General features: G+C 39.3%; 1 protein-coding gene across 1 annotated transcript; it reads left to right on the plus strand.

The window, feature by feature from the left end:
- The first annotated feature begins 14,559 nt into the window (after nucleotides 1–14,559).
- On the plus strand, nucleotides 14,560–46,070 carry LOC122556859 (transcription factor SOX-30-like). Its single transcript, XM_087995072.1, has 6 exons — nucleotides 14,560–14,757; nucleotides 17,510–17,927; nucleotides 20,850–21,089; nucleotides 22,984–23,172; nucleotides 40,166–40,664; nucleotides 45,695–46,070. The coding sequence occupies exons 1-6, from the start codon at nucleotides 14,560–14,562 to the stop codon at nucleotides 46,068–46,070; spliced, it is 1,920 nt and encodes a 639-aa protein (XP_087851198.1).
- Nucleotides 46,071–57,931: the final 11,861 nt, after the last annotated feature.

Here is a 57,931-nt window from a genome sequence, read left to right on the forward strand (position 1 = left end):
TTAACAACATAGGAGCAGGTGGACTGTAATGGAAAGGAAATGAGATAACAAGCTCAGTTCAGGTCAAATAAAATGTCATGTTTAGTGGCTGAGGATAGAGCTTGGAATCATGCCAAGAGTATGGTATTTGTAGGGAGCACCAAAGGTGATTGTTTATATCCTCCTATTGCCGGGGCGGCACAGTAGCTTACCGGGTAATCCGGTTTCCTCCCACAGTCCAAAGATGTGCAGGTCAGGTGAATTGGCCATGCTAAATTGCCCATAGTGTTAGGTGCATTAGTCAGAGGGAAATGGGACTGTGTGGGTTACTCTTCGGAGGGTCGGTGTGGACTTATTGGGCCGAAGGTCCTGATTCCACACTGTAGAGAATCTAATCTAATCTTATCCATAAAATTCTAACTCATTGAAGACTGGAGAACAACTAGGGAAAATATCAGAAGAGATCAGAGTGGGTACCATCAACAAACATGGTAAAAACAATGACTGCAGATGCTGGAAACCAGATTCTGGACCAATGGTGCTGGAAGAGCACAGCAATTCAGGCAGGATCGAGCTCCTCGATGCTGCCTGAATTGCTGTGCTCTTCCAGCACCATTGATCCACCATCAACAAACATACTGACCCCTCATCTGCAGAAATGTCACCAAAAAACAACTTGTAGATAAGAAAGAGGACACTTCCAGGATCCTTGGGTTAAGTCACCTTTCAAGGTGGCAGTGTAGAATGTGAACAGCAACCACTGCTGGAGATCTTAGAATACCATTGGATTGAAACATAATGAGGGTATTTTCTCTAAATTGGAGAATGTTGACAACAATTTTAGAAGATAATATGCGATCCACTGTATCAAAGCCTATATATACCCAAGATGCATTGGAAGATAAAACACCATGGTTGCAGTCATCAAGAATATGTTTCATGATTTTGTTTAAGGCCATTTTGGTGCTACAACAGGTAGAATCATGTTGAAGTGTTTCAAACAGGAAGTTGTGGCACTGATGGCATACACCTGGGAACTAATAAAACATTCAAAGTCAAGCTACTTGTTGAAGCAGTGTGATCTCCTATATAAACACATATGATTTGTGAAATATCACGTATTGTGGATCATCATGGTTAATTTGTTTTCCTCTAGAACTTCAGTGAGGCACTAGTATTCACCAAAGAAATGTTCAAAGCCTTTATCAGTCTACCATCATGCTCTAAACTAAGTCACCACATAAAAACAAGGAGCAAGAGTAGGCAAGTCAACCCTTTGACCCTACTCCGCCATTCAATAATTTCATGGCTGATCTGATTTTAAGTTCAGCTCTACATTCCTGCATCCCCCAATAATCTTTCATTCACTTGATAATCAAAAATCCATGTAACCCTACCTTTACAGTATTAAAAGATTTTGCGCCCACTATCTTTTGAGGAAGGGATTTCCAAAGACTCATAACCTCCTGTAAGAATAAAAATCCTCATTACTGTTTTAAATGGGCAACCCCTTATTTTTAAACGCAACCTGTAGTTCTAGATTCTCCCGCAAAGGGAAACATGCTTTCAATATCCACCCAGTCAAATCCCCTCAGGATTTTATAAGGTTCAATTAAGTTGCCTCCGACCCTTCTGAACTCCAGAGAATACAGGCATACTCTGTTTAGCCTTTCCTCATAAGGCAATCTATGCATTCCAGCTGTTAGACTAATAAATCTTCTCTGAACCTCTTCCAATGCATTCCCCACCTTACATGAGCACAGTGACTAGTACCATGCAAAGGACAGGTCATTCTGCATTAACAGATGTTTCATCAATGTGAATTTGCTGTAACATGATTGACGAATTGAGGATGCTGTTTCTAACTTTTAAATCATGTGTTGGCTGTAAAACAATTACATTGCCAGCACTTTGAGTGCTGATTCTAAAACATGATTTTTCTATAACACAGGATTGCACAAAAATGCAACCATCACATTATAGAAGAACTGACTGTGTACTCCAGATGTGGTCTCATCAGTATTCTGTATTACTGAAACATAACCTCCATATTGTAGTATTTAATTACCATTGCACTAAAACATAAAATTCTGTAGCTTTCCTAATTAGTTGCTGTGTCTGCATTCTAATCTTCTGTGATCCATAGATCAGGATTTCCAGATTTCTGCTTCTCAGAGTTCTGCAATCTTTCTGCAGTTTACATAATGTGTTTTTTTAATTCTTTCTGGACAATTTCACACTTTCCCATATTCTACTCCATTGGCCAGATCTTTGCCCACTCGCTTAACCTATGTATATCTCTTTAGAGAGGCTTCTTTATGTCCTCTTCATAACTCCATTTCCTACTTATCTTTGTGCCATCAGCAAATTTAGCCACGATACCCTCAATCCCTCCATACAAATCACATATATAAATTGTAAAGGTTGAGGTTCCCAGCACCGGATCCTTATGGCAAACCGCTTGTGAAAACATGCCAGCTTGAAAATTACCCATCTATTCCTACTCTCTGCTTCCTGTTAACAAGCTAATCTTCCCTCCTTTTCAATTCATGATTTACAGGTATTTGCAGGATGGTACTTTTATGCACTCTAGTGAAAATCAAAACAAAATACCTGTTCAATTCATTTATCATCTCTTTATCCTCAATTACTAATTCCCTGGAAGCCTACAGGCAGCGTTTTAGGAATCAAATGAGGGAATCTGGTCAAAAGTACACAGACTTTGAAAGGATCAAACATACTAATTTTGATAGGTGGATAAGCGCATTGAAAGTAGATTAGACATATGATGCTCTTAGAGATTGTTATTTTAGAGGAGTTCAAAATTTCACTTCCTGCGCCCAATATCAATTTTAATCTGTGAGGAACAGAAATTGGGGAAAAGAGAAATCCTCAGTTAGTGAAGGAAAAGGAGATCTCATTGATGATAGTAGAGATAGTTTGCCAGAGGTTAAAAAAGAAACCTGTAAGAGGGAAAGGGAAGAAAACCATCAGGACTTTCACTGTAATATAATAGGACATATCAACTCACAGTTTTAGCGTTTAAGAAAAGTACTACAAAGACAGATGTGGTAAAACAAGATAAGCCTGTGGGATATATTAAAGTGGTAAAGGAGATCCCAGTTGAAGCTAAAGAGCATCAACAGAATATACAGTCTGGTCAGTGGTTGGTTGGAAGAAAGTGCCGGATCTCTTTAGAAGAGCAGTATTCCATTCTATAAATTGAGGTTGAAGAGTCTGGTAAAAGGTGGTAAAGTAATGGTAGTAGAGAAATTCTCTTCCAGAGATACAATTTATCCTCAAGAATTGTATAGCTGGATCCCAGGTAAGAATAATGCCCACAATGGTTGAAAAGCCAGTGGAAAATGAGGTGACTGAGCTGTTACAGGAAGTATATCCTGTGATTTTTCCTGACTGTGTGGTAACAAGGTCACAAAGCTACAGGTTTAAACAGGAGGAGAAATCAAAGAAGAAAGATAAAGAAGTTGAAATCTAATTATCAGAAACTATGGTTGATAAAATGGTTGAAAAAAGCAACAGATGGAGGACAAGGTGGATATTTTAATTTAGAGAGGTTAGTTGAATTACAACAAAAAGATGAAAAAAATGAGTTAGTTGTATCAAAAAGCATAGAGAAGGAGGTGTATCTCAGAATGTTACTGCCTTAAAAATGAAGTCTTAATGAGGAAATGGAGACTGTTATGTAGTCAGACAGAAGAAGATGGGCAGATGTTCATCAAGTTGTATTACCAGTGGATTATAGAAAGGAGGTGTTGTGGGTAACACATGAGATACCAGTAGAAGGTCATTTTGGAGTGAGGAAAATTCAAACCAAACTACAAAAACTTTTTAATTGTCCAGGACTGCATAATAATGTGTTTGAATTTTGCCAGACACATCGTACATGTAAGGTAATAGGAAAACCTCAGACAGTGATAAAATCAGCACCAGTAACACCTATTCCAACATTTGAGGAACATTTTACAAGAGGCTTACTTGATTGTGTAGGACCGTCCTTAAAACAGAAATCAGTATTTGTTGACCATAATGGATGTGTCTACGAGATTTCTGTAGGCCATTCCATTATGCAATATCACAGCTAAAAGGATTTTCAAAGAGTTACTCAATTTTTTTCTATATATGGACTACCCACAGAAATAGATCGAGTAAAATTTTGAATCAAAATTATTCAAGGCAGTTATGGATGGCTTAGGAATATTACAATTTAAATCTATTGCATACCATCCAGAATTGCGAGGAGGATTGGAATGGTGACATCAAACTTCAAAGACCATGTTGAGTGCTTGCAATTAGGGATACACCTAATGAATAAATTAAATTCAGTCCATTTGAATTAGGTTTTGGACATGAGGTGAAAAGGCCACTGAAATTAATTAAGGAAAAATTGGTCTGTCAGAGTTCAGAGAGTAGTACATACATGGAAAAAAATAAATACTGTGGGTGAGTTGGCTAGACAGCATTTGAAAGTAGCACAGCATATGATGAAACAGGAAGCAGACAAGTAATCACAAATCTGTAGTTTCGCTAGAGGGAATAAAGTGTTAGTTTTACTACCACAGGTAGATGGACCTTTAAAAGGAAGGTTTAGTGCGCCTTATCAAATTGAGTGAGGTGAATTATTTGGCAAGAATACCAGATGGAAGGAAATCTCACAGTGTGTGTCATGTATACATGCTCAAATGGTTTTTTGATTGGGAAGGAAAACAAACAGAGATTGTGGTACTCTTTACAACTCAGAGTGAAGAACAAAATCCAGAGAAATTTGAGTTTGATATTCCTCAAATTAGATTGGATAATGAGGAAGTTCTCAAAAATTGGGATTAAGTATTGAGAGGAAAATCGAAATGACCTGAAAGAGCTTTGAGAATCACGGAGAGATAGGCTGGGAACATGATTACATGACTAACATGATTACTCATGTAGATATAGGAAATGCTATTCCAGTTAAGCAAAATCCTTATAGACTTAACCCTCTAAAATTGGCACAGGTTCAACAAGTGATTGCCTTTGAGTATACTTTCAATGTAATTAAAGTGAGTTTCAGCAAATGGAGTTTACCCATAGTGATGGTCCCAAAAGCAGATTAATAGAATAGACTGGCAATTTATTTTTACAAAAAAAGTGAAAAGTTTTATAAGTTGCCATACCACAGCACCTAAATTAATGACAGAAATCATAAATAAGAAGAAAGCAAAGTAAAAGTTCACCACAGTTCAAATAGCAGCCCCTGGGTTTGGGGTACATTGGAAAACTGGGCAGCACGGTGTCTCAGTAGTTAACACTGCTGCCTCACAGTGCTAGGGTCCCAGATTCGATTCCAGCCTCAGACGACTGTCTGTGTAGAGCTTGCACATTCTTCCAGTGTCTGCGTGAATTTCCTCCGGGTGCTCCAGTTTCCTTCCACAGTCCAAAGTTGTGCAAGTCAGGTGAATTGGCCATGCTAAATTGCCCATAGCGTTAGGTTCATTAGTCAGAAGGAAATAGGTCTTGGTAGGTTACTCTTCGGAGGGTTGGTGTGATCTGGTTGGGCCAAAGGGCCTGTTTCCACACTATAGGGAATCTAATCTAATATAAAAAGATACTGGCAATTACCTTTACCAAGAGAGCAAAGGAAAATTTGGCTTTAGCGAACTAAATGGACTTTATCAGTTTAAAGTTATGCCAGTTTAGAGGAATATTGACCAGAAGGTGATAAATGGGACTAGATCCGTTTAGGATATCTGGTCGATGTGGACAAATTGGATCTGTTATGACACGGGGTAAACCCTCTTGCTTAATTTAAACCAGCAGCACAGAAAAGATTTATCCCACGCAGTCGTCTGTGAAAATTCGAGAGGCCAAGAACTATTTAAAGTAAAAATTAACAACTTTATTTTTGAAAGTATAACAGAGAATAATTAACTAACAACTATTTACAAATCTTTCCTCTCACCTATCTTTCACTTTCCCCTCTACAATACTGGGCTGATAAAAATCCCAATTAAGATTTACAAAACAAAACTTCTTATTTCAAAATCAGGCAACTTTCAGTATTCTCTGTATTCTGGTCTTCTTTTCTTCTTGGGGATTCTGTTTCACAGGTTACTGATCAATAAAGGTACCTTTAAGAGAGCTACTCTTTGGGCAGTCTCTACATGCTGGTGGCTTGGCAGTTCTCCTCCTGACTGTTCAATTTTCCCCGGTCTTATACCCCCAAAGCATCGGATTGTGTCATTGGCTTTTAAGATTGTCGGTATACTCAATTGAAGCTTGATTGGATTTTGGTATTTTTCAGGGCATAATTAAACTGATTGGACTAATTCAAAAATGTTTTTGTCTCCAGGAAACCCAGCTAATCGAGTTGTTCAACCAAGTATTACATTGTTACCTTATTGAGAACACTTGGTGTTGTCACGTAGTTCTGCTAGCTTCTAACTCTCTTAAAGATACAGTACACCCACATCTTCATGGTCTGTTTCCATGCTATATAACTCTATGATTCTATAACTTATTTGATATGAAAAATGCACCAGCTACATTTCAAAGACTAATCAATAAAGTCATTTCTAGAGTAACTAATCTGGTGATTGTTACTCACACATGGAAGGAGCAACTATCAGAATTGTTTAATCAACTTCAGAAGGCGGGTTTGGTGATAAACCTGGCAAAGAATGAGTTTGCAAAAGCCCGAGTCACAATCCTAGGCCATATCATTGAACATGGCCTGATAGCTCCACTGGATGTGAAAATAAAGATTATTGGGGAATTTCCCATACCATCAATAAAGAGGAAAGTACTATAAGGTTTTTGTCAAAAATTTATACTAAATTTTGTATGAACTGACCGACTTGTTGAAGAAGTGCAAAAAGTTTCAGTGGACAGAGGAATATCAGAAAGCATTTTACAGCCTGAAAGCTGTGTTAACCACCGCCCCAGTGTTAACCACACCTAATTTGCAAAGCCATTCAAGGTGGCTATCCATGCGAGTATGTAGGTATTGATGCTGTACTCTGGCAAGAAGATGACAACAAAAAAAAAGACATCTGGGTATCTTTCCAGGAAGCTAAATATTAATCAACAGAAATAGTCCTCAATTGAGAAGGAGACCCTGATGTTCAATTTTGACGTTGCAACATTTCAACATTTATGTTGCCAGTAATGTATCTATATATTGATTATCATTCCTTAATGTTTTTGGAGAAATTTAAAGATTAAAATACAAGATTGTTTAGACGGAGTTTATTGTTACAGTCATTTAATTTGAAAATTATACACATGGCAAGATAAGAAAACGTAATGGCGTCATGACTTTGATGAAGGAAGGCAAAGATGTTCGGTGGTGGAAAAAATGGACTAAAATGGACTTTAGTGTTGAACGTTTGCATGCTTAGGATCAATATAGTGAGTATGTATTGTAGTGTATAATAACGTAAGACTGGGAGTTTTTATAAATGAAGCTGCCTTTATGTATTAATGGTCCATTTTTAAGGGTGGGGGGTACAATGAAATTATGGCTTTTCGAGATATATTTTGTCCTTTTTAAGAGAGGTTCTGAGCCATAGGTGATGGCTGTCTGTTCAAAGCCAATAAAGTAAACATCTTGTGAGGCCTTGGAGTTTTATTTTAAAGCTGTAACAGAAGCTGCATGAATGGATGGAGTCTGCCTCCCACAGAGCCAAGGTTTTAGTTTTGCTTTCAGTAGTTGTTGGGGTTTTGAATTTGCTGTACATCTCACTCGCTATGGCAAAATGCTTGAGTTTTCTCTCTCTCTACCAGAATTTTCTCTTGATATTCTTTTCTCCTGGACTGGAGTAACATTGTATGTGAGACAATATCTTTTTTTGAACTTGCCTTCTCCAGTGATGAAGGGCTTATTCCTGATGAAGAGCTTATATCCGAAACATCAATTCCTGCTCCTTGGATGCTGCCTGACCTGCTATGCTTTTCCAGCACCACACTCTCGACTTTGCCAATGGTGCATTGATGGAGTGTTACCATATTGGAACAGTTTCTGTTTAGTAATTAAATAATCTAATATTCTGTTAAATTTTCCACTCGAGTTAAAATTATACCAATTCCTCTTTCGTTTATTTATTCTTTAACTGTATAGGGTAAAGATAAAGTGTGCTTTGCTTAAAACTGAGTAGTGTAATTAATCAAATTACATCTGAAATACAGTACCTTACACTTGCCTGTAAATAAGATTAAAGTTAGGGTCTAGGCTATCTCTGTGATATATTTGAAGGGTCTGGTTCATAACAACTTGATTTACCTGATCTACCATTCTACTTTTTCAACCATGGTGGTGCTGTCTGCAATAGGCCTGATCTTTCAGCTATCTTGGTTAATATATAAATTGCCAGCATGTTGTGGTATGATGTGATATTTGGGAGTTATTTATTTGTAAATGGCAAATGCTGCAAATCCAGATCTGTTTGGCCCTTGTAATCCTCGAGCTAAGTATTTGTACCTGATCAATGGTACTTTTGTTAGCTCCTGTACATAAAAATAAAATACTATTTTTCCAACCAGGAGGTGCCTGTAATTAAATTGACAATATCCACTGACTTTATTTTAATGTTAAGCATGTTTGAATTTTTTTGGATGCATACATTATTTTTAAGTGACGGAGCAAGCTAATATTATTCTTGTAAAAGCAGTATAGGACTAATAGCTTGATGGATCTTTAAATTTAAATAGAAATAAGATTAGTTTGCCTCCATGATATTTTACTTGCAGATCAGTACTCACATAAACTTGCTGCTGTCTTCTGAATGCTTTAAGACCACGGCTGTGTGATTTTCAGTGGAGTTTCCAAGGTATTGCAGACGAGGTTCTAGATTCTTTTACAAGCAGATACTGCTGCTTAACACCAGGATACCACCATGATGTTGTATTATGTGGTATCTAGGAGTCATTTCACCATAAAGGGCCATCACTGTTCACTGGGATCTGTTCTGCCTTCATGTTCTGTCATAGTTAGAGTTATACGCTTTTTATGTTCAGTTAGATACCTGGTGAGGTGATACTTATATTACCTGTGACATAAGAATGAGATAACGTAGTACTGAAAGATTCAATAACCTTTTATATAGCTCCTGATATATATAGTGTGCCTGGGCTAAAGCTAAGCAATTTGAATATCAACTGTCGTACGCTTTTTTTAGCATGACATGCTGAAAAGGACCTCAAGAAGATGAAGAGCTAGATCTTTATACCATTAGATCTCATGGTATGATAAAGCGATAGTATCATGCACATGTCCTTTAAAGATATGTTGTATACTGATCTTTCACCTATAAGACATAAGACAACAGAGAGCACACATGTGCAACTTGAACAAGTTAAGTGAATGGCGAATGGAATGGGTGTTATGTGTTTAAACATAAGGTAATATACATATGAGAACATGAAGTGGATCATTAGTTTGCTTTTATTGACAAAATATCAGAAGATAACTACGAGTAGGATAAACAAGCCAAATTATCTTAACTTTCTAGTTACTAAGATCAATTTTAGAGTTTTACACGTAAACCATGCTGCCTTCAAATGGAATTGATACACAATGGAGAGATCAGAGAAGAGTAACAAGGATGAATACAGTTGCAGAACTGTTTTGGTTGGAGAAAAGAAGACTGATCATGTACAGCCCCTCAAAATGTTAAGTTTGAATAATATGTAAGTTGACAGTGTGAGCACAGAACCTGAACTGCAACTACGGAATTAAACTGGAGGATCTTCTCCCCACAGAACAGTGGATATGGGATAGAATCATCATAAAAAGTATATTTTATGTAAAGCATTTCGCTTCTCAAAAAAAGCAGGATAAATGCCGGCATGGAAATAGGTTTGAAGTCAATAAGAATGTGTTAACAGAATTGGATTTTTTGACATTTTCCTTGATTGAATGAAGGTCAGGGAGAGATTTTGCCAGAAAACATTGCCTGAAGTAAATAAATACATTTGATGGTGCCCGTACTAGAATGGATTGCACATGGATTTTGGGGGAGAAAAAGCATTGATGGCCTGAAGGGCCTTTTCTCATTTCATGCTTTCTTATTTACAGATTACATTTACACCTATCTGTGAACTTTGGGAGAAATCTTCAATGGAGATACCCTCCACAGGATCATTTTCAGGATGAATGGCACATCGGCTAGAGTGCCAATGGATGGTTCCCCACATTTCCCTGAAGGTAACCTTCAGTTGACTCTGCAGAAATATAAACGGCAACATCTTGGCATGATATAGAACAGAACTACTGGATTTTCACAATGGCATGCATCTTGTATCAATTGGATCTGCTAAGACAACCACTCTTGTGATAATGCAAAAAAAGAGGCTACTTTTTCCATTTTTGTGCTTGAGCCTATGCAACAAGATTCCCTCTTTAGCTATCCTTTGGCATATTGGATTGTATTCTTATATTTCATATTTTCGGATTATGGTGGAGCATTGAAAGTACAACATCTTTTGTTCATATGTTCTTCTACATCAATCCTGTGGAAGATACCTCCATTTGAGAGATTTGTTCCTTGTACTCTTGTTTAAACTGAATAATCTGCTCCTCATTGTGCTTTGACGCTCAGATTTCAATAATTCATTTTGCCACATAAACTTCAGATGACACCTACAGTTACTTAGCTAAGATCACAGTGGCATCCTGTTTTATTATACATGAGGAAGTGAAGGAATCCTCAATATGCATTTGGAGGCAAGGTGTTGCTTAATGCACATTAGAATATACATTAACTACAATCTATAATAACTAACCTAAGAATTGATCATTAGTATGAGCATGCACAGTTTATGACAAAATAAACCTTTGTGGACCAATAGTATTTGTCTCTTTTTAGGAGCAAACAGGTTGGCTTGTAAAGGACATTATATTGTGTTTGACAACAATAATTGAAATTTTAAAGTTCAGAATCTAGTTTGATAAAATGACAATACCAGAATTAATAGAGCTATATACCACAAAGTTGTGGGTTTCTCTTCATTTTATCATGTAAATATATTTCATTTGGGCATATCAAAACTTGACATTGTGAATTTTTAAGGAAGTTAGATAAAATAGGACAGATTATTCCTACAGGTTGAGGCTTGGTGCCTATAAGTAAATACAAAGTTGGTAAATGGTTCACAGTCCTGTCAAAACTGTTAGTGTGGGCATTGTGGGTAAAACTTTGATTTCTGCAATGAATCTTGTCTTAATCACCTATCATCAATTGTTACCTTTATCAAGTGAAGAAAATTAATAATTATTGATCTTAATTTTTGAGACTTTAAGTTAGAAATTTAGAACATTGATTGTTAAATGAAGGCCTTACTTTCTCAAGTAAGGAACAAATAATTAAGTAATACAAAGAATCAACCATCTTTTTTTTAACATATTGTAAGAGGAAAATTCAATAGAAAGCCTTGAGCAAGATGTTTTTACCTCCAAAGAAATTAGAAACAAACATCTTTTCCTTCAACATATGATAACTCTGGTACCTTAGTGGGAGTATTTAATACAGATGCTAATTCAGTGGCAATTTTAAGACTGGGAAATGTTATAAATGAGGATATAGAGAAAGGTTTGATAGTAAGAGAAGCGGTACAGATCAACCATAATCAGACAGAATGGTGGAGAAGGCTGGAAAAACCAAATGGTTTGTCTTTCTGTTCCTTTGGTAATTTTAAGCGTATTCAAATTTAACTTTGTTTCTACCATACCTTCTTGAAAGCAATTTCTCTTAAAATACCAACTTCATCTTTATACAATTATAAACACTCGTTATCCTTCTCTGACTCACATTTCGATCGTGTATGATACATTCAGTGATCTCACACTCGTAATAAATAGCTGTTCTTGAAAGGAGATAGAGATACAAGTCCTTTTAAGTGTTGCTTCTCTGTGGGCCCATCGGATTTGTGCATATAGCACAATGTTTCCTGATTATTGAATTCATGATAAATAGGTGATTGCTTCAGCCTCTTCAACACAGGTTGTTGTAAATCCAACAGAAGCTTCAGTTATTTGTAGTGTAATGTCAAAGCATTGACAGCAGAAAAACGGGCCAGATCAAATGTGTCCAAAAATTGGTGCATCAAAAAATTTACAATTACACACATTGTCTGTAGAAGTTGAGGTTTGTATGAATCCATATAAATCCCTAGTTTCAGAAAAGGGCATGATATATAGTAATAATTTTGGGGCTCTGATCATTATTGGCAAAAGATAGTGGTCGTGAGCCTTCTCCTTGAATTGCTTTAATCTATACAGTGCTGTTAGGTAGGCAATTTCTGCATTTTGGCTGGATGACCATAAAGGAACAGTTTCATATCCTCATAATGAGGGTATATGACCTGAATACAAGCCTAGAAGCGATGATATTCCAGTATCCCCATTGGCTTTGATCTGTTAGATGATAGAGACCAAATGTTTGGGAGGAGCTGACGAAGAAATCTTGGCAAGGTAAGTAAAGTAATTGGTTTCTGGACAGGGAAACCAAGGTATCCTGAGTTTGGGATGGAATTGTTCTCCATTTGCCTCAATCTGGGTGCATTCAGTGGCAGGAAAAGCCACCCAAATGCCCTTGCCTCCAACCTCTCACTGTCTCCCCTCCAGCTCAACAAAAAAAAGGACTAATCTGTTCGCCAATGCAGCTCTTTATGGCTGTGCAACCTTGTCCTCCAATTGACACACACTACAACTCTACTCAGGCTGCCAATCAGTCAGAGACAGGTAGGGTGAAACTTCAATTGTAAGTTTCCTAATTAGATGATATACTCACCCATATAGCATTTAAGTATAGTACCTAATTGGTGTTTGATCCAATGAGCTTTCTCACTGGTGAGCGTGGGGTATTAGTCAACCTGAAGTTCCTGCACAAAAGCCTTGTGCACAAAGCACTAAATCCTTACAATAGTGTCCATGTAGGCTTCAAGCAGATGTAGTACCTCAATTTTTATAACTACATGCTATTACTGCATTTGTATGCAAGGCTAATTTCAATTTGTACACATAAAGTAGTTTTTAAAATATTGTGTTACACATTGTGTATAGTTCGAAACAAAGGGCTTAATTTTAACTATTCAAAACCCATGCACTTGTGCAAAGATTAAATCAGGTCCAAAGCATTACAACATTGATTGGGAGCAACATCTGTAGTTTTAATGAATAGGATTAATTCAGCAATTACTCAAGAGAGGGAAGAATTAAATAAATTGACTTTCGTACGTAATGATGAAAGGCTCACTCTGTTAAAGTTGCAAAAATATATATATTAGAACCATTCTCTGAACACAGTTCTTCATCTCATTGAAGAAACAACAGAGCAAAGTAATTAGAGCTATTGTTACATCTATAGATGAATAACTGTATTTATGTCAGTACAAATGTAGGTAGCTTCATATCAAAATAGTCTCCAAAAAGAGTTCGAAATGCCATTTTTTTTTTATTTGTGAACTTTATTATTTCTCCACTTTCTGATGCAGAACACTCCATCTATCAAAAAGACCTCTTAAACTGAGCTCGAGTAAATAAAAATTCTCTCTGGCATACACAGAGCTGCAGTTGACATATTTCAAGAAGTTGTTCACCCTGACAAGTATGATTTCAGTTGAATTTAGGTTAGTAATGCAGTGACAGTATATAATCCTTTGCAAATGATGACAGTCCAAACCATAACTATGGTGCTTATTAACATTATTTTCCTATATTGCACCACGTGTATGGAATAGCACAATCAGTCCCTTTCCCAGTGCTAGATCACATTTTTCTCATTCATGGGATGAAGGCATTGCTGGTTGGGCTATCATTTATTGCCCATCCTTAATCTCTCTTGAAAAGCTGGTGGTGAGTTGCCTTCTTGAACCACTGCAATTGGTGAGATAAAGGGACAACAGGATTTTGACCCAGTAACAATGAAGGAACAATGATATACTGTAGTTCCAAGTCAGGATGGTATGTCAATTAGTTCAACAATTTCTTTAGGTGGTCAACGCAGTGCGTCTCGTATTACTTTTGACCTCTTCTTCTGCTCTTTCCCTTTTCTCCTCTCCCCTTCTGAAGATAGAGATTCATGGAAGAGCATTGTTCCAGAGCTACCATCAGCTGTTCAGAATGTTTTGCTCATGAATGAATCGAAGACAATCTGTGCTTACAACTATTTAATAGAGTGGTAGGACAGCGAATGCCAGGAATTAAACAATAGTTGATTTTGATTTTATCCTGGCCCAATATATGATCTACATCAGGCTTCCACTCATCAACCACAGCTCCGCCTTCAATCCCATAAATCCGACCAGACTAATCTCAAAATTGCAAGACCTAGGTCTCAGCTCTGCCCTCTACAACTGGATCCTCAGCTTCCTGATCCACAAACTGCAATCAGTGAAGACAGCCAAAAGCACCTCTTCCATGACAGTCCTCAGCACTGGCACCCCAGCAAGGATGTGTTCTCAGCCCCCAGCTGTACTTCCTACACACGCACAGCTGTGAACCCAAATTCCATATAAGCATCATCTACAAGTTTGGTAGGACAGATATTAAATAACGATGAGTCAGAATACGGAAAGGAGATAGAATGCATGATGTCATGGTGCAATGGCTACAACCTCTCTCTCAAAGTTGGCAAAACCAAAGAACCGATAATTCACTTCAGCAAGAAAGGAGGAGGACACAACCCTATCTACATCAACGGAGCTGAAGTGGACAGGGTCGAAAGTAACAAGTTCCTAGGAGTGACGATAACCAACAATCTATCCTGGACCTCCCATGTAGATGCAACGGTCAGAAAGGCACAACAATGCCTCTTCTTCCTCAGACAACTTAGAAAATTCAGCATGTCTATAAGCACCGTCACCAACTTTTACAGATGCACCAGAGAAAGCATTCCTTCCAGGTGACTAGTATGGCAAATGCTCTGCCCAGGACCGTAATAAACTGCAGAAGGTTGTGTGCACAGCCCAGACCATCATGGAAGCCAAACTCACATCCGTGGACTCCATTTGCACTTCTCATTGCCCCCGAAAGGTTACCAACATCAAAGACCCCTGCTTCATCAGTAATGCTCGCTTCCAAACTCTTCCTTCAGGTAGAAGATATAGAAGCTTAAACACTTGCACCAACTGGTTCAAGAACAGCTTCCTTCTCTGCTGTCATTAGACTGTTGAATGGAGCTCTCTAACTTCAAATAATGTTGGTCTTGCTAATGTTGATCTTGCTTTGCACGCTCCTGTGCAACCGTAAATCTTTACGCCTCAGTCTGTCTAAGCACCTTATGATCTGTATGTCCTTGTTGCTATGATCTATCTGTACTGCTGGCAAAACAAAGTTTCTCACTGTACTCAGGTACATGTGACTACAATAAATCAAATTAAGTATCTGTATGTTTTCCAGTTGGTGTCACTCAAAAGTAAAATTGGGAATTCTGGACTTTTCCTTATATCTCCATCACTAACTCACTGAGATGGTGATCAATGTGATTCATCCCAACTAAGATCAGATAACTCAATACACAAACAACTCTATATTCTGTTCTGTATTGGTACAGTACAACACCAAGCACCTTTACATAATGAGAAATCAAGGAAGTCCATAAACCTGCTGATATCATTCAAGTTATTAACAAAGTTGTTCAGGACAACATATAATGAAATTTACCAATATTTTCAGTTATTTAAGACAGCCAATAGATGAGACTGTTTTGCTAATTCATGCAATATCAGACCTAATTATGACCTAACCCACCAAGTGGAAACAAATTTCATTCAGAATGGACCAGAATTCACACTTGAGTGATTTTACTCACCATTGATTTCATTGTTGCTTAGTAGTACTACTATGACTTGAAGCAGATATTTTCTCATCACTGGGCAGAAACGTCTTGGATAAAAGTCAACAATCCCAGCACTGTTGAAACAAAATTAAACTAATTCCATGTCTGAATACTAGCATTTCTCAACTTGACGAGCACATTAGGCATACTCAGTCACTTATACACTCTTTCATCAATCTATCATATCAGGTTCCCATAGTTTTGTATCTCAAGCTCAACTGACGGCTGCTGTTAAAGATACTTAAGAAAAAGCTGGATAACTATCTGATTAGGAACAGAGTTAAGCCTTAGCAGTACAGATAGTAATAAAGCTAGTGTGAAAACAACACAATGAAGAAAATTTGTCAAATATTCACAATGTAAGCATCAAAATTGGCCTTTATTTTCCATCTCTAATTCGCCTTGAAAACATGAAGAGATTTGAAACGCGGATGCGAATTAAAATCAAAACTTCACTTAATGTAGAGGATTAGGAGTGATAAAGGGATGGGACTTGGTGCAGTTTTAGAGGTTTTTACAGATTTGGATGATCTTATGTTTATGATAGACACTGTGTGGGTAGTCAGCCTAGAGGGTTAGTGAATAAACAAACTAAAAGAGGCATGAAGATTTATTTAATTAGCTGAATTTGGATTCCCAGATTGCCAGGTGGCATTTAAACTCATTATACTAGATTATTAAAACAGGGATTTGAATTTACTTGTCCTGTAACATAACCAGGTGTCACAGTTCCCAATATAGGATTAGATGTGGCATTATATAGATATTTGCTTAATTTGCCTTCGTTTTGAGATAAATTAATAATAAAAGGAAACAGAAAGCTCAAAAGAACGTCTTATTAGAAATTGTTCTCTTACCTGATTTGTAACTTTGATACCTTGAAAACATTAATTATGTTGAGATATTCAAAGTTGAGTCTCACTCATTGAAAACTCTTGAGCCTCACTCATTGAAAACTCTTGAGCCATGCCACATTTGAGAAACATCACTGGGAGCTGCTTTGATATTAATGCAATATTGAACAAGGAGGTGGAGAAGCAGCAGCCTGAAAGCCTTAGACTTTCCTGTTGAATTTTTTTTTATGATGGTCTTCACATGAACATAAAAGCAAAAGCAGCAAGTAATGTTGAAAGTGGCACATAATGTTATTACTGATCCGTGCCATTGCTGTCTTTATTGTAATGTACTCACTACAACCTAACCTTCTTTATGATTTTACTTGCCTCGCTTAAGAGATTAATTGGATAGTAGTGTTCTGCAGTATCTTCTTAACTTGGTAACTATCAAAAACAAATTTAAAAGTTCCATTCTTACAGCATTTGCTTTTGCTGGCATATAATTCATGTGCCAACATTGACCATGTGTCTCAACAAACAGTTCACCCATGGATCACATTCTGAATCTTGTTCTTAACAAAGCATCCATATGCATTGTGTTTCTATCAGGAGTCACCATACTGATTCAGAGATAGCTTTCTGGCTGTTTATTCCTCATTGCAGGTTTGTGACTTTGATATCAATCTCCACATCTCACTGCTTTCTTGAGCCCCCACTGTGTGGGCTTGGAATAACCTCAGAGTATCTAGTTCCTACAGAATAGTTTCACAATATATGTTGGCCCTTTTAATTAATTGAGTCACCAAACTAATTATAGCATTCCATATTTTCGCTTTAATATGACATAATTTTCTATTTGTTTTTCAGAGTGAAAATAAGTTTGTTTCAGGGTTAAACTCAAGAAAAGACTTTGGTGATCAAAATATTGCTGGCCAACATGTGACTGAAAAGATAAAATTAGAAGATGATGAGCATTATAAACCTTCTAGTTCCAACCGAGGAACTCAACAGACTAAAGATTTATTGTTCTTGAAGGATCTGAATGGGACTGATGGATCACAACATAGTGATCTAAAACTGCCTATTACTTTACACCCACTTCCACCTGGAATCAAACTTCAACTTCAAGGATCATCTTCCACATGTGATGTGGTCAAATTTGCCAAATTATCTGGACCACTAGCATCAAACAATCTGGGCGACATCAGGCTACAGACGCAAGTGGATCCATCCTTGAAAATCAATACTATAAATGTTCCCCTTACTGTTCCTCCTACAGAAGCAGGTACTTTTTTATATAACGGCTGTTGAATTTTATTTTGAGTGCAGTACATTCTTGAGGGGTATTTTTAACATCAAAATGAACATTTTGCTAAATCAGCCACAATCTTAATCATATATGCAGACAAATCATACATATTTTGTTGGTGTGTAGTACTGCGACATCAACAGTGTCAGAGTAGCATGTTGCTGCTTATCCTAGGTTGAGAAGTTTATACTTATTGTTTTAAAATATATGAGCAATTATTATTGTCACAACCTTTTAATGGCACTTTAATTTTTTTTCTGTTGCAACATATGCACATTAGAAGCTTAATAAATATTCATGAGAAAATGAAAGTTTGAAGAACCCATACATTTTAGAGAGCTTAAACAAGTTATAGGATCATAAATTAAACGTATTAACAAATATTTCTCACTGCAGATTTTCTACCAACTTTAGTTCCCTTGTTATTCCTCTCTTGTGGACAAAATCTACTTTTGGGTTATTGTGCCAAGGCTGCCCGTAGCACGTAACTGACGTGGCCATTCTTCAAGTCCAAGCTTTGGCAATTATAGGTCATTCTGCTGCAACACACATTTCATTAACACAATTTTGGTATAATACGATGACGAATTTGAGACACTGTTTCTAAAGCGTAACGTTTTAAAGCTTGTACTGGTTATAATGCGATTCCGGCCCCATTAACTTAGATAGTGCTGCTATTATATGACTTTCTTGTAACACAGGATTGCATGAGATCAGAACTACCACGCTAGAACAGAACTGACTGCACGTGATTAGGATAAATCAGAACCGAGTTTTCACTGAACCCTCCAGTTTCACATTTTCAGAGATGGATTATCCTAAGCTTCCTCATGCAAATTCTGAAACCACTCTAATTTCACCTTTATTCCATACCTGAAATCATTTGTTTGCATTGACCAGAATTAAACCAAGATTTTCAAGTTTACTCGGTACCCCATAGGCTAAATCCAACACTTTTATATATATTTATTTGTAGATTAATCAAGTGTCTATTATGCAGACAAACACCTCAGCATGTTTAAGAGGTCCCAAACCAGGTTAATTGAATTCTGTCCATCTGTTGGGCAGTGCAATATGCACTCTGTCATCAAGAGTATATTCCACTTTTCTAAACTCAGAGAGATTAGGTATAGGTTGATTGAAATTGAAATAACTTTGTGATACTTCTGCAATTTAAAAAGTTTACAGGTTTCAAGTTCAGAGCATCCAGCATAGGCTACTTATGACATTAGGGAAATTACTTAAAGAGTATTGAAGTATGGTAGCAATTCTAATCCCCAGTGACAGGGAGAAAATGCGGACTGCAGATGCTGGATTTCAGAGTTGAGATGTGGTGCTGAAAAAGCACAGCAGATCAGGCAGCATCCGAGGAGCAGGAGAATCGACATTTGGGCATAAGCCCTTCATCAGGAATTCTTGACGAAGGGCTTATATCCGAAATATTGATTTTCCTGCTCCTTGGATACTGCCTGATCTGTTGTGCTTTTCCAGCACCACACTCTTGACTCCAGTGACGGGGACCAACTTCCATTTGTGAACCTGGTTAGTTATTCATCAACAATGCCCTATAATACTGCTAGCTTGTATAGCTCGAATATTGGGTGAGTTTGCTATAGTGGCTTCACATAGTTCCAAGGCCATGTTAGGATCCATCTTATCTTGGAACCAACTTGACCTCCTCTTCTTCTGGCAGGACGATAATCATGTTGATGGCTAAGTAGGTATAAGTGCAATCTTTGTGAATTTACTAAGTGGATACAGGCTTCTCAAAGCTGCAGTTAGTGGCCCAGACTTTGCTGCCAGCAACAAAGGAATGGCACTGGCTGTTGATCACAGTTGCCTACAGAGTTTTCATGGAGACTTGCTGTAATCTAGTGCCTCTACTATGCAGTTACAAACAAAACAGAAAAATATTTGAGCACTCTAACCTATCAGATTGAAGATTTTCGACTGACACATACAAGGTCAAATTTCTCTGGAGTCAAGAAGATACTGTAAAAATGGCATAAAAGATTCCCTCCCCATTTCTGACAGATCCAATTTTTGCTGGTATGGGAAAAGGGTGGGCCGTGATTCACAGAGAAGGCAAATCCAAATCCATCAGTCATTTAAATTTAGCCCTGATATGATGTTGCTGAAGAAATGTAAATATAGTTAATGGTTTTTTGAATGAGGGTGTTTTTTTTCAATAGACTGAAGTCTACAATAGACCTTTCGAATGTTATGGAATCTTATTTTGCTGTATCTCTCTATGGATCCTGATATTTGTCAAAAGTGGCTACCAGGTGCAATGCATACTTGATTTAAGGTCAACAGATGGTGGATGGAGATCATGGGTTAGCATTAATTATCACTATGTTGGCATAGGACTACAGGAGTGGGTAAACTGGCACAGACTGGTGTGGAGGATATGCGTATGGTCGGGGGGGGCATGAGTTGGCATGGGAATGAGATGATGTGGGATGGAGACGCATTGGGTTGGCATGGATGAGGCATGAGGAGTGTGTGTGGAGAGAAAGTATGAAAGGTGAGGTTGGTAGGCATATAATATTCCCACTTTTTTTCCGAAACTTCATACTGTGATGTTATACCAAAGTAGGCCTTATGCTCAGCGTCTGTGCCTAACAGCCTGTGCACTCATTCTGTGATTTGTTAGTGAGTTCTAATGTATCTCCCCTACCACCAGACCAAAAATCTACTGTTCTGACAGCCACTTTAAAGACTGAGTTCACGCAGCTGGGCATTCTTGAAACTTTGTACACCCAACACACAGACAAAAATTTAGTGCTTTCAGGATTTTAAAGGCTTTTTAAAAAAAATCTTTAACATGCTACATTACTCTGATGACACAATTTTTTTCAACCATCTGTACAGTTACTCCCTTTGTTCTGGCTTTAGAAATCAATGATATGCCACCCTCCAAAGACAGAAGTGGGCATATAAAACGGCCAATGAATGCATTTATGGTTTGGGCTCGAATTCACAGACCTTCGTTAGCCAAGGCAAACCCCAATGCAAATAATGCTGAAATTAGTGTCCAACTCGGCCTGGAGTGGAACAAACTGACTGAAGAACAGAAGAAACCCTATTATGATGAAGCACAAAAGATAAAAGAAAAACACAGGGAAGAATTTCCTGGTGAGTTAAAAGCTAGTTAGAATATGTAGATTTGTTTTTATCTTGAAGTGAAGGTGAAGTCTTGGATAATAGCAGGGGAGGATTAGACAGTTCTGGGGAGACTGGGAGTTTAGTTTTTTTTAAATCTCCAAAGCATACGTCTTTTATGGTTAACAGGTTCCTGACTCAGGAGTCACTCTGATTGACAGGTTTGCCTTTCACCCCTTTTGGGTTGAATTCAGCAATAGGCTGTAGGAGTAAGTGCTGTATGTCTGCCCACCCCCCAGTGCTTAGAATGGTGTGAAGATGGTCTGCTCCAAGGAAGTGGTCCAAATCCCAATTCTAGCAAACTTTTTTATGGGGGAGAAGGCGAGTTAATGTACCTGGGGGTGGGGGGAAGCACTCCTGCTCTTCCTGGCGCAGAAAGTGTGCTATAAACGCACATTACTATATGATGTTCCTGCCTCCCTTTAGCCACCAGATTGGAAGGTCTGCTGCATTAAGATCATTTAATTTGCCTCCTCACCTCCTAGAAGTAGATCTGCTGCCCTCTATTTTTTTATTGTCCTGCCTCTGTTGAAACTTTTAGGTGTGTTGAGTTGTGACATTTTTTAAAACATTTGTACCTTATACAACTCTAATCCTGAAGAAGGGCTTATGCCCGAAACGTCGATTCTCCTGTTCCCTGGATGCTGCCTGACCTGCTGCGCTTTTCCAGCAACACATTTTCAGCACAACTCTAATCCACCCAGTTTTGATGTTAAAATTCAGCTTGAAGAGTTAAAACCTGAAACAGAAAGCAAATCTGAGTCATAATTTTCATGAAAGTATTCCTCTAATGTCTATGTAAAAATATTATGAGAAGCGCATGAACTATACTTATTTAGAAAATTTCAAATGTCGTAAGGCATAGAAGAATCTTAATAGTTTTCCAGATGGCATCATCATCAAGCATTCTCTCTACTATATTTGTTGCCACTTAAAAATGTCTTTTTTGTTGGAGAATTATCTCAATAAATTCACTTTTGGCTGAGAAAACATGGATCCTGTGCTCCATCATAAATACTGAGATAAAGTAAGAGAATATCAGGTTCCCTCTGATGATGATCAGTCATGGCACTGCAAATAATGCATTGCAATAAAAGGTTGTAGGTTTGAGCCATGAATCAAGATTTGCACCTACATCTGAGGCTGAATTTCCAGCCCCCCTTTGAGAAGTACTACCCAGTTCTAACACATTAGCATAATTCATTGTGTCAAAGGTGCTCTATACATGCATGTTGGCGTTGTAAGTCACACACTGATGAAACATTAAAGAGAGTTACTCTCTAACTTACCCTGTGAGTATTAAAAATGAATTATGAGAAGATTGTAGGATCATTATTCTAGAAGGGTAATTTTGAAAGGCCCAGATTGAAACGGATTAATTGTATTAACTCACACCCTGCAAATACCTGACAGAAAGAAAGAGTACCATTGCGTAAAACAAAATGAAAATGATCATTAAAAGATCAGAAGCAGAGACTCATCTTATTTGACCTAAGATTCTTGCATGACGTAATACTGAACTCCACTTTGTTATCAACCATCAGAAGTCTTCTGAAGAAATTACATTTGACACCATACCATGCAATGACAGTAGTCCTTATAATGAAACTCTAGCTGTCCGACGTGCTTTTAAATATTATCAGTTTTCAGAGAAGAAAAAGCACAATGATCCTACTGAGGCTTAGGTCCAAAATCTTAAGGGCTCCAATCCACCACTCAACCAACCAAACCTATCTAACACTCAGTAAGTGCATTAATGATGTTTATTTTATCAAACTATTAAATAATGAAATTTGTCCACTTAGTTTAACATCTGAATAGGTGCAAATTTCATACTATAATTTACTACATTACTTTTTCCCCTTAGGATGGGTGTACCAGCCACGACCAGGGAAAAAAAAACGATTTGCATTGGGTGTTCCTTCAAACGTTTTTCCTGGCAGTGGTCAAAATATTGTTTCGACAACTCCAGCAACCATTTACCCCTATCGGCCTGCCACCTACTCAGTAGTTATTCCGAATTTACAAACAAATGTCAACCGTCCATCAGTTATTGGTAAGTTGTGAAATTTATAATTGTGTGTGTTAAACAGTGTAGTTCAACACATCTATTATGTAATAAAAATGATGCGTAAGCCCCAGATTCCAATGGTATGAGTATAAAGCATAGAAAAGGATGTTCAAGGAAGTGATGTGACACCATATGCTGCGTGATAGCCATCCAGTCTATCTTTATGATTGCAAAACTCATTTCTTGGTCAGAGAGAACCACTGCAAAAGGGACCACATGTAAAGCCACAAAAATATGGTAACCATATTTACAAAATGGTGAGCAAATGAAGTCTGCAATTTAAGAGGCCAAAGGAAGGTGTGGCTATGTGTTCACAGAAAATGAATCTTCATTAAGGAGCAAAAATCATGCACTTTTTCCTGTTACCCCATTGAAGCCTAAACAGATAACTGGCTACCTCCCTTTCTCTGAGATAGATTCTTCCCTTCTTCACCCATTTCTCATAGTCCCCTCTCCACTTCTACCTTTTTTCACTTCCTCCCAGCCCATCCAACACTCAGTGCCCATCTCCAACCCAACGTTCTGACTGAGGCCGACATCAATTATGATCATTTCTATTGATGCCTAAAGAGTCTCCCAATTCTTTCCTTGCTTTCTTTCTTGTCTTTATTTATCCCTCAATGCTTTATATTTGCTTATGATTTATTTATTTAATAATTTCAATCTCTGTTTCTCTTCTTTCCCACTTTCCCTCTCCCTGTCCCCTTTCTTCACTCCCCCCTCTCCCTGAACCCTTTCTTCACTTCTCCCTTCCCAACTGCTTCCCATCCACCTTTCCCTCACTTCTCCCTCTCCTCCTCCTGTCTCCCTATCACCTCCTTGTTCCTAACCTGTTATTATCACTTCCCATTATTCCCTTCCCCTGACTCTAATTCTCTGTTCCTCCCTTCATTCAAATTAAAATTGGTCTCATGCCTGCAACATCTGTCTGTAGACGAAGACCAGAGACTGCCTGGAAGTTGAAACTCAGATCTCTTTTGCTCAAAACCTCCAAGATGTCATCACTGTCTGGGTGACCCGATGCTCTTCATTGGTCAAGGAATAGAAATTTCAGCTGAACACAGCCCAGAAATTGGAGTGAGGAGGTGAGCAGAAGGGAGACAAGCATGGGTTAGCAGCAACCTGCAGAACTGTTTTGGACAGGAAAAGATGAGAGAGCTGTTGTCCTGGCTTCAAATTAAGGTATATTAAAAAACAAGAAATTACCAGTTCTGTGATTGCCTCCAGTGGTTTACTGAGGAAAACTGATCAGGCTACTGACCAAGCAGAACTTTTGCTTCCCATTTATTTTTTACTGAACTGGAGGTCTTGCTGCAAGAGGAGGAGAGTAGGTCAGATATCACACATGGGACGAGATCATCCAATGTTTGCAAAGGCAATAGGATCAGATAATTATAGTGACTAATCTCAGGTCAGTGCTGTCTTTATATTACACATATGCAAGATCGCACAGGAATCTGGAATATGCCATGCAGAAAACAAACTGGTAACGTGCATGGCCTGGCAGAAGTCTTAAAGGGACCACTCAGTGCAACAGCCGGGCTGAAAGTATTCAAGGGAAATTAGAGAAATTAGACATTGAGAAGGTGTCAAGTTCTGAGGTTTTAGAAAAGATATCACAGTGGTCATAAAATGCATCTTAATGTTTTACCAACTGTGCCAGTAGACTCTCACATGACTCAGTGAATTGCATCTTCAACATTCATTGATCATCATTCTCTGTTAATTGTACTCACATCTTGCTTTCTTAATTTTTCTTTAACTCATTGAGGGAACATGTGCTTCATTGATTGGACCATCATTTATTATTAACCATCCCTGATTACTCTTGAAAAGGTGGTGGAGGTCCGTCCTCTTTGACACGTCCATTGGGTCTAGGTAGATCTTCTGTTTGGGAGCAAGTTTGGGATATCCATCCAGCAACAGTTAAAGGAAGGGCAATATATTTCCAAATCAGGATAGTGAGTGACTTGGGGGGGAGGGGGGATTTTGCAAATGATGATGTTCCCATGCATCTGTCCTTCTCTTTCAAAATGGGAGTGTTCATGGGTTTAGAAGATGCTACCTAAGGAGCCTGGGTAAAGTTTTGCAGTACATTTTGCAGGTGGTACTGCTGCTCCTGTACCTCACCTTCTATCCTTTGCACTGATCCAAGCCTCATACCTCACACAACTCGCAGCTTGCTCACATTGCCACTTAGTCAGTGATGGTAATCTCGTCACCCAATCAAAGCTTATTACACCCTCTTACACATTTCTGTCTCTCTTGTAGGACAAGGTGGTGTGCAACCTTAGGCAACAGTTACTAAGGTGACATTCCTTTCTCCCTTGGAGAAGTCAGTGCTCACCATCATTGAGCAGTAATGGCTGAGACCAGGGCAATGGCAGAGCTACTGTCACTGAAGCTGATAATATGCTTGCACTTACTCCACTTTACAATCCTATTTCCCTTCATTTAATAATCTCTTCTGACTTGCAAGGTGCAGATGGTGTAAGCATGCATTCCTTGGTTTCTCCCTCTCCTCTTCGCAAACTCTGCACTTGTACTTTTCAGATACCCAAGTCTGTTATCCAGGCAGTTATGGAAGACAAAGAACTGAAGAACAAGAAAATAACGATAAAAAGAAACATTGTCAGTCACTGTCATACCTCGTTACCAGCTCGGATACTGACATTACACATACTGTAAAGGAAAGCTTAGAAGTGGGATCTGTGCATGGTGAGATATGGGACATAAGTGGCCTCCAGCCTGGGCAGGAGAAAGGCAATACAAGTACCAGATTACCAGAGCATGAATTTGTGTATGAGTTCTTCTACAGTCAGATGAGGATTTAATGGAAAACCAAAAGAACTATGGATGCTGGAAATCAGAAACAAAAACAGAATTGCTGGTAAAACTCAGGAGTTGTGGCAGCATTTGTGAAGTAAAGTCAGAGTTAATGTTTCAGGTCCAGTGACTCTTCTTCAGAACTGACGGTAGCTTGGAAAAGGTTTATATTTATGCAGAAGTTTGGGTGGGGGGAAGGGGGAGAGCAAACGATGGATGGAGATAGAACCCAAAGAGAGAGAAAATCAGTAAGACAGATGAAGGAGTAATTTAAAGCCCACCTGGGGGAATGAAGAGCTGCTAATGGACTATAAGTAGCTGACAAAAAGTGTATGAGGTAGCAAGCTATGTGACGACAAGGTCTGATGCGTGGAGGTTGGTGTAAGAACATGGCGTCAGGCCCTAAAATTGTTGAACTTAATATTAAGTCCAGAAGGCTGTAGTATTCCCATATAGAAAATGAGGTCCTGTTCTTCCGGCTTGTGCTGACCTTCGATGGAACACTGCAGCAAGCCTTAGACAGCAATGTTGGATAGGGAACAAGGTGGTGTTTTGAAATATCAGGCAACTGGAAGCTCAGGGTATTTCTTGCGGACAAAACATAGATGTCCTGCAAAGCAGTCACCCAGCCTGCACTTTGTTTCCCTAATGTAAAGTAGACCGTATGTGAGCAGTAAATACAGGAGACTAGATTGTGTGAAGTGCAGGTAAAGTGTAGGTACAGGAAGCAAGGTATGAGGATGTATAGTCAAGGTAACTGTGGGAGTCAGTGGGTTTTTGTGGATATTTGTGGCCAGCCTGTGCCCAGAATTGGAAAAAGACATGCTGAGGAAGGAAATGAAGGCTTCAGAGATGGACTAAGTGAAGGTGAGAGTGGGGTGGAAATTGAAAATGAAGTAGATAAACTTTCCCAATTCAGGACAAGAGAGGGAAGTAGCACTGATGATGCCATTGATATAACCAGAGAAAGTGTTGTGGGTGGAGTCTGGAGTAAGACTGAAACAAGGAATATTCCACATATCCCTTAAAACACAGGCATAACTGGGGCCCATGCAGGTCCACATGGCCACACATTTGATCTGAAGGAAGTGAGAGGAGTTAAAGGAGAAGTTGTTCATAGTGAGGACAAGCTCAGCCAGACAGGGGAGGGTGGTGGTGGATGGGGACGGTTCAGGCCTTTTTTCCAAGAAGAATTAGACCATCCTTATGGGGGATGGATGTGTAGGGGGATTGCGCGTCAATGATAAAGGGAAGGCAGCTAGACCCATGAACGGGAAATTCTGAAACTGACGTAAAGCGGGAGAGAAATCATGAATGTAAGTAGAAGGCACTGGAAAGATGAAAAAAAATCGAGTCAAGATGGGAAGAGATGAATTCCATGGGGTGGGAGCAAGCAGAATTAATGAATCTGCCCAAGCAGTCCTGTTTGTAGATTTTGGGAAGGAGGTAGAAGTGAGTTGTGTGGGATTAGGAGACTATGAATTTGGAGGCAGTGGTGGGGAGACCACCAGCTGAAATGAAGTTACTGATAGTGGTGGACACCACACAATGGACTTTAATGCAGTTCTCTCTGTAAAAGGCTGAAGGGTATGAACAGTGAAATGCTTGATGTATTGACAAACTTGCCAGAAAGCCTGGAGTTAATATCAAGGAGTGTTGAGCTGTGCATTACCAACCTTACACGGGCCTCTGGAGTCCATCTTCTCCAACATGGAAGTACTGGTCAACTTCATGTCAATACTTGCAGATCCAGCCATGTTAATATATTCTGATGGCACAGTTTCCAGTTTCTAAACCAGAACCTAGACTTCTGCCATGCAAGCTCAACTTGCTGCCACACAGGTACAGGTAACTGCAATATATATGTTGATACCATTGTTCAAAGGAGCTTCTGGGGTGTCATAGCAGTCCAGCAATCTGTCTTGCCACAGTTCCTAGGTGGAGCTCTGAAGGAGAGGCTGTGACCTTGTGGAGCATAAACCTGATATCCTCTCTTAGAATGACAATCTTCATTCCATTTTGTTCTGGCTGAAATAGCAGACTGCTGCAGAAAGAAGCATCATGATTGTTGCCAGGATACCAAACAACGACTTGCATGCAATGCCGCACACCAGCTAGATGTTGAAGAAGTGGAATTTCATTCAACTGTACTTTATCCCAGAGTTGCCAGGCAACACCTACAAAGTGTATCACCTGCTTTGTGTGCATAACACTTGCTTCTCTCTGGCAAGGCAGAGTGCCATGTATTAATCTCTTTGTGAATAAAGTGTCTCAGGGTTATCGTTCATGCAATGGTGATCATTAGGGAGAAGAATTGGTCCCTGAACATCCTCAGCAGATATAGTCTCCAACTGAAAGCTCTTCATATCCTCCCCTCCTCCCTCTTCAAGTGGCCTGTCCTGCTGTGCAGGATTTCTTTTAATTCTTCCTGTCATTTGCTAGCCAAAGAAAGTGAAAATAGCTATATTTATGTTGGGGAGTGAGTTCTTTGTATAGTGTCTCTGATCCTTAGCACATGTTAAACCACTTGATGTAGACTTCAGAAACTTCAACCAATTCTGAAAACCAGCAAACTCTTCTAAAGATATAACTGAGTTGGTAAAATTCAATCAGCAAGTTGATGCTCCCTTTAAGACGATTGAATTCTAACTGCTGCTGAACATGTATTCAACTGTGTATGTCTACCAGATGGAGCTAGCTGAAACGTTGAGCTACAAAATGGCAACATTAGAGTTAAATCAACATTATAGATATTGCTCAATCAACCATTATAGATATGTTACGGAACACCTCTGAAGCAGGTGGAATGTGAATTTGGGCCTTCTGTCTCAGAGGCCAGGACACTGTCACTGTGCTACTAGAAGTCTCAAATCGACATGATGTGCTGATTGACATGTGATTTGTCTCTAGCATCTAGTGAACACTCCCTGCATGCATGCTTATCACATATGACACAACTCACAATGTAATTACACTTCTGGCATCAGGCAGTGGGATCCACACTTGGCAGCAGCAATATTCTGATCCTTTCTTTGAATCCTGGTATGATTCAAATATGCCCTCAATCTATCTCATCTGCAACACAAATTGAATTCTTACTGCAGTCAGGTACCCTGAACTAAATGAAGCACTCCAACAGAAACCTGAGCAACGTATAAGCTAAGCATAATTTAAATATTGATTAAAAAGTGACATGAAGTCAAAGCTTTTCATTTTGCATTTATCCCTTTCAACCCCTTCATTATTTTTCCCTCTGTACCAGTTTCACTATGTTGCTTTGCCCACGTCCCTTTGCAATTTCTGCACATTCTTCTTCACAATTTGAAATATCCTCTAATTTAGATTAATCAGTAAACTTTGATTGTTATTATTCCTATCTCTCCAATCTGCATCTACATTTATATAAGTTGGACATAGAAGGGTTTCTGAGGGATGCCACTATTGCTGTAACCTTTTTGCCTATATGTCAAGTCTCCTAACTAGTCAAATAAAAGCAAGTTACTGCAGATGCTGGAAATCTGAAACAAACACTGAAAATAATGGAGGTACTCAGCAGATCTGTGGAAAAAGAAACAGTTAATGTTTCAAGACTAATATGATTATCCTTCAGAAAAGATACTACAAGCAGAGTCATTGAATATTTGTAAAGCAGAGTTGGAGACACAGGGAATGGTAGGGTATGTGACAATGTCATTGGACTAGTAAACCAGAGCCCTGGCTAATGCCGTAGAAACATGAATTCAAATCCCACCATTGCAGATGATGAAAATTGAGTTCAACTTTTAAAAGTTCTAAAATAATGATGTGACTGTTCTTCATCTTTGTTAAAAACCCCCAACTGGTTCACTAATGCCCTTTAGAGAAAGAAATCTGATGTCCTTACCTGATCTGAGACAAAAATAAACTGCAGATGCGGGAATCCAAAGTAGACAGGCAGGAGGCTGGAAGAACACATCAAGCCAGGCAGCATCAGGAGGTGGAGAAGTTGGCATTTCAGGTGTAACCCTTCTTCAGGACTGGAGCTGCAGATAAAGGGGGAACACAGGGGCAAGGTGGTGAAGTGGGGATAGGTGAAGACAGATAGAGGGTACGACCTGGTTGGTCAATGGGAGGAATTAATCCAGTTGGTGGCAGAGAGCATTGGAAGGGAGACGATGGGGCTGGGAAGGGAGTCAGAGGATAGGGAGGGAGGTTATTTGTAATTGGAGAACTCAGTGTTGAGACCCCTGGGTTGTAGGGTGCCCAGGCGAAAGATAAGGTGCTGTTCCTCCAATATGAGCTGTGGTTTGTTTTGGCAATGGAGGAGGCTAAGGATGTTCATGTTGGAAAGGGAGTGGTTGAAGGAATTGAAACGGGCAGTGACTGGAAGGTCCGATAGATGTGACTTTAGACTCTCAGCCATGGAGCTGACTCTTAACTCCCCTCTGGGAAATTAGGAATGGACAATAAATGCTGGCCTAACCATTGATGCCTGCATCCCATGAACGGATTAAAAACAAATATGTTCTTGGTAATAAAGGCGATAAAAAGTTATTAGAGTAGGCAGGAATGTGGATTTGGATTTGAGGTTTCAATCACATCAGATTGTATTAAATTGTGCAGAATGTTTGAAGGACAGAATGTGCTGCACCATGTTCATTGATTCATAATTGTTTAGATGTCAAAGAATTGTTAAAACTCATTGGAACTGAGAAAACTGCCAAGGGAGTTAAATCCTTAAAACAGTATGTCAAGTTTAAAATAAGTGTTTTCTATTTCATTTGTGCTCCACAACTGATTTTACAAACCAACATTATCATAGTGGGGTATCTGTAATTTAACAGCTGAAGTATTTAACATCCTATATCGATTGTTGAGATTGCACCCCTGTTACTCATAACCACATTTGCTGCTTCCATTTTCAAAAACAGATACATGAACATTGAAGTTGGGCGTAGCACTAAAGGTGTTTAACCTTCTTGAGACAAAAGTAGATGAGTGCTTGGTTTGGGAACTGTTTTAGGCTTATAAAAAGAAGTAGAGTTAAAGAAAATGAATACTGTATGGAATGTGATAATTCTTGAGTTAGAAATGTCATGTGAAGATCTGTATTTAATGGAGTCGATTACATTGTCAGAATGTCCCCCAAATGCTTCCAGTAATGAATTATTTTTAGAAACAGAAACAGAAATTGCTGGAAAAGCTCAGATGCTGCCAGACATGCTGAGCTTTTCCAGCAACTTCTGTTTTTTGTCTGATTTACATCATCTGCAGTTCTTTCAGGAATTATTTTTAGATTTGTACACTTCAAGATATCTGCCACAACAATGAGTCATTTTTCCTTCCTTGAAGTTAGCTGAAGAAGAAAGTTATCCAAGTTAACTCCAGTTATTTACAACATTCATTGTAATCATTTGTTTGCAGCAGAACAAGTGGCTGGATCTCAGTTTGACATCTCATCAGAAAAAATTGCATTTCATTAAATGTATTACTCCTTCAATCAAAATGCAAACTTTTCTCGCATACTATAGTACTCCTCACAAAAAAAACAAGGAAACTGCTTATGAAGCACATGAGAACTCTTGTCAAATCTCACAAATCTTCTCAAAACTCATGAACTATTCTCCATAGAACATGAAGGAGAAGTGGTCTGGGATAAGCTCATGGACAATCACTATTACTTGATGCTACCTTTGCAGGGTCTCTGTTACTATTCAAGGAGGGTGATTCTAAGAGTAGGCCTCACTATTAAGTTCTGCTTCTGGCTAAAGATGATTTAGAAAGACATTGTCTTACATTGTAGAAGATTTTATCCAGAGTTCATGTAACATCTAACTCAAGAAGATCGACTGATATTGAAATTGTGGTAATTAAAGAATCGATGTGTGTCATTTTATCATTGAGGAGCAGATTATTTTATTACTGTGGAGCAGTTGGTGTTAAAATCAGCAAAGATATCACTACATCCTGAAGCTGGTTCTAATGCACTGAGTTATGTCTTATTTCTAGATATTTTTGCATCAGGCTGTTGTTATTACATACCTACGGAGCAGGATGAACCTGATCCCAGCCCTCCTAGCACAAAGGTCCTAGCACATGGCCACTGTGCCACAAAAGCATCTCCTGTATTATTTGGAGGATACTTTCTAATCAACCTGCTCAGATATGTTAATACACATCTCTGGAATAGGCAATACTTAAACCCAGGCCTCCTCATGGTCCAGTGGTAGGGACTCTATTCACAGCACCACTGTGTTGATTGTATATGGATTGATTTTAATTGTATCCAGGTTTGCAAATTAACTGAAGATTCAATTGGCCTCTATATTACATTCATGCCTCAATGTCCTTAGAGAGGAAATAAGCAGTGTCCACCAATACTCTCGATGCCTTTCAAGAGAGGTAGGCCTCACAGTGGGTAGAGTGCTTTATCTCTTCATCAAACTACATTTTGATTTAGCCCCTTCCTCCTGTCTCTAACCCTGTCCCACCCACCCCACCTTTTGGTGGTTTGCAATGCCCTTAACGGGCTTTGTATATAACTATCTAATTGGCTACATGGGTGATTTACTGATGGTGGTAAATAGTTAAAAACAAAAAAAGTCACAATGGTTTGGTGGTGGGAAAAATTTTTTTTGTATGTGATAGCACTTCCAGTTATATGAAAAAAGCAATTGACCCCTCTGTGACAACTCCATTTTAAATTAAGTCCCTGTCTCTCTCTTTCCTCCCTCGCCTTTAGTGTCAACCTCTGCCATTAACAGGCTCTGCAGATCAGTTGAATAATTGAAACATGGGTAGTTCAGTGATGGTGGATAACAGGTGAAAAGTAACACAGATGATTTAGTGTTGGAAAGAAAAACATTCAGTTGTGCGAGAAAGTACTTCTGAATATAAAGCAAAAATTGACCCCTATGAATGTGGCACAATGGCTTTTAGACAGGAGGCCCAAATTAAAGTTTACCTGCACCAAGGATGTGTAATAATATCTCTGAAAAATACCTTGGCCCTTATGAAGTGCTGCTGTGTTGCAAGGTAGTGTCTCTACGTCTGAGTCAGCAGGGTCTAGGGTATTAATAACATCTCTGAATTGGCTGAGTAGATTAGATTAGATTAGATTCCCTAGAGTGTGGAAACAGGCCCTTCGGCCAAACAAGTCCACGGTGACCCTCCGAAGAGCAACCCACCCAGACCCATTCCCCTCTGACTAATGTACCTAACACTGCGGGCAATTTAGCATGGCCAATTGACCTAACTTGCACATCTTTGGACTGTGGGAGGAAACCCACGCAGACATAGGGAGAACGAGCAAAACTCCACACAGACAGTTGCCAGAGGTGGGAATTGAACCCAGGTCCCTGGTGCTGTGAGGCAGCAGTGCTAACCACTGAGCCACCATGCCGCAATATTTTGCCTCCTATGAATAGACACTGATTTAAACTGCTGTTGATTGGTGACAAGGTGCTGGTTTATAACTGTGCAGCTAAATGCCTCTAACTGTATGTAAAGTTGATTCCAATTCAATCCTTCAGCAATCAGTTTTCTGAAAATTAGCATTCTTTGTTTAAGCCTGGATAGTCAACTGCTTTCAGGTGACCCATGGTAGAAAGGTAGTGATTTGAATAATCAGAGGATCATAGAGCTGTTCTTTCAGTACAGAGAGAGGCAACAGGTGATGAGTTTAATTTGAAGGTCATCACGCCTTGGACAAGTGGCAGGATTGAGAAGGCTGGACCTTCATGGTGACCTCAGCTGGTGTGGGAATTGAACCATGAGTTGATATCAGTCTGCACCGCAAATCAGCCATCCAGACAACTGAGCTAGCTCCCCTCCACCCATCCCCCAGTGGCCCCCAATATTTAAATCTGTGGATAGCAAATATATATGTAATCTCCATTTAAATTTTACAATGCATGTGGAAGTTTCCTTAAATACTGAAACTCACCTGGTAAATAAAATCAAAAAGAGGTCGACAACTCACGGAGCTCGTCATCATAGCATCAGTGGCTCAATAACTGTGTTACGTTCTGGGGAATTTGATCTGAATGGATTCACAGGTACAGAATGAATGACCTCATACTGGACTCAATCTCACATCACAAATGCATCATATTAGAGTTCTAGAAATCCCTTGCTAGAGATGTGGTTCTTAGAGTTTATTAGATTATGTCTACTACCTAATTCTACAATTCAATTATTGTTCCTACTTCTCCTAATAGGTGGAAAAACCATACTCATTCAAAGTACATATTGCTCAATTAATTACTTGGTCAATATGTACTTTGAATGAGGATGGTTTTTCCACCTATTATGCTATTTCTGTGGCTGTTCTCCCCACTCAATGATAACAATCATTTTGTCCCCATCTGAGGGTATAGTGTCAGATGTCCTGCAATATATTTTGCTGATTTCTAGGTCCATAAAAAATATTTACATCCATAGGCAGGTCAGGAGAAATACTCAACATTTTGAGTTATGACCAATTGTCCCTTCACCAATTGTGTCCCTTCACCAATTGTCCCTTCACCAATTGTGTCTTTCACTTTATCTGTCCTACCTCTTCACGATCATTAAGTGACAACTGTGAAGTATGTGAAGCGTAACACAAACAGGAATGCTGGGAAAATTCAGCTGGTCTGGCAGCATCTGTGGAGAGAAAGCAGAATTAACATTTCAGGTCCAGTGAATGTTCTCTCCACAGATACTGCCAGAACGGCTGAGATTTCCCAACGTTTCTGTTTTTCTTTCTGATTTCCAGCATCCACGGTTCTTTTGTTTTTTATGCTTAGTAAATTGAGTATGTTTAGCTGATTTATTCAGGCTTAGGGAATTACTCACACTTAAATTGAATGTTCAAAGTTTGTGAGAAGATTTGTAGCTCGGGTGCTCGTTGCTGTGGTTCTGTTCGCCGAGCTGGAAGTTTTTGTTGCAAACGTTTCGTCCCCTGTCTAGGTGACATCCTCAGTGCTTGGGAGCCTCCTGTGAAGCGCTTCTGTGGTGTTTCCTCCGGCATTTATAGTGGCCTGTCCTTGCCGCTTCCGGTTGTCAGTTTCAGCTGAAACTGACAACCGGAAGCGGCAAGGACAGGCCACTATAAATGCCAGAGGAAACACCACAGAAGCGCTTCACAGGAGGCTCCCAAGCACTGAGGATGTCACCTAGACAGGGGACGAAACGTTTGCAGCTCGGTGAACAGAACCACAGCAGTTAAATTGAATGTCCCTAATTAGCTACACTAGTGTGATTTTCCTTTTCCATGTTCTGTGAAGAGAAGACAACAGATCACTAGAAAGTACAATGAAGAAAGTGCTTTGGATGGAGATCCTTAATTTAAATGTAGATTAGAAAATCATAGAATGTATTCATCTATATAGTAAATGTGTTGAGTGTTACGCTGACATCAGTTGGATCAATGGTTTTCAAAATATCCTAGCACATCTGCCTAAATGCATACATTGCAACACCTTGTGGCATCTGGCCATCACTTGGACAGCTCCTTGGCATTTTGTTCACTAAGACATTGGCTTTGGAACATAAGGGTAAGAACCTCATACAGCACATGGTGTTATGCTGTGTCTGAGTAAGCAAATTAGAATAGAATCCCTACAGTGTGGGAACAGGCCCTTCGGTCCAATACGTCCACACCGACCCTCCGAAGAGTACATTTACTCTTGACTAATTCCCCGTAAAGTTCGCATCCCTGAACATTAATGAGCAATTTAGCATGACCAATTCACCCTAACCTGCATCGTGGGAGGAAACCAGAGCATCCAGAGGAAACCCACGCAGATATGGGGAGAACGTGTAAACTCCACACAGACAGTCGCCCGAGCCTATCAAGACACCTCAGGATCATTTATGTTTCAATTAAGTCACCTTTTACTGTTCTAAACTCTAGTAGTTACAAGCCTAGCCTGTCCAACTTTTCCCTCGTACCAGAACCTGTCCATTCCATGTATTAATCTAGTAAATCTTCTACAAATTGCATCTGATGCATATATATTCTCCCTTAAATATGGAGGCTAATCGTGTAACAGTACTCCAGATGTGATCTCACCACTACCCTGTATAACTGAAACAGGGCCTACCTACTTGATTCAATTCTCTTCACAACAACTTGTAAAATTCCATTAGCTTTCCTTGCTAAAACAACCTTATCAAGCTCTTGATAAATCAGCAAAAATTATATACAATACCTCAAATACTGTGATCTACTGCAATGCCTGGGAATTTATGCTGTAAAGTATAACAGTAACATGTATTCCCCCTGCATTACACTTCTATTACTGTGTGTTTTCACATTGATTTTAGGAGGAGTGTTGATGTTTTTTATATCGATTTTTTGAGGTGTATTGATGTCTCAAAGCTTTGTTTCAACAGGGTTTACTGCGGTTATGCATACCCTTTGGTTATCCGGAATATTTGATCAACCAGCACAATCCTGGTCCAAAAAGTTAAAAATCACACAACACCAGGTTATATTCCAACAGGTTTAATTGGAAGCACACTAGCTTTCGGAGCGACGCTCCTTCGTCAGGTGATTGTGGAGGGCTCGATCATAACACAGAATTTATAGCAAAAATTTGCAGTGTGATGTAACTGAAATTATACATTGAAGAATTGATTGTCTGTTAAGCCTTTCCTCTGTTAGAATACAGTGATAGTTTCACTTCTTTCATGTGTAAATCACAAAACCCTTTTTTTGAAAGTTGCATTCTCGGGTTAGCTGTTAACAATGGTGATAGCTAGACAATATGTTGAAGGTGTTAGCGCCCTGTGTTCTCTGTCTATGACCTGATGTTTAGATTGATTCCAATCTAAAAAGTGAGATAACAGAGTTTTACATAAATTCATGCAGTTTTTGAGCTCAGAGTTCTACATGAATGTAGTACATTCATGAAGAAGTGAAATTATCACTGTATTCTAACAGATGAAAGGCTTAACAGACAATCAATTCTTCAATGTATAATTTCAGTTACATCACACTGCAAATTTTTGCTATAAATTCTGTGTTACGATCGAGCCTTCCACAATCACCTGATGAAGGAGCGTCACTCCGAAAGCTAGTGTGCTTCCAATTAAACCTGTTGGACTATAACCTGGTGTTGTGTGATTTTTAACTTTGTATACCCCAGTCCAACACCGGCATCTCCGAATCTGGTCCAAAAAGTGCTGGTTAATAACATGTTTGCTCTATTGCCATACCTTGTTAATTCTTCCTGCCAAAATGGACAAACTCATGTTTTTCCACTTTATATTCCATTTTCCAGATCTTTGTCCACTCACTTAACCCATCTAAATCTTTTTGTAGCCTCCCTATGTCCTCTTCACGATTTGCTTTCCTATTTTTTTGTCCTCAGCAAATTTTGCAGTCCCCTTCCTAACATTTCAAGACACTTACTCCGCCATTTGTGGTCACTGTCATTTTTCCCCATTGCATACTTCTAATTTCCAGCAGAATAGAAGGAGAGATAAGTGTTATTTGACAGATGGTTTTCAGCCCCTACCTCTGTATGTCAATGATCCCTGTACATCCAGATCCCCTTCGTGATAGCCCTTCCTGTAAACCCACTTTGACTTTGATCTCCCCAAGTCCCTACCCAACCTGCACCTGACCCCCTTTCATCCTCAATCCCCTGGCATATGAGATGAACATGCCAAGTATGGTCATATACAGTCCCCCACTTGAAAGCCAGAGCACTCCCAATCATGGTTGAATCCCCTTCCCACATTACCCCCTTCCCATATCTGTTTATCATATCCCCCCTTACAAACACAGTTGTCCTCTTCATAATTATCATTTGTCCTTCCCCCAGCCAGAAGTTGCCAAACCCTGTAAGTCTCCTTTATACAGTAATGACACCCATTGTCTACCTCCTCATTACCACTTTCTCCTTAGTTTTTCTGAACTGACCAATGGCTTTGCAATGGCACACTGTCTGGTTTGGCCTAACCAGCCGCCCTGGACGAGAAATGCCCAGCCACATGACTGATGCCTATAGATCTCCCCGACTGTATTAGCCCTAGCCCTGGCCGCAGCCCCATACTGAGTGCTATGGAACTGCAGGACTGACTACCCTTGACTTACAGTGCCAAGAACCCTTGACTAATGCATGCACACATTATGAACACTGGCTTCATCATTGCAACTGTTCATATTTCAGATGCATTTATCTTCCTGGATAAAGAATCCAATGCCTATGAAAAGACAATTACATTATTCCTAAATGATGGAAAACTAGACTTTGACTCCAACTATAATTATTATAGAAAATTGAGGTTTTAGTATGTTCCCAAATGAAAAATCCTAGCAGAAACACAATCATGAATTATCACAAACAATAAAAGACTACTGGAAGCATCTGAATGGACTCACTAAAATACATAAACTATTTATCTGCAGCTGCAGAAGATCTTGAGATTTTACTTGCTGGAACTTCATAAACTTTAACCAAGTGTATGCAGTGGACTATTTTGATAGATTACACAGAATGTACATTACAGAAACAGGTTTGTGGTAGCACGCACACTCTCACAAGCCTCATTTCACCTCTCTTCCTCTCCTCCTATCAACATAACATTCTGTTCCTTTTCTACCTCATTTATTTACTGAATTTTCCCTTAAATGCATTAATGCTATTTTCCTCAGCTACTCAATATTGTAATGAGTTTTATATTACAAGTTATTATGGGTAAAGACATTTCTCCTGAATTCACTTGTATTTATTTATGAATATCTTATACTTTTACCTCCTAGTGTTTGCCTTCCCCACAAATGGAAATATTTTCACTACATCTACCCTATCAAATATTTTCATTATCCTAAAGGCGTTCAATGGCCTCTCAACCAGGGATTTTCAGTCTTCCTTCATAAGCACAACCTCAAAAATACTCATTAAACAAATTGGATAAGCATGCAATATAAGCATGCATTACCAGTGGTAGTGATAATATCTCATTGAGGATGTGTTATATGGATGGCATGCTGATATGATGTTTGCATGACCTGACTGAAGAGTGAACACTTGCAGTCTCATCACATTGATGTTTATGTGCTCAGTTCCCTTCAATATAAATATCACATTGTGCCCATGATCCTCTTCAAAGCTAAGATTAGTAACATTAGTGGTTATACTCTGCTTGGGACTTCAAGAGGTCAAAAGCATAAGAAAAATCACAAAGACAAATTGTAGAAATCAAATGTGAAATTAGGTAATATTCAAATTTGACAACAGCTTAGCATTTTGAAGGGAAAGGCCAACAAAAGTTCAACTGGGATCCTCCATCAGTTGGGCTAATTGAGCCAAAACAGATTGAAGTCAGAAGTTCAATTTTGCTAACAAGCATTTTCATGAAATGATAATTGAAGGAATGCAAAAGCTGTGTCAATAGATGTTAAAATATGGATGAAATTATTGTAATACATAACACAGGAGTTAAAATGCAGCTCAAAAATAGAAGAAAAGCAGTAAAACTATATAGCAAATCAGAAAGACATCAGTGAGCTAAATATAATAATATAATTGTACTGAATTAGAAATCTGTACAATGATACATTGTTATTGACTCATATAACTTTGATGGTAATCATTGTGAATTATGATACAATTCTGCTTGTTGGAGTTGTTCACACCGACTGCAGTTTACTGTACATATTCCAAGTAATAGAGATTTGGCACTGCATAGAATTTCATGGTGTGCTGATGAGTGGTGTTAGTTGTGCTATTGTAACTGCTTACTGTAGTGATATCTATGATTATAGGATTTTTTTTGGCAGTGTCAATTAAGGCTAGGATTTATCTAACTCACTATGGATCAGCCTGTCTTTTATGCAGCACCTGGATTTTATATACAACGTTGGTCAACATGCCAGCCATTTTCCACTGTCAAGAACTGAGGACTAATTATGTAAATTAAATTAGACACTTTAAAAATCCCACCACATTTGCAGCAACAATGGTCTGTAAAACTGAAAATTTCAGTGTCTTAATGAGTGCGAGGATATTGAAAGACTGAAATACTCAGATCAAAGAATGATTTATGAGTGAATTATTTCATGTCATTCTCAATTAATTTTAGATATTACAATTTGAAGTTGAAAACAATATAACATATTTCAGCTAAATGCATAAATATTGGTTCTGCAATGTATAATGTCTTGATTCTCCAGCAGGTCAAAGCCAACCTCTACGCATGCCAGTTGCTCAAGGTCCTCGTCCAAATTCAATTATACTTTATCCACAAACAAACCCTGTCCAGGTTGGTCTTCCTACGCAGAGTATATCTAACCACCCCACTGTGCAACCCACTTGTCCTCCAGGACACGGTAGAAGTGAGGTCCATCATGAGGTTCCTGGTCCAAGTGCGGTGTCAAATTGTTCAGAGCAAAGGATACCTACGATGTCAGTGGATATTGGCAAAAGAAATTCGACAAATGAAATTAATAACACCCACAATAGAGTTACTATACCTGAAGTACCACCACAAAAGGAGATACCTACTGTTGCCAACTGCCCTAGAAATCCACCACCAATGCCTTCAGCAACTCTTCCACATCCACATGCTTACCAACATCCACCAATGGGGCATGCTGCTAATCTCTTCGGAGCTGCTGCCCGATTTCCTTTTCATCATCCTTATTTCTTGCCTGGACCACCGTATTTCCCCTCAAGGTATGTAGAATCTAAAATAGGATTTAATTTGTACAGAAACATTGCACCAGTTGAGAACTGGAAATATATTTGCTTTAAATGGTTCTGTAAGGTAACCTAGTGTGTTATTGAGCCCTGAAATTCAAATGGGATTGTGTGGTAATATATGCTTTATAGGATATTGCACAGTTGAGGAAGCATACTGGATGCAACTCTATTGAGGCCCATTTTCTATGTAAGTTAAGGGCAAGCAGCATAATGCACCAAGATAACTCACCTCCAATGCCTGGTGCCTGTTGCACCAGGGCCTTCAGTGAAAGAGTTTGTATAGCATGTTTCCTGAACTGTGCAATGCATATTGTGCCACTTTTGGCAGGCAGACTGGGACAGCTGCTGTTTTGCTGCCCTTATAAGCACAAAACAGTTGTCTTGGCCATGCAAATGTATTTTGGGGTTATAGTTTCTGGCATTGGGCTGGGGTAAGTGGTGATTCTGCTCCAGAACTGGATCTTTGGGGTGCAACAGATCATTAAAGACAGACATTTAATAATTACCTCATAAGCACACCATCACTCCCCCCACCTTCTCTTGTACCCATGGAGCTCTCCAAGTACATTATGAAATAGTCACTAACAACATTTCCCAAATATTTTAAATCGACAGTCTCATTATGAAGTAATATCAGCTCACAGTTCTGCAGGTATGGCCAGCATGTAATGCACATTACCAGTCTGTTGTTCATAAAATGGCTGTTGAGAGAACTTGGTGACTAAGTAGTTGATGCTCACTGGGATATAAGATTTATGATAACTGTTACATGTTTTGCACTCTCTACTGGCTGTGGGTACAGCATATACGTCTGTCTAATTTTGGCAGCAGCTAACAACTGAGGGAGACTGTGGCAAGCGGTATTATCAACGGACAAGTAGCAGATACCCAGCTGAATGCTTTAATAGCTTGGTTTCAGATTCCACTCCAGCAGCTGGCGGAGTTTAAATTCAATTTATATTTATGCACCATTTTAGTAGTGGTGACAAGTTCACTAATTTTCATTAGGGAAAGAAATCTGCCATGCTAACCCAGTCTGGTCTAAGTGTGACTCTGGACCCATAGCATTGTGGTTTATTTTTAATCACCCTCTGAAATGGCCAAACATGTCACTCATTCAAGGGCAGTTAGGGAACAGCAATAAAAAACAACTTTCCATAGAAGGATAAAAGAATCTCAGTGGCTCCAAGGCTTGCTTGTACCTCATTTTCAAATTTAACATGAGTTATGGGTGGTAATTTTTATGATGTGAGGGCTAGGGAACTTTTGGGGGGAAAGTAAAGGAAAAGTAACAGATTATACTTTATATCTGTCCTTGTTGTGCTTGGTGCAGATTTTGTATGTTATTTTGATATGTAAAATTAAATTACTAGGGTTTTTGTTTGACCAGAGAATCTCTGATTGAGACTAATGGAAATCTGAGATTTTAATCAACTGTGCGTATTCTTAAAATTTTATTGAAACTGTCATAAGTGTAAGAATATAAGACATGGGAGCAGGAGTAAATATAGCCCATTGGACAACCCTGCCATTCAATATAATCATAGTTGATCTTTAACTTTAGATCCACTTTGCCACTTGCTTCCCATACAATAACTTACTTATTTGATGTAATCTGGGCACTAATTAAAAATATTAAGATTCATCATGTTGTTAGGAGCCACAACAAGGAATTAGTGCCCATTGATAAATGGAGGCTCAATGTTTTGCATTCAGTATTCCTGAAAAATCCCCTCATTAGCTAATTAACACTCTGTCATTCTGCAAAAATGCATTTTACCATCATTCAGCACCTGGCCGTGTATCATCTCTATGAAAACAGCCTTAAAATGCAACAGATTATTTTCCAAATCTAGTGAAACTTCAAGTACTTCTTCATTTTTGTAGCCAGTTTTCTACATTTTACCTTTTTTTTGTCATTTAACATGCATTTTTTGGCAAAGCAGTTTGGCAATGAAGCAGACGCCTATTGGTACCATATCCAACTAGCCTTTTTTGATGTGTACCAAAACATGTCCTCCAGCATACATTATCTTCAGCTTACTAGATCATGTCAGTAATCACATTGATCCATCCTGTTTTCAACACTACACCGAAATACACATGCACATTTTTATTCCAGTACAGTAGTCAGTTTTGGTTTTAATAATGATGATTACTATCTTTTAACTCTTCTAGAATTCTTGATCCAGAAAGCTCAGTGATAAACCAAATTGTACGTTGTCATTATTTTAGGCTACGACTGTTCCATGATTTTTATATGAATGCTATGATTAGCAGCTGCTCTGTTAACTCATTTTTCTCTTATAACTCCACTGACAATGATCTCTTTCACTATTCTAATCCATTTGATCAATATGAACATCACATTTCTAATACGCTAGATCAGTTTGATCCTCTGCTCTGTAGATTGCACTAACGTTTTTGATGCTGATGGTGTCACTCATCGTCATCAAGATGTATACTTCTAAATTTATCCAAGCTACTTGTCACAAGTCATTTCTTCAAAAAGAAAAGAGCTTTAATATAGTATTTTTCACAACCTCAGGGTGCGCTAAAAACCTTTACAGCCAAATAAGAATTTGCCCTTGAAATATAGTAACTTTGTAATATAACAAATATAGCTGCAGTTAACTTCCAAAAACAGCTAGATATTAAGTTTAAATGATGCACCAAGTAAGCAGTAGCAAGATGCAGCACTTTCGTGAGGCCAGAAAGAATATTCCTACCCCAAAATATTTTCAGGATGGTTTTGAAGCAATCTTCAGATATGTAGGACAGGAAAGCTTGTGGTATTCTGACCTTTGCAAGAATATTTGAGTACAGCAGCAAGAGTATTCCACTGACCCGTATAGGGCCCTGGTGAAACTGTACCTGGAGGATTGTGTGCAATTGTGGTCTCCTTACTTGAGAAAGATATACTTGCCGTAGAGGTAGTGCACAAAAGATTCATAAGACTGATTCTTGCTATGGCAGACTTGTTACATTAGGAGAGGTTGGGTTAACTGGGCTTGTATTCACTGGTGTTCAGAAGTATAAGAGGGGATATTATTGAAATGTGTAAAATTCTGGCAGTGCTGGACAGACTGGATGCAGGTATGATATTTTCCTGGGTGAGGGATCCAGAACAAGGGATCATGATTTCAGGGTACAAGGAGGCCTGTTTGGGTTAAGATAAAACATTTTTCCACTCAGATAGTGATGAACCTGTAGTGTTCACTGCCACAGAAGACTGTGAAAATTCAGGCACTGAGTTATACACTTAGGAAAGAAGTGGGATAGATTTTTACAGACTAAAAGTATCAAGAAGTATAGAGAGAGAGCCGAGAGAAACATTAGGCAAAGGAATCAAAGATTGTTCGGGGTAGCTTGGAATGTGGAATTCAGAACAAAATCAGTCAACAGAATGGCAGAGCAATCTCATGGGGCTAAATAATCTACCTCTGCACTTCATTCATATGGAATATGTTCCAACGTATATTCCTAACCTTCAGTGTGGCAATGAAAATCTTATTGCTTTCAATTTTCAAATTGGTCAGGCTATATTTACCATTAAGCATTGCCTGGGTGAGGTTCAGAATGAAAGATTTAGTGAGAATAACAGAACTCTAAATCTTTTCCATAGTTTGAAATTATTGGAACCTATTTGGCTGCAAATCTCCTCACTAGATTTTCTGCTGTCTGCCAGACAAGAAAAGCAATCTCCAACAGTTTCTTCCTGTTTTGCAGAGCTTCATCTTTTAGTTTGTAACCAGTTTCAAATGGATTAACATCATGTGATCTCAACTGTAAATCTCATAATCTCTCTATTGATAAAATTATCCCATCAAAATAATCAGAATTGTTTTTCTGGGCCCCATGTTCTCTGCAAAATAGCTTTGATTAAGTCTAAACACTTCTCCCACATCTGGGGAGAAATTATTAGCAGTTAACTCCAATTCCCAGACATGATACAAGATAAAAATAAGCGTGTAGATAATTCTTCACTCAACCTACTCTTTCTCTCCTTCCCTTTGCCTTTTGCACCATTAACTATTTTATTGCAGTTCTCTGGTTTGTGCTGTTGTAAGCTTTTCTTCCTATCCCTATTTATTGGTACTGATGTGAAGTCAAAACAATTTCTACTCTCTGTCATTCCAACATTCTAAATAATGGATTTCTGTCGCCTCCTTACCTTCTGCCTTCCTTTCAGTTCTAAAGTCCCTGCTGTCATAATTACTTACTACCTCCCTATTTGTGTCCAATTCTTGTGATATCTTGTACAATAGAGCCTGATGTTTCACCTGTGTCCTTCAATAACAAATGTATCTCTATTTTAAAAGGCACTGGCTAGGAACTTCTAGCCAAAACCCTTTTACAATAAAAAGCTAGCATATCACTAGCTGGATGTAGTATAAATTTCTCCAGAGCTACTCTGCACTTGCTCTGATAATTTCAAGATTTCAGCAGCTGTGCCCCAGCATGTGTTGACATGCATAAACGTAGCATAAACTGAAGGGCTTATCTCATGCAATGCACTTCTATTATTTACTCCCGACCAACTCTTGAAACCTGTGAGTTTCCACATCCAACATTTTAAGACAAAAAGATGTTTGCACAACCAAGCCTTCTACAGTCAACCTCCAGCCCTTTTCCTGGACATCAGAATGATTTAATAAACTCCAGACTTAAAACCAGACCATGTTAGGAGAGAACCACGACAATGTTTGCAAGTTCTATCTATACTTCAGCTCGCCTAACAGCTGAGATCTGGATAGTAGCCTAAATCATCCAAAGTGTCTTTCAAAGAGGTAGAAATTGGCATGGTCAGATGTTTGAAGGACAATAACATTAGGAATATAGCTTTACATAACAGTCACGCTGTTGTACTTTCCTGTTTTGTTTGTAGTATCCTCCAAACCATTTGTACCCCTTTGTAACACATTCAATGCTCCTGTCAGATAGTCAGTGACCATATAGTATTGGCAGACATTGAACTGAGTCTATCTCTTTTCCCTCTATAGTACCTGCCCTTACAGTAGGCCACCCTATGGCTACGGTGATTTCGCAAACAGTATGTCTGAATGCCTGGGCTATTATGAGGACCGCTACCAGAAGCATGAAGCTATGTTCTCTGCACTCAATCGAGATTACCCTTTTAGAGAGTATCCAGATGACTGTCAACGCAACACTGACTCCAGGAGCAATAGCAGCATTGAGGAAGGACCTCACTCCAACAGCCTGGGAGGAGAAGAGTACCTGAACTCTGTGCCACAGTTAGATGTTGGTGCGCTGGAAAATGTCTTCACTACCCCAATGTCTGCTCCATCACAGCCACAAAGAGTGGAGATGGTCCATAGTGATGATGAACAAGAAGGCAAAGTATTAAAAAGTCTGTAGCTTAAAAAAAACTATTCCATTTGTTTTAAGCATACCATCATAAAAAAAGTATCTCTTTGGAATGATGATTCTTTTATTTATAATAAACCAAACTGAGAATTCACAGTTTTGTCTCCAAACGGGAGCACTTGATGTTTATAACATCCATGCATGAAAATGGTGAGCAGTAAAAATATAATTTTAACCTTTGCACACAAAAATACAGAAAGAAAAATGTGTTGGTGTTACAGATTGTTATTGATACATTTTAAAATGCCTTCACTGACATTTGCTTTTCATTCAGTTGCAAAGTTCAATTGAAACACATCTAACTATTAGTTAGTGCTCGTGATTCTGGTTATTGATAGAGATATGTGAGTGTTGTTCATATTGTTATAATTTTTTTGAGTAATATTTTAATAAACTAACATTAAACATACATTTTTAAAAATAATTGTTTTTTTAATTGCTCCCTTGTCACATATAAAGTTGCAGTTCATTATGGCTTATTTTAAAAATGATAAATGATTACTCTTAGGCACAGAGGTGTAAGCAGGCAAAATGCCAAGGCTATTGTCATTGCCACATTGTGGAGTGTCTTTGGCTCAATGTTCACAATTTCCCTGAACAGTCATTTGCCAACTGTAGGCAGCCTTGCCAGAAGTAGAACAGAGATTGGAGATAGGAAAGTCTGATGCTGATCCTTTCCCTACTGCTCTTTCATACCTAGTGAACAGAGCTGGCACAAAGGCCTGGCAGCAGGTTGCATGCCAACTTCCAGGGACTGGTAGGTGGTGGAAGAGTGTGAAGAGGGGGAGCAAATCTTCCAAAGGTTGATTTCTATATTTATTCAATTCCAGCTGTTTTTTTTCATATAATATTATTTATTATAAGCCATCAAGGACTGCTCAGCATTCAAATTGCTGTATTTTTGATTACAGGGAGCTTTCTTAATTTAACATAACTCTGTGGCATAGACCAATTAATTTTATTGAACTTTTTTAAAGTAATAGTTGCAGTTCAGAACATTCCAGTTTTGATGGACGATGAAAGGATGGGAATCAATTTGCCATCCCTAACTTGTAACATTATCACAAATTCATATTTATTGTTATAATAAATATTTATATTTATTGCTGTCCATTTCTGGTGTGATTTTATTGCATGAATAAGGATGCTTCAGACCTCTTAACAATTGCCCAGCATTTTGCCTGGGTTTTCTCCCCGACTTCAGCATTAACCTGTTGTTTTCTCTTTACACATGCTGACTGATCTGCTGAGAATTTCCAGCAGTTGCTGATTTCATTTTGTACCTTCAATTTTAGCGGCTTGTCTCTTTATATCCCAGCATGTTTTGTTTCACTGCTACTCTTAACCAAACTACTTTTTCGAAATTTTCTCAATGACTGACACTTCAGTTTTGTCTCCTTCATTTTAAAGGAATACTTTTGCCATTTTAAAGGGGTCATGAAAAATCAGTTTTTCACTCTCTAAGTAAGCAAAGTACACATAAAACTTGGTGATTTTATATTGTTGGAGATCATCCCTTTGTGTAAGATTCAGCCCACAACGATTCATCTTTTGTGGGCATCATCTTTGCACCAGCAAAGCTTACCACTATTCCATTACATAAAGTGAAAGCAGTCCCCACAGCCAATAATCCACTCGTTTAATGTAAAGCTCAGGCTAACAGAAAGTCAACTTTCAGTTTGAAACCTGTCTCTTCTGAGTCAGTTGTTTTTGGGGTACAGTAAAAGCCTCTGATGCCCTCCTCTTTAGGAATAAAAATTGGCAGTGATTCATGTCAGTAACAACAAGAGAAGCTGGGACAATATTTGGTAGGTGATTTGATCGATGAGGTATTTAAAATCATGAGAGATTAGTACAGAGTAAATGGGGAAGAACTGTTCCCATCCAGAGATCTGCAGGTTAGGTGAATTAGCCATGCTAAATTGCCCGAAATGTCCAGGGAATTGCAACCCTGGGGAATGCAGGGTTACAGGGATAGGATAGGGGCAGGTTCAGGGTCGGATGCTCTTCGGAGAGTCAGCATGGTCTCAGTGGGCCAAGTGGCCTGCTTCCACACTAGGAATTAGTCATTAGTGGATGAATTGAAAACATATTGGAAGTAAAAGAGCAATAGCAACATGTAGAAAATCGTTTACATACAGGTAGTGCCGCTGAACTGAAATGTACTGCCTGAGAGTACAATGGCTTCAAGTTCGAATGTAGCATTCAAGAGAGAATTGGAATGTCATCTGCAACACCACAGGGAGATGGTGCATGAGTGGTACTAGGTTAATTTCTTCTTTGGAGAGCCAACACAAACACAACGGGCCAAAGGACCACCTCCTGTGCTGCCCCCATTCTGTGATTTTGTGAACTCCTGCTCGGAAGTCAAAAAATCACACAACACCAGGTTATAGTCCAACAGGTTTAATTGAAAGCACTAGCTTTCACAGCGCTGCTCTTTTATTAGGTGCTTCATCAACCACCTGATGAAGGAGCAGCACTCTGAAAGCTAGTGCTTCCAAATAAATCGGTTGGACGATAACCTGGGATTATGTGATTTTTAACTTTATCCACCCCAGTCCAACACTGGCATCTCCAAATCCAGCTAGGAAGTGCTGCTATCTGAAATTTGAGTGAAGACAGATATTGGCATGCTTCCGTTGGCTTTTATGCTTAAACAGTTTACTGATAGCATAAATAAAAGACACTTGTACCAGATACGGTAGGCCTGCAGAACTGTGTCCCAGGAATGGAGAAGACAAATAATGGCCATCTTTAACTTAGACCTTTATCAGAAGAAAAGAACCAAACACTACGCGTAGTAATAATTAAATAGATACAACTGTTTATACTCTTTGACACTTTTAGTCTTACTCATTAACTTCATAGATTACAGCAAAGACGTTAGTTGAAAATTAAAAAGCAGGACTTCAAAGATAATTTCTGGTTTACTCCTGCTTCTATAGGAATTGAAGAATAGAGGAGATGAATGCACAAGATGGTGTAGAAGGAAGGACTATGGATTCTTGCAGCATTGAGTACATCCCTGGGGGAGTTGGGCCACTGTACAAGTTGGGCAGGTTACGTTTGAACAGAAATTAGACCCACATCTTAGTGAGGAGGTTTGCTGATGATGTTAGGATGGATTTAAAGTATGTCGGCAGGGGAATGGGATCCTGAAAAGTAGCTCAAAGGGGGGAGAAACTGAAATTTCTAACTGGGATTAGAAATTAAAACATAAGTGACTCTGGAAGGCAGCTGAAACACAGAATAGATAAGAAAGAAATTTAGTTTCGCAAGACTAAATGGAATATATATTTAGTACAAGACCCTGAGGAATAAGATAGTTAAGGTGAGGGTTCAGATAGTCACACTGGAATGTAATATCATTGCTATGACCAAAACATGACTGGAAAATGGGCAGCTCAATCATCTTGGTTATAGGGTAGTCAGATGAGGAGGATAGAAGAGGAGCGGGGGCTCACAATATTGATCAAGGAATTAATCATAGCGGTGAGAAGGAAGGATCATCAAATGAGATGGTATGGTAGAAGCAAAATATACAGAAGGGGCAAAAACACTGTTGGGCATGTACTATAGGTTTCCCAAACAGAGAGAAATAGAGAATCAACTATGCATTCTCTAAATTTTAGAGAAATATAGGAAAAATAAGGCAGTAGTATGGGGATTTTTAACTATCTGAATATTAACTGGACTAGGTTAGTGAACAAGATATAGAGGGAATAAAGTTCTTAAATTACATTCAGGAGAACTTTTTTAGCCAGTAGGTTGAAAGCCTAACAAGGGAGAGGGCAGTTCTGGATCTCATATTCATATTCAGAAATTCCAGCCTTGGGCAACTGCCTGTGTGGAGTTTGCACATTCTCCCCGTGTCTGCGTGGGTTTCCTCCGGGTTCTCCGGTTTCCTCCCACAGTCCAAAGATGTGCAGGTCAGGTGAATTGTCCATTCTAAATTGCCCATAGTGTTAGGTGCATTAGTCAGAGAGAAATGGGTCCGGGTGGGTTACTCTTAGGAGGGTCGGTGTGGACTTGTTGGGCCGAAGGGCCTGTTTCCACACTGTAGGTAATCTAATCTAATCTAAAAAACTGAGCCTGGGCAAATGGAAGGCGTATCAGTAAGGGAGCAGAACTCAGTTAGATTGAGGATAGCTATTGAAAAGAATAAGGATTGGCTAATTTTAGTAAGGAATGATTAGGAGCAGCTACTTGCAGATAAACCTGTGGTGGAGGAAATAGCAAGCGCTCAGGACAAATATGTTCCCATAAAGACAAAGATTAGAGAACTCTGGATTTAAAGGGACATCAAGATAAGGATTTTAAAAAAAAGGAGACACCAAGGGTTCAATACAGCAGAATCCCGAGAGGAGTTGTTATAAAAAATACGATTGGAGAGATCTTCAAAAGAAAATTAGGAAAGCAAAGAGAATAGAGAATTTGAATATTTCCGAAAGTGGAATGGTGTTCGTCATATAAGGACAGCTCTATGCCATCCGTCATTCAACGGTCTACAGAAAGAGCAGTCTAAACTTTGAAGGAAGGCTTAAAGAAACAGCCTACAGCTTCATAAATGCCAAACTCTCCCAGTTCCTATTTGATTATAGGACCACCCCACAAGCAAGTACAGGGATAGATCCAGCAGAGTTGCTGATAGGGAGAAGACTCCACACCAGGTTAAATCTGATCTTCTTGGACCGGGGTGGGGGGCAGTGGAAGGGTGAAATGGCGTCAAGAATGCCAATGCTGGATGCAAGACTCCTGTAAGTGAGAGAGACAGTGTACTTCAGGGGATGAAGTTTGGTGAAGAAAATGGCCCTCCATTGGTCTGAAGCATGTGAGATCAGGTCCAGTGACGTATAAAGTTCAAGTAGGTGCGATGGTCCTGAACATCATGAGGATATGAAAGCTGGCTCTGAGGAAGCTCTTCATGTGTAAATAAAAGGGAATTTGGTGATGGGAGACCAGCCTCTGACGGCGATTTCACTGGGTACATGGGTTTGACTCCCACCACAGCCGATGGTGAAGTTTGAATTCACTAAAAATCTGAAATTAAAAGCTAATCCAATGGTGACCATGTAGACACTGTTGATTGATGATAAAGCCCCATTTGATTCATTAATGTTCTTTATGGAAGGAAGTCTGATGTCTTCAGCTGATCTGGCCTACTTGTGACTTCAGACCCACAGCAATGTGATTGACTCTGAACTGCCTTCTGGGGTATTAAATGCTGTTCTAACCAGGGTTTAACCCTAACCCACATCCCATGAATGAAGTAACTCTACTGTAACTTTACTAATTGAATATATCTTAAAGCTCCCACATATATATAGACAGATGGGTGTTATGGGTAGTGGGAAAAATCAGGAAAGTTGCTCAATGGTCCCTAGCCACAGGATTTGCTGAGATGATCCTTTTAGCTTAGTTCTAGAGGTTCTAAATCTTCCTTCTCCAAGTACATTCATTGTTTGCAGGTTTCACAGAATGAATGCTTCATCCTTATAATGTCTCTAGGTTATTGGTTAAAACTACAGCTTAAAACAACTACTGAGGGAAGTAGGTTTGTTAGAGCTTTGTGAAGGCTTTACTTTTACTGTGGGAAATGAACTCCCTTACTGCAGGGCCAATGACTTCTGAATCATGTGTTCATGTCCACAGGTTGTTCTGCTCCCTGGGAGCCAATCATTTGGTTGTTGGCAGGCAGAGGGCCTTTGTCATTTTCCATAGACCATCACTACCCAGAACAGTCAGCTACTTGTTGGTGGCCAAATCTCCATTCATGCACACTCCTTGGCTCCACCAGGTCTGCAACTAGACCCAGTTTATTTGGGAACATGGTTGATGTGGACTGGTTGGACCGAAGGGTCTGTTTCCAGCCTATATGACTCTTAAGTCCAAGGAATAGATTGTCCTTTGCTCTTCAGCAGAAGTAGAATTAAATCTGGGTTGCAAGGCCTCATTGGCCTTACCTCAATTTTCTTCACCTTGCTGCTGCCAGGACCAGCCCTAGGCACTCCTTTTCTTTCCAAGTATGAGTCCTGAGTTAGGACTATAACAACAGTAGGAGTATTTAGACCCTCCACCGCTCGATGAGATCATGGCTGCTCTGAGAAATCTGCATACCCACCTTTGTGCTGTATTCCTTAATAGCTTTGGCTGATCTATCACTCACCATTTTAAAATGAAAAGTTGATCCAGCATTCGTTGTTATTTGTGGAAGTCAGTTCCAATCTTCTGCATCTAGCGCATGAATACGTGTTTCCTGACCTCACTCCTGAAAAGTCTGGTTCTCATCTTTGCAGAACGTGATCCAGTTCTAGACTTGCCAAACAGGAAAAGTAGTTTTCCCTCCAGTCTACTCTTAATTGTTCCCCTTAAATCCTTGAAGAATTTGTTTAAATCACTTGTAAAAGTTCTAATTTCGGGGAATGCAACCTTTTGTTTGTATAATCTCTCCTCAAATCTTCACCCTTCTATAATAACTTAGGAAACCTGACTGGAGAGGAACATGGTTTATCATCGAACATCAAAATAAAGCCATTACTCGTGGTGTACATATGGCTCGTCCTAACCCAGGACAGATGGTTCTGGAGACTCATCCTTGGGTCTACCTTTTAAAAAATATCTGGAAGTGTTATCGCATGGCCAAACTTTTTTTTCACACCAAATCACCGTGACTTATTTTTCAACTACAGATCATCACCGATAAATCACCCATGAAGTCGATTATAAATGTGCATGCAAAGCCTTCTAAAGGCATCAAGAGTATTAAGAGAAAGTGAGGACTGCCAATGCTGGAAATCAGAGTTGAAGAGTGCGGTGCTGGAAAAGCACAGCCAGTCAGGCAGTACCCAAGGAGCAGGAGAGTCAACAATTCGGGCATAAGCCCTTAATCAGGAATTTGGGAGTATTGGTGGACACTGCATGCTCCCTCTCTAAGGACATCTAGGCATGAACAAAGCAGTGGATGAGAGGGTTTGCTCTTTTTTATTATATCCAGAAGTGCTCTTACTCACAACTGAATGGTTTTCCCAGGACCAACTCACAGTGACTTGTTTTTACTGTTTTAACTATCAACCATTATCAGTAAAACACTCAAGCAGCCAATTCCAGTAAAACATGCAAATCCCATTATGAGCAATGCAAACCATCAAAGGTGAGGGAGAGCTGGGGAGATGGGGAAGGGGGAAAATAAAGTACCGTATTCTCCACTGTGCCAAACGTTCTCTAAAGGCATTCAGAGTATTTGTGGACACCCTGTGCTCCCTCTCCAAAGATACCCAGGCATGAACGTGGATATGGCATGTTTTTTCTTCTTCTTTCTTATACTCCTATTATGCACCACTGACTGAATTCCCCACTACAAAAATCACTATGGCTTTTTTTTGTCTTTTGTTAACTACTACCACTAATTGTGGTCTGCCTTATAAAGAGCTCAGGTGATGAGTTCAGGATGGGCAAATCATTGCGTGTTCCCAAGTGATTCCCATGGATCTTGTAAGGATGATCACACCTTGGAATCCAGGTATTATTCATCTTTACCGAAAGTGTAGTGCTTGGAACTGCTTGCAATACTCCAGATCTGTTCTCACCGGAGCTTTGTATAACTGAAGCATGACCTTTAATCCCTTGCATTCTATTTGTCCGGAGAGAAAGGCCAGCATTCAAATTGACATTTTGATTATTTTCTTGATATCTAAATTCAGAGAATAAAACCTTCGTTTATATAATCTCTTCTCAAATCTTAACCCTTCTGTAATAAGTCAGGAAACCCAATTAAAAGGCACATTATTTTGAAGACCAGCAATAAACAGAGTGGTAGGGTGTCTCAGTGTCAGCACTGCTGCCTCACAGTGCCAAGCACCTGGGTTTGATTCCACCCTCAGGCAACTGTCTGTGTGGAGTTTGCACATTCTCCCTGTGTCTGCGTGGGTTTCCTCCGAGTGCTCCGGATGAAACCCACCAGACCAGAAAACCACTCAAAATATTTTAAGAGGGTAGCCTAGACCCTAACTTTTTATCATTTTAAAGGCAAATGTAACATGGTGTGTTCCCAAAGCAATTCAATTAATCAAACCACTCTCAAAACGCAATTCATTTAAACACTATAGCTAAATACAACAAAAGAATCAAGAACTTAGAATAACTTAATTCTACTGGATAACTTGACAGAATTATAGATACAGTAACTATTACTAATTAACTGTTCCAATATAGTAACATCCCATTAAAGACAGCCCTTGGCAAAGAGGCAAATACAGAAAAATTGATTTGTCTCCCAGTAACCCAGCAGCAGAGAGAAACCCGGTTTCTAGCTGTAACCAAGACTGGGAAAAGATAATTTCCACTTCCTCAAAACTCAAGCAGCTTCTGCCCTGTTGAGATTCCAACAGCAAATGCTTCAAGCCAATGGTTTGTCTGTGGATTGAACTGCCAGAGGAAGTGTATGACGCAGGTGCAGTTTCAGCATTAAAAAGACAGTTGGGTAAATACATAAACAGGAAAGGTTTAGAGGTAATTGGTCCAAATGCAGACGGGTGGGACTAGTTTAGTTTTGAAAAGTGGTGGACGTAGACAAGTTGGGCCAAAGGGTCTGTTTCCATGCTGTATGACTCTATGGCTCTATAACAGTATGACTCTATAACTGTGGTGTGCAAGTGAAAGTGACATCTTTATAACAAGGCATGTAGTCCATCATTGAGATTTGTGTGTATAATCCTCTGGTCTTACTCAGATCATTCTTCTAGTTCTATTATTTCCAAATATCCTACAGAAGTATAAAATTACCCTTTGCTGAAAATGTAAACGTATGGAAGATAGTATGCAATGAGTTCAAACTTGAAAATACACTGTAAAAACAGAAGATGGCCTCCTTTACCACTCAGTAGCACCAACAACAAACTATTGCTCTCCAATATTAGTCAAATAAATGTTTAATTCATTTGTGACTTTTTTGACCATTGATGACAACATCTTAATGCAAGCAGTAGACTGATATCATTGTCAGGGGGCTGACAATGTCTTTAATTGAATTAGAACATTGAAAATAAATGTATTGAATAAGAGTTGAAAAATAATAGCCATATAGCAACATGATCAACATACATAAATTGCCAAGATCGAACATGGTTGAGCTGTGAAGACTTCCACAGTTAATTAGGTAGACAAGCAGAAAGCTGCAAGAACACAGCAAGCCAGGCAGCATCAGGAGGTGGAGATGTCAACATTTCAGATGTAACCCTTCTTCAGGACAAGCAGCCACAGCCACAGCCACAGTTAATTAGTTGGCAGGCTCTCTTTGTCCTCATTGTCAGATACATAATGACCCTGTTTCTGCACTGAGGGTGGGACACATGCCGGCTAATCCAACCCTGGCCCTGGTTCAAAGGGAATTGATGTACTTGAAGAAAATGGTTATGTATGAAACTCAAAGAGAATGAGAGTTTAATGGGATGAACGGAGACTTCAATTAGTCAAGATTATTGCCACAGTCACTCCAGGAGCTGGGTCAATTATAGTCTAGAGGGTTGGCCACAGTCAATCAGGGGGTTGGACCAATGCAAATCTGGAGTCTAATCTATTTAGAGTATCCACTGAAGTGACATTCTCTGTGATGATAATAGGTGCAAATGGATGGTAATCCTTTCCTGGGGTCCAACAGTGCTGAGCTGCCCTGCTATCTGTACCCAGGCTGAATGGGTGAGAAGGTGATAATCTTATAATTCTATTTACTGTGTCCCAGCTTTCTGTGACCTCACCCAGCAATGTCAGGAGGGCATGTTCTCTGAGACAGGAGTCAACAGGAATGTTCTGGCTGGCATCTCTTTTTTTTTGATTAGAATACTTACAGCGTGGAAACAGGCCCTTCGGCCCAACAAGTCCACACCGACCCGCCGAAGCGCAACCCACCCATACCCCTACATTTACCCCTTTTAACCTAACACTACGGGCAATTTAGCATGGCCAATTCACCTAACCCGCACATCTTTTTGACTGTGGGAGGAAACCGGAGCACCCGGAGGAAACCCACGCAGACACAGGGAGAATGTGCAAACTCCACACAGTCGCCTGAGTCGGGAATTGAACCCGGGTCTCTGGCGCTGAGAGGCAGCAGTGCTAACCACTGTGCCACCGTGCCGCCCTGTTATAGGAGTGACCACCACAGCCTGAGGGGCTGTTCCTTGCTTGCAGTGCCTGAAGAGGAATCCAGCTGCCCTTTAAGTATACACTCAGATCCTGTGAATGCTGAAAGTTCCAGCAGTGCAGAGAACACTTGGCTCACACCCTACGTGCCTTGCCAAGTGACCATGCAGTATCCCTATTGCACAGATTATAAATTAAGAATGTGCAAACTACTCTAATACACACACACACACACACCCAGTCGCCCAAGGCTGGAATTGAACCCAGGTCTTTAGCACAGTGAGGCACCATTGCTAATCACTGAGCCACCATGCCACCCTGTTTTCCCCAACTGGGGAGGTCTAGAACCAGAAACAAATTCTGAGAATAAGGGGTAATCTTAAAACAGCCCCAGCCTATTCAACCTCTTCCTGTAACTCAAATCCTCCAACCCTGGCAACATCCTTGTAAATCTTCTCTGAACCCTTTCACGTTTCACAACATCCTTCCATCTCTTTGTTCAGCAACACTCCTTAGGACCTTACCATTAAGGGTATAAGTCCTGCAAAGGTTTGCGTTCCCAAAATGCAGCACCTTGCATTTATTTAAATTAAACTCCATCTTCCACTCCTCAGCCCATTGGCCCATCTGATCAAGATCCCATTGTAATCTGAGGTAATCTTCTTCACTGTCCACTACACCTCCAATTTTGGTGTCATCTGCAAACTAACTAACTCTACCTCTTATGCTCACATCCAAACCATTTATATAAATGATGAAAAGTAGTGGACCCAGCACCAATCCTTACAAGATTTTCAATTCTAACACAGGACTGGCTGCTTTTTAACTATGGCATGAGCTCCTGCAATGAACTTACAACACCAAATACATATTAATTACAAGAAAAAAAGTTAGGAATATGCAGGTTAAAAGTCCTTAGAAGTGCCATGCTTTAATCTGAGACCAGAGATATTAAACTGACGACTTATATCCTCACATTTTGCAAATTGTGTAGGTATCCTTCAGGTCTTGGTGAATGGAAGTTTCTTGAGTTTGCTTTATCTCTGTGCAGCCTGAGAGGACCAGGGAGAAAAGGGTTTTTCAGTTTTACTTTCACTAATCAACTCTTTCCCCTCTGCTTTACGTCACAATGCTGCTGCCTGAATTGCCAATCCTTTGTGCAATTCTATTTCTGGCTCCATTCTTTTTCTCCAAGCTGAATAATTTTCAACCCAAGTGTGAAACATCCAGGAAGTTGCATAAATAATTTAGAAGATGCAAATATAACTGACTGATTTCAGTCATTTGATGAACTGTTAATTACCAATTAGACTGAGTCTTGTTTATTGATGTTTGCATGAACTTGGCTCAACCTAGTCAGGTGACCACTACGGCTATCTTAAATCAGAGGTTCCTTTTGTTCTTAAACCATCCTTGTCAATGAAAAGTCCCAGTATTACAGTCAGCTGGGAGAAGTAAAAAATTAAGAGTCCATTTTTACTACGATCATAATGAGATGTGCCAAGTCAAGAATTTACAGGTTATGCTTGAGCACTGTGCTGTTGCTGCTTATGTCCCTGAAATAACCCACAAAGACCAGTATCCCATCACCAAGTCAGCTTTTATTTCCGTATGCATAGTACATGACACTAATCCAGCAAACTCAGAGCGGCTCCTAGAGGGAATAGAATGTCTCACATTCCTGTTTATTTTTTTCTTTTTTTTTCTTTTAT

This window comes from Chiloscyllium plagiosum, unplaced genomic scaffold, assembly GCF_037043375.1.
Source record: "Chiloscyllium plagiosum isolate Xiang-an unplaced genomic scaffold, Cpla_swu_hap1 HiC_scaffold_16, whole genome shotgun sequence".
Classification (NCBI taxonomy): domain Eukaryota; kingdom Metazoa; phylum Chordata; class Chondrichthyes; order Orectolobiformes; family Hemiscylliidae; genus Chiloscyllium; species Chiloscyllium plagiosum.

Coding starts and splice junctions, on each gene's coding strand:
- LOC122556859 (XM_087995072.1), top strand. CDS start 14,560: ATGTCATGGTGCAATGGCTACAACCTCTCTCTCAAAGTTGGCAAAACC. Junction 17,928..20,849: donor TGTTCCTCCTACAGAAGCAG/GTACTTTTTTAT, acceptor TTCTGGCTTTAG/AAATCAATGATATGCCACCC. Junction 40,665..45,694: donor CCACCGTATTTCCCCTCAAG/GTATGTAGAATC, acceptor TTCCCTCTATAG/TACCTGCCCTTACAGTAGGC.